Source organism: Lampris incognitus, chromosome 15, assembly GCF_029633865.1.
Source record: "Lampris incognitus isolate fLamInc1 chromosome 15, fLamInc1.hap2, whole genome shotgun sequence".
In the NCBI taxonomy this organism is placed as follows: Eukaryota; Metazoa; Chordata; class Actinopteri; order Lampriformes; family Lampridae; genus Lampris; species Lampris incognitus.
Window position 1 is genome coordinate 29,316,924 of NC_079225.1, and position 71,233 is coordinate 29,388,156.

At 43.7% G+C, this 71,233-nt stretch overlaps 4 protein-coding genes across 4 annotated transcripts; 2 read left to right on the forward strand and 2 right to left on the reverse strand.

Moving 5' to 3' along the window:
* The first annotated feature begins 14,286 nt into the window (after window positions 1-14,286).
* On the forward strand, window positions 14,287-20,566 carry fkbp3 (FKBP prolyl isomerase 3). The gene is made up of 7 exons (XM_056294843.1): window positions 14,287-14,429; window positions 14,800-14,901; window positions 15,276-15,377; window positions 18,723-18,858; window positions 19,031-19,098; window positions 19,281-19,378; window positions 19,769-20,566. Exons 1-7 carry the CDS (start codon window positions 14,325-14,327, stop codon window positions 19,821-19,823), a joined length of 666 nt encoding a protein of 221 aa, XP_056150818.1. The 5' UTR covers window positions 14,287-14,324; the 3' UTR covers window positions 19,824-20,566.
* A 1,711-nt stretch (window positions 20,567-22,277) lies between these two features.
* Window positions 22,278-25,462, reverse strand: faua (FAU ubiquitin like and ribosomal protein S30 fusion a). Its single transcript, XM_056294577.1, has 5 exons — window positions 25,389-25,462; window positions 24,815-24,896; window positions 24,496-24,640; window positions 22,736-22,791; window positions 22,278-22,508 (listed from the first exon to the last, which is right to left on the reverse strand). Exons 2-5 carry the CDS (start codon window positions 24,887-24,889, stop codon window positions 22,383-22,385), a joined length of 402 nt encoding a protein of 133 aa, XP_056150552.1. The 5' UTR covers window positions 24,890-24,896; window positions 25,389-25,462; the 3' UTR covers window positions 22,278-22,382.
* A 1,086-nt stretch (window positions 25,463-26,548) lies between these two features.
* Window positions 26,549-52,883, reverse strand: prpf39 (PRP39 pre-mRNA processing factor 39 homolog (yeast)). The gene is made up of 15 exons (XM_056294322.1): window positions 52,769-52,883; window positions 51,167-51,610; window positions 50,780-50,973; window positions 50,438-50,563; window positions 49,509-49,627; window positions 49,107-49,274; window positions 41,403-41,583; window positions 40,847-40,954; window positions 37,571-37,735; window positions 36,977-37,103; window positions 35,363-35,631; window positions 34,897-35,081; window positions 34,718-34,792; window positions 27,673-27,787; window positions 26,549-27,448 (listed from the first exon to the last, which is right to left on the reverse strand). The coding sequence occupies exons 1-15, from the start codon at window positions 52,779-52,781 to the stop codon at window positions 27,359-27,361; spliced, it is 2,379 nt and encodes a 792-aa protein (XP_056150297.1). The 5' UTR covers window positions 52,782-52,883; the 3' UTR covers window positions 26,549-27,358.
* Window positions 52,884-53,529: 646 nt separating this feature from the next.
* Window positions 53,530-57,566, forward strand: arf6a (ADP-ribosylation factor 6a). Its single transcript, XM_056294360.1, has 2 exons — window positions 53,530-53,766; window positions 53,912-57,566. Exon 2 carries the CDS (start codon window positions 54,692-54,694, stop codon window positions 55,217-55,219), a length of 528 nt encoding a protein of 175 aa, XP_056150335.1. The 5' UTR covers window positions 53,530-53,766; window positions 53,912-54,691; the 3' UTR covers window positions 55,220-57,566.
* The last annotated feature ends 13,667 nt before the right edge of the window (window positions 57,567-71,233 follow it).

Sequence of the window (71,233 nt, forward strand, 5' to 3'; positions counted from 1 at the left end):
GAGGGAACACAAATGGACAGAAATGAAAAATCTTCAACCTGAAGACCAGCTGATTCTTAAAACTTGGAACGAGCTTCCTGTGACATACCACACAATGCAGCGTGTGAGTATTGCCGTATTGACCATGTTTGGCTCTACATATGCATGTGAGCAGTCATTCTCGCATATGAGGAACATTAAGACCAACCTACGCTCACGTTTAACTGATGGAAGCCTCAACGCCTGCATGAAGCTCAACCTCACCACGTATGAACCAGACTACAAGGCCATCAGCAAAACCATGCAGCACCAGAAGTTGCATTAAAAGTAAGACATATTTAATTTATTATACGTTAAAAATACTATATGGCTCTCAATGAAATATATTTAGAAATATTTGGCTTTTATGGCTCTCCCAGTCAAAAAGGTTCCTGACCCCTGTTGTACAGTGTCACATTTTGACTTCAGAAAGTACACCATCATTGTACCAGAATAATCGTCAGTAAAAGATTGGGCATATTTAAATCCTTCAATGCTTGGTGTTTGCATTGGGCCTGTTAGGTCAGTACAGAGCGTCTCGCAGCTGCGCTCTGTGTTGTTTCCCCTCGCTGCCTCGTAGGTAGATCAACGCCGTTCCTCTGCGTTGGGCCATCCCGCTGCATTTTGTTCCATCAGCTAACTCGACCGAATGGCTGCCCGGCTTGAATGAGTTGTCGAAGTTGATGAACTTCTTTATGTCGTTAATAATGTGCGACGTTGCGCCGCCGTCCACCATGATGCCTTTCGTCTTCACCTTGTTCGGGGGCTTCCGTTGTGGGATGCCGTTTCTCTCCTCTTTGCGATGCTTTGCTTTAAAGACGTGGTACCCAGTTTTTATACATGTTAATTATTTTCTTGCCCGGTGCGGGATTCGATACGAGGTGTACTGCACCACAAGGCGACATCACTAACCGCTCGACTAAAGGGTCAGACCCGTTAGCTAGGGGCTAACGTGTCTAATTAGTAGTTTACAGTCGTCACCCTCCCCGGAAGCGCGCCCTCGCGCTTTGTTATTCCCGCGCTCCGAAGAGACTCCTGAGGATCTGCACACTTCCGGATCCCACCGCTGCCACCAATGTAACCGAGGGTTTGTAGATGTCGCCTATACTGTATGAAACTATAAAATAACAAATACGGAGGTTCCACTTTCACACGAGGACCACTTTATTCGGCTAGTAAGCACGACGTCACGACGCACGACGCGACGTCACGTGTGGGCGGAGTTATACTTCCGGTGCCTTGGGGAATCTCACTGCATTATTTTCCACTCAAAACAATATGTCTGAACCCGTAAATATATTTACATTAACGTCTTTTTTTAAAAGACGAACCTCTCAGGGTGAAAAAGGGTCTCAATGCTTTCAATTCAGATAGAGTTGTGAACGTAAATGTTTCAGGGGGCATTATAAAAGGCAAGGTACAGGCTTCCATGAAACAGAAAGTTTATCAGGTTGAGGTGAGTGAGCTAACAGGGTTAGCTAGCGTTAGCTTGGTAATGTTGGGTATTCTGGCTTCTGATGTTATATCCCACGTTTACTGGCGATTCATAAGCCTTGGATAAAGACTGCCAGTGCTTTATTTTGTCGGTAGATAATTGTTCTCCGACGGTTGACTTGTTAAAATAACTCTGACGTTCTTGGATCCAAGGCTAGCTTTTCATGTGTCTAGCTCAAGAATGGCTATGATCGTACATACTGTAACGCTGTAAAGGTTTAATGAATTTAAAATACATATTAGGAGTTAATGAAATATAGACTTACATGTAAGATCACAGCCATTTTAGGGCTACCTAAGGACCTAAGGGTCTTTCAGCACTGGCAGGATGACTACACTATTATACCCCACTATAACACTATTCGGAAGACACACAACACATTTCATTGCACACGGTAAATCTCATTGCAAATTTGCATATTTAAATGTTGTATTCATCATATGGTGATCCTCTTCTTTACGTTGACAGTAGTTTTTGCACTATGCATTTTGTTACCAATGTTGATGTTTTGCACTTTATACATTTTACGTTGACAGTAGTTTTTGCACTATGCATTTTGTTACCAATGTTGATGTTTTGCACTTTATACGTTTTACGTTGACAGTAGTTTTTGCACTATGCATTTTGTTACCAATGTTGATGTTTTGCACTTTATACTTTCTACAGTGACATTAGTTTTTGCACTATGCATTTTGTTACAAATGTGTTTTGATTAAAAAAATCAAGCAGTGTTCTTAATTCGGTATTACTTTATTAAAAGTATAAATACATGAATCTGATTCTGCTTACATTTATTCAAGTCATTTCATGCTATTTCCCGAAGAATTGGTGTTTGTAGGTTGGTAAGACACACGCACACTTTCAGTATTTTGTTTATGTTTTTAGTGAACTGATATGGGATATTGTCCAAAATGTTGAACAATTTCAACCTCTGAATGGAGCGCTCCACATGGATCCTAGCACTGGATATGAGTTTGTTTTTCTTAACTTCTTCTTGTGTGAACTGTCCATTAACAAGGAAAGACGGGATGTTGAGTGAAACCCCTTCTGGCGAGATGTCCCGGATTGTGAAGCCTTTATCTGCCATCACCATGTCTCCTGGGCGTAGATGATTGAGAACTCCAGAATCTAATGTAATAGCCTTGTCTGAGGCACTTCCACCATAATAGTCACTGACAAATGTTATCACTCCATTAGGAGCCACACCTATTAAGGCTTTGTGTGTGGTCCGTTTTTTGTACTGGCTCCATAAATGATTCTGTTTGTCAAGCCTCTCTGTCCTGGAGACTGCTAACTCTGTGCAATCGAGCACAATCCTACAGTTAGGAAACGGACGGAAACACTCTGGCAACGATGCCTGGTTCTTCTCTATGGAGGGGATGTTGTTCTCAAGCATACCAACATATAAAATGTCATACAGGGCACTGACAATGGTGATAAAAATGTTGGTAACTGTGGCTGTACTGCAATTAAACCTGGTTGCAAGGTCTTCATGACCAGAATTAAGTTTGAGCTTCATCAAAGTCAGTAGCAACTGATCGACTAGTGGCATAGACTGGACTGTCCAATTCGAATGATATTGTAGCTCAAACTTAGATAAGAGTGCTTCCAAAACCAGGACGGTAGCAACATCTGGTAAGCCAGTGAAATATTTTACTTTGACACGATTGGAAGATATTTGGCTGAAGGAAAAGGTCTGTTTTTGTTTCTCCAATTCTCTTTTCAATTTTTCATTCTCTCTTCTCAACATGTCAACCTCTATCTCTAGCAGTGCAACACTGTTAAAAGGGTTGTCTGAAGTACGAGGGGTGTCTGCGGTTGGGTTGTCTGAAGTACTAGGGGTGTCTGCGGTTGGGTTGTCTGAAGTACCAGGGGTGTCTGCGGTTGGGTTGTCTGAAGTACTAGGGGGCTCTGCGGTTGCAATGTCAGAATTTTGTAATTCAAGTTCATTTGTCCCTTCTTCACCACTGGGAGGGAGTGGTACTGTTTTTCTCTTCTTGTGTGGAAGGCTGAGGTGGCCTGGGAAAGTCTTCCCCTCGTTCCAAGCAAAACGTGATGGGCCAGCAGCTTTGCCATTTGGAAAATGCCAACTGCACACCCTTGAGCAGGGGCTTGGTGTAAAGCCATCACGCCTGTAAAAAAAAAAGAGAATGAGAGATTTAGAAATGATTGGCAATGAAAACTTGAAGCTGCATTGTAACTTATCGTCTACCCTGGATTTAAACAATTAAAGTGTCATTCTTTAACTTTTTTCGATAAAAAATAAAGTTGATTTTGGTCAAGATTTACCACTATCTTTCACTGAAGGAGGTAACACTGTACTAATTCAGCCTATTTCCCATTCATGAAATCTTCAGCATCTGCTACAATGCCCATTTTTGTGTCTGTGTCTGGTTAGACACAGTCACAAACATGGGCATTGTAACAGATGGTGAAGGATTTGTGAATGGGAAATAGGCTAAATCAGTCCTCTGTTACCTCCTTCAGTGAAAGATAGTGGTAAATTGTGACCAAAATCAACTTTATTTTTTATCAAAAAAAGTTAAAGAATGCCACTTTAACCATCAATTATTTAAAACACAATTTCTATTGTGTTGACATACTCTACTGTAAAGATTGTATAATGATATTATACAAACAGTCTACCATACAGATTGGGCAAGTTATATTGTATTCACATACTATACAATACAGATTTTTTTTGGGGGGGGGGGGCAAATATTATAGCCTTTTCATAGCCTTTTCATAAAGGAAAGGTTACATAGTAAGGCTTTAGAATTAGATGTCAGTCTCCCTACAGAAACATTATTTTTTGTAGATATGAAGTTTCATTGTTTGATTTATATGGGAAAAGTCAGAAGTGAAACTACTGTAACAAAACAGGCAGAAACAGCACATTCACCTGGACTAACGTTATGTACCCCTGCTTATTCATGCATTTACTCCAAGTCTCTTTAATGATAATCCCCTTGAGATGCATCATCTCGTTTTACATAATCATGGGCTAACAATGCATAGAATAATGCAGTTTTCCGAGTGTGTAGCTGACATAATGCTTGCTTACAGTAACTGTATGTCTTCACAGACAGGGTTGTAGTAGTAACAACATAAGTGGCTAACCGATGCTTGTTTACCCTCCACTACACTCTGATTAAAGCCTTATTGAGCAGAAAAACATATTGTCGCGATTTTTCTATAGCCCGGATAACTATGGATGGAGGCGGGGACTTTTAGGTGCGACAAACCGGGCTTCACCACCGTTAGCTAGATAGCTGCGCCAATGCTAGGGCTAGCCTGCTAGTTAGCTAGTTAGCCGTGTGCTAATGGGTTAGCAAGCTCACCTTGGGACCAGGGCTGGTGATGGAACAGGGCGGCTGAGCTCTAGGCGGGGCGGGAGATGGATGGCTGCTCTCCGGGGTGCGTGTCTCTCTCTCTCTCTGTACTCTGGCTCCGGTGTGACCGGGTGAATGTCTCTCTCAGTCTCTCTGGGGAAGCTCTCGGGGGTAGTCAGCTAGCTACAGGTACCGAGGCAGTCTGCTGCTAACACTACCACTGCTAGCCACCGTATCTACTGTCTAGCCCAGGATACGCTAGGTTTCCCTGCTCTATCCCACGCTAAGGTGACAGTCTACGATATGGTTACTAAACAGTTCTGGCGCTTTGTCTCTCCCGCGGTGTCTAACATAGTTGCGTCTGTGACAGCGCGAGCTAACCTGTGATTGGTCCTCTAGCTGCACGAGCCCAGTGCAACATTCCAAGTACATCCCCAGGCATTTCCCACTACACTGCCCCCCTCCAGCACTGTTGAGTCCCTTCAACATAAATGAACAACAGACTACAAAGATCAGTCTGATTAATCTAACACGATAAACGGGACAGAACACCCGCGAAATGAACTAGGCCCGGAACAAAGGGCGTCAAACAAATGTGGGTGGTCGCTATCCATACTGGACTCTTGTGACTAGCCTAGTAACCCCCAAGTCAACTAGTCACGTCCGTCAAAGTTAGTCTAGGAGCCAGGCGGGCCTCCGGACTGGCCGGCCCCGTCTGGTGGTGTACGGGAGATGGGACTCAGCGGCGTCGGCTTCGTCTCCTTCTGGGTCAGGGGCGTTGGACTGCCCGCCCGGAGCACAGGCTGCTGTCCCACGACGTTGGGTGATTGTCGACTCGCCTGAAGAGTAGCTGGCAGCAGTGTGTTGGGGCGGCTGGAACCGAGCCGGGGAGCCTGGTGTGCTGGGTCCTCCATCGTCGTTTGCGTGGAACAGGTCCTCCAGCCGGAGATCAAGGTCTTCATCGATCTCCTCCTGCTCTGTCACTCCTTCGTACTCCTCTGTTCTCTGCGCCCCCGGCTCCCCCATGTCAGCAGCGGGAGGACCTCCTTCAGGTGTTTCCTGCGGCCCTATGGCTGGTGCTGGAGCAGACAACAGAGCATGGCGCCTCCGCTGAATCCAGACCGGCACGTCGTCTGAGAGGTAGGGTAGCAGTCGATCGTGGTGGAGGACTCTCTCCTTACGACCTTCCTGGACTCTGTACAAGACGTCTCCCATCTTCTCTGTGATGAGGCCGGGACCTCTCCACCGTGGCTTCAACTTTGGAGATTGACCCTTCTTCCTGGTGTCGTCCCGGACATACACTAGATCTCCAGGGTGAAATGTGCGTTGTCGAGCACGTAGGTCGTGGTCCTTCTTGTTCCTGAGCTGGGCAGCACGGAGATGCTGGCGTGCCACTTCGTGGGTGTCCCGCATGTTCGCCTCCAGGTCAGCAACGTACTCGGCTGGGGAAGTGCGATGAACGTTGGCTTCCTGCACCCTCAGGGTGAGTCCTTGCGGCTGGTTGACTTCTCGCCCAAGCATCATCCGGTTTGGTGTGTAACCCGTACAGGCATGGGGTGAGCTGCGGTAAGCCCCGGCGAGGAGGTGGAGGTGTTGGTCCCACTCGCTCTGGTGTTTCCCCACATAACAGCGGATCATTTGCAGGAGAGTTCGGTTGAACCTCTCGACTTGACCATTCGACGCAGGATGGTAGGGGGTCGTTCTGGTCTTGGCCACCTGGAGAAGTTCACAGAGCTCACGAAACAGGGCACTCTCGAAGTTGCGTCCCTGGTCTGTGTGGATCTCCAGGGGTACTCCAAACCTGGAGAGGAACTCCTGTAGCAGCTTCTGAGCGGTGATCTCTGCAGTTTGCTCGGGGATCGGGGCCACCTCCACCCAGCGCGTGAACTGGTCCACCATCACAAGGATGTATCGGTTCCCCATCTTGGATACTGGGAGCGGTCCAACCACGTCGATGTGAACCCTGTCCATAGGAGCGCCGGCCTGGTACATCTGCAAGGCAGCTCTGCCTGTTCTTCCAGAGGATTTACACGCCTGACATTCAGGGCAGCGTCGGACGAACTGGTTCACACTGTCAGTCAGACCAACCCAGTAGAATTCTCTGCGAACTCGATGGTAGGTCTTCTCACGGCCCAAGTGACCGTACAGCAGGGCGCAGTGACACAAACGTAGGACCTCTTCTTGGAGCGCTGTTGGAACAATGAGACGGAGGATGGATGGCGTGTCAGCTCCTTCGTCCCAGCGGTAGTACAGGACTCCATTTCGCCTTTCTACTTGCGTCCAGACCAACCAGTACTTCCGTGCAGCAGGTCCTTCCAGCGCCATCTTCTCCTGTGACGGTAGCTTCCCCTCATCCTTCCACTGGTGCAACTTCGCTAGCACGGCGTCTCCCCTCTGGCGCTCCGCTAGCTCGTTGGTCGAATACTGGGCTAACCAGTTGATAGCAGGTGGTTCACTCTCTTCAGCACCATTCTGATGTTCATTGACAGGTTGTGACATCGTTAGGCCTCCTGCCTCTCCTCCTGGAGCCGATGGTGGAACGCCCTCTTCTGCCGCTCCGGAGGTGTTCTCTTCCGAGTCAGTTCGACGGATCGCTAGCGGGACCACATCATCCACATCGTCGCTGAACCTTGCCCAATGGTGGTGTTCACGGTGACAGTAGGAGCAACCTCCACAAGGCAGCGAGTCCAGACTCTCCCCAGCATGATAGCAGTCACAGGCGGGTTTGGGTGACCTGGACAGCGCGTCCGCGTTGCTGTGCTTGACTCGTGGCCGGTGTTCGATTTTGAAGTCGTACTGGCTCAGCTCCTCGATCCACCTCGCCAGCTGGCCTTCTGGGCTCTTGAACCGAAACAGCCAAATCAAACTGTTATGGTCCGTCCGGATGATGAACGACCGGCCCAACAGGTAGTGGCGAAACTGCCGTGTGAAGCGGACTACAGCCAGAAGCTCTCGGCGTGTGACGCAGTATCGCTGCTGTGTGCTTTGCAGATGTGCACTGGCGTAGGCTATGACCTTTTCTTCTCCTGCTTGCATCTGTGACAGGACAGCTCCGACGCATGTGTTGGACGCGTCAGTGTCGAGCAGAAACAGTCCATCTCGAGTGGGGTATGCCAGAAGAGGTGCCGTGGTGAGTCTTGCCTTTAACTCCTCGAAGGCTACTTGTTGTGTGTCGCCCCACTTAAACTCCTCCCCCTTTTTCTGAAGTTCGTAGAGGGGGCGGCACAGATGGGCAAATCCTCGCACAAACCGTCTGTAGTAGTTACACAAGCCGAGAAAAGCCTGGAGCTCAGTGAGGTTTCTTGGGGTCCTCCAGTCGTTCACAGACTTCACAAGCTCCGGGTTCGGGCTGACTCCGTCTCCGCTCATGACATGCCCCAAGAACAGGACCTCCCTCCGCAGCAGGTGGCATTTAGATGGCTTGAGTTTGAGACCGTACGCCCGGATGCGCTCCAAGACCTTCCCCAGGCTCTGCAGACCCTCTTCGACTCCACGCCCCAGCACAATGATGTCGTCGAGGTATACAAGCAGGTGTCTCCACTGTAACCCTCTCAACACCACCTCCATCGCACGTTGAAATGTGCCGGGCGCATTGCACAGCCCGAAGGGCATTCGGGTGTACTCGAACAGCCCATAGCGTGTTATAAAGGCTGTCTTTCCACGATCATCCGGGTGCACTCCAATCTGCCAATATCCACTTTGCATATCTAAAGTCGAGAATACAGTGGCCCCCTCGAGGGTGTCCAGACACTCTTCGATCCGCGGCAGTGGATATGCATCTTTGAGAGTCAGGTCGTTGAGTCTTCTATAATCTATGCACCACCGCACACCTCCGTCCTTCTTTCTAACTAACACCACTGGAGAGGCCCATTCCGAAGTGGATGGTGTAATCACTCCGGCCTCTAGCATGCTCTTCAGGTGCCGCTCCTCTTCTTGTTGAAAGCCCAGGGGCGTGCGCCGAGCCGGTTGTCGGACAGGTTGGCCTTCGCTAGTGTTGATTCGGTGCTGGACCGCATCGAAGCGCCCCAGGTCCGCGTCACTGGCCGCGAACACGCCCTGGTGTTCAATCAGGAGTTGTTGCAGGGCCCTCCGCTGATCCTCATCCAACCCTTCACTGGCGGACTCATACAGGGACGACAGATGGTCGGGCAGACCCATAGTTGGTGACGACTCCATCCGTCGGACTGTGGCTGGTTCATTTTTTCGGCTCATGTCGTCCTCTTGTGGGGCCTGAAGCTCCTCTTCCGCCTCCACTAGCACGCCGAGGCAGGCTCCTTTCTTCAGCCTAACTTCTTTCGGCATCAGGTTACACAGTCGCACAGGGACGTGTGGGGCAACGTTGACCAACACACTGCCAGATGAAACTCCCTCGGTGAGGCCAGCAGGCTCCAGGACGGCGGAGATACCTGCCTTGGGGCTTTCCACCACACCCCAGACGTCCTGCTCGCTCTCCGCTGATAGTGTCAAAGAGTCCTGCAGCAGTACGCGAGAGACGGCGTACTCCCCCACGGACCTACCCACGATAACTGTGGCCACTGGCTCCCCTTCGACGTAGACCTGGCCTCCCCCGGATACAGTGACATGAGCGGCCAACATGAGATCTAGGCCCAGGAGGAAGGGGTCGCGGATGGGCGCGACGAACACATCCCATTCGATGGTCTTGGGGCCCAAGCGGATGGTCACCCTATACTTCGGGGTTTCAGCCATGTCTTTACCCTCTTCAGCGTTACGCAGAATGGCGATTCCGACGCTCGGCTGGTCGGCCAGATTTAATCGTTGGAATGTGTCTCGGGACATCACCGTGGCTTCGGCCCCTGTGTCAACGATGCACTTCAGCTGCAGGCTGTTCACGGTGATGGGAATGACGAGACTGGGTCCATTCCCCGAGGCTCAGCCGAGATTGACTGATGGCTGCTCGCTGACCTTCCTCGGAGCCCTCGGGCTTGGTGACCGTGAGTTACACTCTCGCTTGAAATGGCCCTCCTCTCCACACTGGTAACAGGTCCCTTTGCTGCGGGAACTTGGGCTCGGGGACCGCTGCGCGCATTGCCCCGTGTGCGCGTAGGTAGCCCGCTCAAGCGTCCTTCCCCGTTCCACTCCTACTTGTTCTTTGGCCATGTACCGCTCGATGTTTAAGAGCACCTCGTTAATGTTGTCGATGCCACTGGCCAGGGTCTTGAGCTCGGGGGTGCTCATGCTGTCTCCTACCGGCGGAGGACTTGGAGAGCTATCGTGACGCCGCTCGTCTTCCCATGCTACTCGCCGGATTCTCCCTTTTCCTTCAACCTCTCGCCCCAGCGTCGCTTTAAAGTCATACTCGCGTGCCTCAACCTTCCTGATTGCTTCAGCTAGTGTTTTGGGTTCTGCCCCCAGGACTTCATACGCGATGTTTTGGTTCTTCAGCCCGCGCAGAAAGGCTTCTGCAGCGTAGGCCTCCTGCAGTGTAACACCAACCTGCGGGTATGCCAGTGTGACAAGTCTCCTCACTTCCTCGCCAAACTCATAGAGGGTCATCTCTCTGGCCTGCTTAACCTCGCTGAGTTTTTGGCGCGCAGTTCCCTCAGGCAGCTCTTTACCGTAGCGGCGGCGTAACTGGGTGATGAGCGCGTGGTAGTCATCTTTTATCGGAGCCGGCTGCGCGATGACAAAAGACATGGCGTTGTCCCTCAGTCGGAGATACAAGGCGTCCAAACAGGTCTCGTCGGTCCAGCCCCTCTTTCTCGCCATCCGTTCGAATGGTCCAACGAAACTATCCCAGTCGCCCTTACCATCAAAAGTGGCGAGGAGCTTGATGTCATTTTCGTGTCCTCGGTCGGGACCTTGTGAGCTTCGGTTGCCGCTCCGACTTTGAAGGTCTCCTGTCTGGCTCTGTTGACCTCTAGAGGAACCTGCCTGCCCTCCAACGCTGTCATCCAGCAGGTTTCGGCCGCCGTTGCTGTCCAGGGACATTTGGCCACCCTGCATCCCGTCGGGGGGTGGTACTGCAGTCGCTCCATTTTTTCCACCATGACCGATCGGAGTGCTGGTAAGTGGTGCGGGCTCACTGGGTCCATTTCCTGTATAGCGCAGGGCTGCAGGGGCCGCTTTGCTGCTCGGCCTGGCTGGCGTCTCCTCGTTGCGCCGGTCGCTCAAGTTAGCCACTGCGGCCATAGCTGCTGGCAACAGGTGATCAGCGCCGTCTCGCTGTCTGGCCCCTGGGTTCTCCCGGGCCGGGGTGAACTGCGAGAGTAGGCTCATGTCTTGCACCGTTCTGCTAGTTCGTTCCCCGAGCGCAGCCCCTGCCGACCCTACACCACTATCGCTTTGAGGGCTACTAGGAGAAACCCCTTGCTTCACTACTTGAGCGATGGGCGACAAACCGGGAGGCTCACCTTGGATATCTGAACGATGACGGGCCCAATCGGTGCGCTGAATGGGAGGTGTGGGGGGACGAGATCGCTTAGCCACCGCTTCCGCTAGTCCATCGATACGCGCTGTGAGGGCCTCCATCTGCATCTCTATCTGGCGTTGCATCTTAACCTGGGTCTGGCGTTCCATGTTTTCCATCTGGCGTTGCATCTGAACCTGGGTCTGGTTCATGGTTTCCATCTGCGCCAGGAGGAGCTTCATCCAGGCGTGCTCTCCGGGGTCTTCTGTCCCCACACCAGCACCATCCAGACTCAACTCAGACTGTTCTTTTACATTTTCTTTGCCCTGTGACATTTTTATTTTTCCACTGATTTACGTGACTACTGAAGAAATTACAGTGCTTCACAAAATGGCTGACTCACTCAGTTGCTAGCTAGCTATAGCGATGCCGCCAAAAAGCTGCTAAATGCTGCTTTGAAATGCTGCAGAATGTCAATGCTAATAAGCTAGCGCCACTGGACATCCTTTTGTGCACTTTCAGGGTGAAACTCGGTGAAAAACAATATCCTCACAGTGTGAATGGCGTTGAGAAACTAATGAGTCTTTTTATTCACTTTTTCGTTTGGGTTCCGCTTCATGAAGAAGTACAAAATGGCTTCTTGCTAGCTGGATTAGCTCACAGTGTGCAGGCTGAATTATGCCGCCATGTGACCGGGGCAGGATCCTCCGGTGTTGAGATTATGGCGAATCCCAACCTTTTATCCCACTTCTGACACCACTTGTCGCGGTTTTTCTATAGCCCGGATAACTATGGATGGAGGCGGGGACTTTTAGGTGCGACAAACCGGGCTTCACCACCGTTAGCTAGATAGCTGCGCCAATGCTAGGGCTAGCCTGCTAGTTAGCTAGTTAGCCGTGTGCTAATGGGTTAGCAAGCTCACCTTGGGACCAGGGCTGGTGATGGAACAGGGCGGCTGAGCTCTAGGCGGGGCGGGAGATGGATGGCTGCTCTCCGGGGTGCGTGTCTCTCTCTCTCTCTGTACTCTGGCTCCGGTGTGACCGGGTGAATGTCTCTCTCAGTCTCTCTGGGGAAGCTCTCGGGGGTAGTCAGCTAGCTACAGGTACCGAGGCAGTCTGCTGCTAACACTACCACTGCTAGCCACCGTATCTACTGTCTAGCCCAGGATACGCTAGGTTTCCCTGCTCTATCCCACGCTAAGGTGACAGTCTACGATATGGTTACTAAACAGTTCTGGCGCTTTGTCTCTCCCGCGGTGTCTAATATAGTTGCGTCTGTGACAGCGCGAGCTAACCTGTGATTGGTCCTCTAGCTGCACGAGCCCAGTGCAACATTCCAAGTACATCCCCAGGCATTTCCCACTACAATATGGAAAAGCACATATATTGATCCTCGCTTGTTGAATTAGCTAAAAATCTAAATACCTGTCTAGTATGTAACGTGGATTTCGGTAACAAGAGGGTAGCTACCGGTAGTAGCTAGTCTGCAGTGCAGGGTAGCTAGTCTGCACTTAGCACAAAAGTCGGCGCCAAACTTCGATTTTCAATGCATTTCTTCAATAGCAACTTACCGTATTAACTGCAGCCACCTCTTCTTATCTTTGTCTTTCGGAGGAAAGCGATAGAAAGACAGTTTGGTCTCAGTTTTACTCTCTGATCGATTTAAACAAAGGGGGACACAGCAGTGAGGCATATTGTCAACAAGTCGATGGAGCCGGAAGCAAATTCGCGCGCGCGTGCCTACGCAACAGGGACGTGCCTACGTCATAGCTTAAGACGCGAATTGTCAACAAGTCGATGGAGCCGGAAGCAAATTCGCGCGCGCGCGCCTACGCAACAGGGACGTGCCTACGTCATAGCTTAAGACGCGAATTTGGATTCTTCCCCCAACAGAACTCCACAGCAACAACACTGCGTACAGCACTTCCGCTCTCTCTTCAGCCTTCAAAATAAGAGCTCAAGGCATATACTGTGGCAACAGTTTATAACAGGAACTTAAAATCACTAACAGGCAAGTCCAGAAAAATAGGTTACATTAACAAGAGTTTAAGAGTTTTTAAAAAAATAACTGAAATAACTGAAAAAAAATTGCCTTCACATTGCAATTCTTTTTTCAGTATTTAGGTTTTTATACTCGAGAACGCGTAAAAGTTCCAAAAGAACCAAATAATGATAACTGGATGTTGTAAAACATATTGGAAAAGTGGGTCACGCCGAAAGAGTTTAAGGCATAGACTGTATGTTGTACCCGGTCCGCGTTTGGCGACGCACTGCAGGAGACATCGCTAACCGCTCGACTGAAGGGTCAGACTCGCCAGTCAGCGGCCAGCGTGTCTACTTATCCATGCACGTTACAATATCTTCAGAGTTTGACTGAACGTGCAAAAAAGAAACAAAAACAAAAAATAAATAAAACGTATTCTGTCTCTGTTATTACCTTTCAGCTTGAACTGAGTGATATGGGCCAGTTTAAACTTAAACGTACTTGTTTAAAAATGAAAAGAATTGTTTAAATCCAGTTTGGAAAATGGGGAAATATTGCCCTCTGCTGGTCAGGTGCGCGCGTGCGCGTGACGTATATGCGTACGTGTATGCGCGCCTTCGCGCCTCCTCAGTGCGAAATTTTAAGTTTATTTATGATAAAAATGTTTTCTTCTAAAACTGCTTTACAAGTTTCCACTGGAGCCAAGTCAAAATATGTCATATTTAAAGTTTGTCATGGAAAACTATGAGTTACAAAGCAAACGCTGAATAAAATAATCTAACATATTTGTGCTCAGTTATTGGTGAGATCAATTATTGATTGAACTTTATACAACGGTCAGTAGTGAAGTTAATGTTCTTCCATTCGACGAAATACTGTTTTTTTCCACTGGGTCACATGAGACGCAAATGTAATAGGTTGTTATTATTAGTTTGTTTTGGGGGTTTTCTGTCTACCAAGTTCTACCAACATTTAACGCATTAGAAATTATTTAATGGACGGCAAATTAATTGAATCGGCCAGCAACCCTCACGTCTGGAAGAGCTATTGAGAATTAAATTAGAACAATAATTTACCGGGGTTTCTACGGTTCCCAGTGAGGTCAAACTTCATCAGTTTGCCTTTCAAAATGGCGGCTGAGCCAACACGAGAATGGTCCGATGAGCACCTCAATAGTGATGATCTGCCCAAAAAAGACATTATAAAATTCATTCAAGACAATGCAGCTCACTCGGTATGTTTGAAGCTTAATACTGCATCTTAAATTGGGGCGGCTTGAACTGCGAGGGCACATTTTTTTCGTCACGGGAATTTTTAGACGTGGGCATTATTAGCAGTCATTAGCATATAGCCTCATGCCAGTGTGCTTAAGGTAATGTTGACAGTGTTAAAGAGTATTAATGGTCGTTAGACTCACAGTGCATTGCAATAACAGCGCCGTCTCGTCTGAAATAGCACGTAATACATGTGTTTTCAACTGGTTTTGAATAATGTTGCTGACAGTCAGCATCCCAGAGATCCAGCCGTTCATTTATATATGTTGGCGAGTGGGCAGGCCTCGATAAAGAACCCCGTAACTGGCAGAATGTCATTTTATTTTTCAGTTTCTCGCCGAGCACAAACTGATGGGAAACATAAAAAATGTCGCCAAAACAGCCAAAAAAGAACAACTTATAATCGCTTACAGTCAGCTGTTCGAGAGCAAAGTAAGTTGTTGTGTTTGCAAACTAATATACATAGTGTGATCGTGGTGTGCACACAACAGTACATTTTGTGTAAAATAATATTTTTCCCAGGTCGTCAACCTAGATACGAATAAAATTGCATATTGTGTAAGTTGGACAGTTTTTAGACAGTATTTTGATTTTTCTCCAGTGTAGCCACTCATCCTTAAAAGATAAGTTGACATAAACTCATTAATTGAATGTAATAAATATCCCACCAGTCGTGGGATAAATATGATTGGTGAATGTGGAGGAGAGCCTCATCGGAAGGCAGCCGTCTTTCAATTAACCGAAATTTTTTCCCCCAACTACAGTGAGTAACAGTAAATTTTATGTTATGGTGGTTGCATTTGCAGAGGTTTAAAGGCACAGAACCCGTTGAAGAAGTGACTGAGCAGGTTAAAACTGTGAAGATTGAAGACAAGGCCAAAGAAATTAAAACAGAAGTTGTGGATGAGGTACTGGTTGGGAATGATGACTTTTCAGAGTGAGATTGATATGTATTTTTCTAGATAGGAGGAAGTGGACAGTTGGGAGACCAAGCTATCTACCTTGCTCAAGTGACCTTTAAGAGAAATGTCATTATTATGGATGTTCTGTCAAGCTTGGATATTATCTGAGTTTCTTGAAGCAAAAAAAAGAAACATGAAATACACCCTAAATTGGCCAAGAAAACACAATTTTTTGCTTACACTTAAGTTGTGACTAGATTCAGCCGTTCTTACGGTACCCAGAATTCATTCTGAACACTGCAGTGTGAGATCCAACGCCTCCAGAGCCAGGTCTCCACCCTGCGACTCACATTTTGTTATGATGATCAAGTAATTGATGACAACGTTACATAATAAGCAAATCACATTTTATCATTCATATAAAAAAATTACCATGAGGTATAATTGCTAAGTTCATTTGGCAAAACACATTAAAAACGTGTCAAATAATGTTAGGTAACAAAGTAACAGCTTATGTTAAAGCAACATGCATTAACAGTGTATTCAACATTTCAATAAAAATAAGGATAAAACTGACTCAGCCGACTAAAAACCATTGCCTCACATAGACAGGACATGGAATCTGAATAAAGGAGTGGATCTGGAGCACAAGCCCAATAGTAACAATATTTTAACAGGTGCAAACAAAACGAACATTTCGACAGTTTCTGTGTCAGCGTGATGAGGTTGGTGTGACTCAGAATCTAGAAAGAGAAAAGGCTGATATTTCTCACCAGTCTTAATTTCTTGCTGATGACATTATTGAAGGGCAAATTTTCAACATATACACTGCACTGCCCAATGAGACAGAGCGAGTTGGCAAAAATGCTGCCTACTTTCAATACATAGAAAAACAGCAAAGCTTTCCTTTAAGACACTGAGTCCCCACTAGCTCCAGCAATGTTGTTTTACCTTTCTTTGCCAGTTATCAGGTATTTACAGCTTAGTTATAAGATATAACTCAATATATAAATACATATTTCAAGAAGAGGGAGGAACACAGGGTGACGTACAAGAGTGGAGGAAAGTGCACACAGGTGGACTATATCTAATGTAAGGCGTGATCTGAAAGGGATTGGAGACTGCAAGGTGGTAACAGGGTAGAATGTAGCCAGGCAGCATCAGATGGTGGTCTGTAGGATGACTTTGGAGGCCAAGAAGAGGAAGAGAGTGAAGGCAGAGCCAAGGATCAGATGGTGGAAGTTGAAGAAGGAAGACTGTTGTGTGGAGTTCAGGGAGGAGTTAAGACAGGCACTGAGTGGTAGTGAAGAGTTGCCGGATGGCTGAGCAACCACTGCAGAAATAGTGAAGGAGACTGCTAGGAAGGTACTTGGTGTGTCATCTGGACAGAAGAAGGAAGACAATGAGACTTGGTGGTGGAATGAGGAAGTACAGTAAAATATACAGAGAAAGCGGTCGGCAGAGTGGGATAGTCAGAGAGATAAAGAAAGCACACAGGAGTACAAGGAGATGTAGCGTAAAGCAAAGAGAGGTGGCGAAGGCAAATGAAAAGGCGTATGGTGAGTTGTATGAAAGGTTAGACACTAAGGAAGGAGAAAAGGACTTGTATCAATAGGCTAGACAGAGGGACCAAGCTGGGAAGGATATGCAGCAGGTTAGGGTGATGAAGGATAGCGATGGAAATGTGCTGACAAGCGAGGAGAGTGTGTTGAGAAGGTAGGAGTATTTTGAGGAGCTGATGAATGAAGAAAATGAGAGAGAAGGTTGGATGATGTGGGGATAGTGAATCAGGAAGTGCGGTGGATTAGCAAGGAGGAAGTAAGGGCAACTATGAAGAGTGGAAAGGTGGTTGGTCCAGATGACATACCTGTGGAGACATGGAGTTGTTTAGGAGAGATGGCAGTGGAGTTTTTAAGTAGATTTTTTAACTAGATTGTATCAAGGTTGTTTAACGCAATCTTGGAAAGTGAGAGGATGCCTGAAGAGTGGAAAAGAAGCATAATGGTACCAATTTTCAAGAGTAAGGGTGATGCTACTACAGAGGTATAAAGTTGATCAGCCACAGCATGAAGACAGGGGAAAGGGTAGTGGAAACTAGGTTAAGAGGAGAGGTGATGATTAGCAAGCAGCAGTATGGTTTCATGCCACAAAAGAGCACTACAGAGGCATTGTTTCCTTCGAGAATGTTAATGGAGAAGTAAAGAGAAGGTCAGAAGGAGCTACATTGTGTCTTTATGGATTTAGAGAAAGCATATGACAGGGTGCCAGGAGAGGAGGTGTGGTATTGTATGAGGAAGTCGGTAGTGGCAGAGAAGTTTGTAGGAGTGGTGCAGGATATGTATGAGGGCAGTGTGACAGTGGCGAGGTGTGCGGTAGGAGTGACGGATGGGTTCAAGGTGGAGGTGGGATTACATCAAGGATTGGCTCTGAGCCCTTTCTTGTTTGCAATGGTGATGGACAGGTTGAAGAACAAGATCAGGCAGGAGTCTCGGTGGACTATGATTTTCGCTGCTGACATTGTGAGCTGTAGTGAGAGTAGGGTTCAGGTTGAGGAGAGCCTGGAGAGGTGGAGGTACGTACTAGAGAGTAGAGGATTGAACGTCAGTAGAAACAAGACGGACAAGAGGAAGGACAGCGGAATGGTGAGGATGCAAGGAGTAGAGGTGATGAAGGTCTGAGTTTAAATACTTGGGGTCAACTGTTCAAAGTAATGGGGAGTGTGGAAGAGAGGTGAAGAAGAGAGAGCAGGCAGGGTGGAGAAGAGTATCAGGAGTGCTTTGCGACAGATGGATACCAGCAAGAGTTAAAGGGAAAGTTTACAAGATGGTTGTGAGACCAGCTATGTTATATGGTTTGGAGATGGTGGCACTGATGAAAAGACAGGAGGCAGAACTGGAGATGACAGAGTTGATATTAAGATTTTCATCGGGAGTGATGAAGAAGGACGGGATTAGGAATGGGTATATTAAAGGGACAGCTCAGGTTGGACGGTTTGGAGACAAAGCAAGAGAGGCAAGATTGAGATGGTTTGGACATATGTGGAGGAGAGATGCGGGGTACATTGGGAGAAGGATGCTTAGTATGGAGCTGCCAGGGAAGAGGAAAAGAGGAAGGCCAAAGAGGAGGTTTATGGATGTAGTGAGGTGGGACATGCAGGTGGCTGGCATGAAAGAGGAAGATGCAGAGGACAGGAAGTGATGGAAAGGGATGATCTTCTGTGGCATCCCCTAACAGGAGCAGCCAAAAGTAGTAGTAGTTATAAGATATAACTCAGAATAGGTAAAAGTTTATTTGTATACTTACAAATTGCTTATTGCAAATTGCAGTCCATCATAATATTACGTTTTGCAGGGTCCGCCCAAGTTTACCAAGTCGGTCCTGAAGAAAGGAGACAAGACTAACTTTCCAAAGAAAGGTGACACTGTGAGCTGCTGGTACACTGGAACCTTGGAAGATGGAACAGTCTTTGACACCAATATTCCCTCAAGTATGACATTTTTGCGATTTATTTCTGCCCCTCCTTACACTTTTGCTCAAAATGTAATAATATTTTATCTGAAATGTGTAAGCTGTACTTAGTAATGTTGTTTGTGCCCGTCTTTTTATGGTGAAGTGGCCTCCACTGTTAAACTTTGCCTGCCTTTCCCTTTTCGCTACAGCTGCCAGAAAGAAGAAGCAAACGAAACCATTGAGCTTCAAGGTTGGCTTGGGCAAAGTCATTAGAGGAGTAAGTGATATCTGTGTCCTTGCTACCTCCATCTTTGATGCCTTGTGGCGCCATACAAAGTTTTAAAGGTTCTACAAAGTGCAGCCCTCACCATGGTTATATGAAGTAACTGTCATTTATTCAGTAACCCTCCATCACAACCACCACCACAACCTTTCACTAATTGTAATTACTTTTTATAGTGGGATGAGGCCCTGCTAACGATGAGCAAGGGTGAAACGGCCAGAGTGGAGATTGAGCCAGAATGGGCCTATGGAAAGAAGGGTCTTCCTGACTCAAAGTATCCTTTCAATATGCATTTTGTGCATATTGTATAAATGACACATCTGTTATTTTTTAACATTGATTCATATCTAGTTGTTTGGTGAATTAACCTTAACCTTCCATTACCTCTTTAGGATGGGAGGATTGTGAGGCAAAATATTGCCAATTTATTTTTGTCACTTTGGCTTCATTCTCATGAACTTTGTTTTACACTATTTTATATTGAATTACTAGCTTTTGCCTCTAAAACATGTTTATCCTATGTCATTTTGTTATGACTTCATTTGAAGCTTGATTTGTCCTTCAAGTACAGGAGAACTTTTGAGTAAGGCTACAGTAATGCAGTAATTTGAATTTCTTCACTTTGCAGATGCCACTGTCTTATCCTTGACTCAATGTCTCCCAGAATCCCACCTAATGCAAAGCTAATTTTTGAAGTTGAGCTGGTGGCTTTGGACTAACGGATGAACCTTGGCCAGCATGCACTAAATCTAAAGGATGTAAAAAAAGAAAAAGCATGTCACTAAATGGCCATGCTTTACAAATTCTAAGTTACAATAACATTTGGATTATATTGTGCCTGGTTTGTCTTGACCTTGTCTCATTTATCATTATGTCACATATGACAACTTGGTTTAATATGAAACGGTGATCAGTTGTTATAGCATTTTGAATTTAAGGTGCTATAGTTGTCCTTTCTAGCATGGCCAAAATGTGATGACTTGTCAATATTGTACATATTGAGCACCCTGATAGGATTAATTTGTTTCCTTCTGTTCTTTTGCATGTGGATTGTAAAGGATAAATAAACCAGTTTTTGACACTGAAGTTAAATGTTAGTGTGAATAAAAACAGCATGTTACAGGTGATATAATTCATAAAAAAAGCCATCACTGTCATTGAAACTCCTATATACAATGAGTAGTTTGAGATACTCATGTTTCAATGCTATTTTCAAGGTTTACCACATTATCATTTATAACAAGCGATTTCAGAACTGTTCCGTAATGCTTAGAATATTGCTTGCATGAAGGGAACTATACTAGTCTGTCAGGTTCATGGTCACCAGTTACTTGGGCATACTCAGTAAGTTCACCTATCTTGTTCACTTGAATTGTCATTTCAATATCTCTCTGACATCAGATTTGTCTGTTACAGGATATAGCTCACCATTATTTACATAAAGTTTCCTGCCCTTACAAAATGACTGCTTTGTGATTATCTGCTGTTGTGCTGATGGCACTAAAATAGTATCTCAGCCATTCCAACTGACCATGGCCGCTTGCCTGGATCCAGACTTTTGAATCCGCCCACTCCACCGAGTTGACTGATTCGTCTGGTCTGGCACCATGACGTGAAACAGTGATTCCTTGACATGTCTGTGAATGTTCTCATTCATCCAGGTCATGGTTATCCAAAGGAGTTGAATCAAGTGCAACTGGACTTGGTATATATCAGTGAAGACGTTTCGCCTCTCATCCAAGAGGCTTCCTCAGTTCGTGCCTTTCTGACTAGACGAAGCTACTCTGCCAGACAGACTATCTTCGTCTAGTCAGAAAGGCACGAACTGAGGCCTTTCTGACTAGACGAAGCTAGTCTGACTGGCTGGTGAGCTTCCTCACCAGACCTAGTCAGAAAGGCACGAACTGAGGAAGTCTCTCGGATGAGGGGCGAAACGTCTTCACGGATATATACCAAGTCCAGCTGCACTTGATTCAACTCCTTTGGATAGTGATTCCTTGGTTGAAAAAACAATTATCCAATGGGCGCCGCGTGGGGGGGCGGGACTAATGATTAGCCAATCAACGCCATGGGCAGGATTAACTCCGTTGTCAAGGGGGTCTTCTTAATGTCGCCCGACATGGTACTTTGTTTTTACGTCGCTCCGCTCCACTCTTAAAACCCCGGCAAAACCAGCATGTTTGCGTGGCCACGCATCATTGGCGACTTAAAGACGTTAGTCAGGTGGATACGTTGGTCTCTATTGATTGGTTAGGGAAATCGAATCCCCCCACGGAAACCGATTACAGTGGAGGCAATGTCCGACTGAAGATGGAAAAGGGTGTGTACCGGATTGACATTTCTGACATCAGGCAAATGGCCCCTTAAAATACTATGAATTTCAGACAATCTTCAGTGGACAGAGACCAAACTTGGGTTTTAATGACTGGAGTTAAGATCTTTATGAGGTTGATATAGCATGTAGCTTAATAGTAAATCCTATGGAAGACATTTTATTTGGGTGTTGTAATTGACTTCTTTATTCCAGGCATCACCTTAAGGAATGTGACAACAGCACTTTACCTCAAAAATGTACTGCAATGTTTAGCAATTTCCAACTCAGACTCATGCATACATTAATTCCAAGCAGACTGGAAGCCTTACAGTGCATTGTGTTTGAAGTAGTACCAAGAATTTTCTTTTTTACTCCTGCATTTATCAATGTTTATCATCCGGACAGCCCTAAAATCCAGACTTGTAAAACCCAGATTGGGCAGTCGTTATCCTGACTCATCTTATTTTGCACTTGTATTGTTTAGACTCTGTACCTTTTATTGCAGATATTTTATATTTTTTATCTCTCATGTATACACCATGTTGAGGTTGACACACCTGCAATTTTTTTATGCTTTGGCACAATGACAAAGTTCTTAAATCAGCTTTGAGAACTTCCTAAAAACATAGCTTCTCAGCCTTGCTTTCACTCAATTTTTCATGTGCCTTCAGCCTTTTTTCCACATTGATTTTAATTTGTTTTTGCTTTCACTTTTTTCTCCTTTTATCTCATCTTATTTTGCAGTTCTTCTATTTTCTTTCTAAAGTGGATATGCCATTATAGAAAGACATATTTCATACCAAGTCATTCAATAGAACACAAGAGACCACAACTGCAGCATAAACACCAAACACTGACCTTCCCCAAGTATAGTCTTTATTCTGTGCAGGAGAAATATATGTATCACTTGGTAAAAACTGGTGAGATATGATGGTAAAGTTTCTCCTCTGGGACACTCAAGCACTTAGGAGTTGGCATTGGGTCCCTTCTTCTTGCCAAAGGTGGGCACCACATTCACAAAGCGCCTGTTGTACTGAATACGACGCTTAGCACGGCCAGTCTTCTTCTTCTTCTTTTCCTGCTTGTCAACCTGAGGACCACCACAGAAAAATAAGCATTTCTTGCCTTAGACCTCAATATATTCTAACCAAGTAAGACAATATCAAAGTTCATAATGTCTCACACTTGAAAAAGCTTCACTGACCATTACAGTAATTCCATATTGATTCAATAAAAAAAAGAAGAAGCCCTAATCAACTGTTAAACCACATTTGGATTTGTATGAGGAAGAGCAGTAAAGTGATCACATCATCTAACCTTGGGTGTCTGTCCCCTCACTTTTCCAGCACGGGCCAGAGATCCGTGGACCTTACCTGGTAAAGAGAAAGAAAATTTAGGTCAACGTGTACCATACAAATTAACTCGAATTCTGCATAATAAATTTGATTCTGTGCATCTCTTTGTGCAACATATACACAGAAAATTCAAGAAATATTGCAAGACTGAGCTTGATAGCTCTAAGGATCATCACAAATATGCTCTCTATGGAGGAACTATGGTCTACAGCACATGCTCAGCTATCACAACACCGTTTGTACCAAGTTCTAAACTCACCGAATCTCTAAACTCTTGTTTTAATGTATTGTCTCCCTATTCTCTATGAATATCGTGTGGTATGTATGTGTACACATATTCACTGTATGTGAGGCTAAAAAAAACTCTTGTTGGACAATACATTATCAATCTATTCTGCCATAAAACAGCCCCTCCTTGATTTTCTTACTCCCTCAGAGAAGAAATAGGACTTGATGAGTTTTCAATGAACATTCAGAAGCTACAGGGATTAAAGCAAAAGCATTGTGAAAACATGCATTTTCACATCATTTTGGACCATTATTACAACATTTATAAAAACAACATAGGTTGTTTTTCCCAGTACATTCAGTCATTACCAAGAAAAGTGAAACCAATATGCTCACTGATGAAGTAAGTGCTATGTCGTGAAGTAATCCTTCACATTTTTGTGAGTGATCGCACTGTGCGCTATACAAAAAATTGGTATAACAATAAACGCAACTTGATTGATTGATTGATAGAACTGCAATTTTCTCATCGTCCCATGGCCGTTTGACAATGTAACAGCATTTGGCTGCTTACTGAAGTTTCTGTTTGGTTGGACATCTGTAGACAGCTAACTTTCCCAGTAGCCACTAGTCAACTGTAGCAAGTTGATTCCTTTCTCACTCTCATCCCTTTCGCATAGTAATTTTTTAGGACAGTTACCATTTTTCAGACTGTCTTTTTTAGCTCATTATCTGAGACAAGAATTTTTTTGCTGCCTGACAGATTTTCTCCCTGGTTCACTTCTGCAGTAAAGACGTCGAGAGACACTGAGAACTCGTTTCCCTCGTCATGAATTTATTTCCTCTGTGGCAGCAAAACACATTATAGCAGCCTTAAGGAAACGCCTACAGGTTAAACTGGACTAATGAAGCGATATCAGTACTGACCGACTCTGAAAGACTCACTATAAACAGACTAAAAACACTCACACTATAAATTACAGTAGTTTCTCCGGTACTCTCTCCATTCAAAATGTAATCCGTTGTAATGAACGAACAAACAATTTTAATTGTCTAGACTTGAAATATAAAACAACTCCCATTTTTTTTAAAAACCCAATATTAAGATTTTTTTCCCTATACTAGAGCTAATACAGTATCCTTTGTCTCCAGAGTGGTAGAGAACTCTCAGCATAGTTTTTTTCCCCATTCATTCGGTTTAGGCGCTGCGCAAAACTGCGATCATTTCAGCGCCCGGTCTATTTTCACCACACACTGCGACTGAATCCCACATCGTTTGTTGACCGGCCCAGAGAAACGCGCTTGTGGCGTAAATAGCCAGGTTCAAGAATTGACACTTCGCAGTGCCTCTGTATCCAGTGTGAACCTGGCGCAAAAACCTGCATTGATCTCATACATGGCCTCTCTGGAATCCAGTCGACAGAAATCTATCATAGCGATGTAAAATTTTAATCCATGGAAGAAAATGATGCAGAGTATGACTAGACTACCTACCTCCCAGCAGCCTGCCAGCTACATCCAAGGTGCAGTGTTCAGATATGCCACAGGACACCAGAGAGGATTCATCCTCCAGCGGGCAACCTGCAAGCAGCAGCACCTGGTCCTCGACCAGGAGACCCTCAAGTGCCTGAACATGAGTCTGTAATGCACATGTACAAAATATGGTTATTGTCATTTTGTACAACCAAATCCGGATTACCACCTACTCCAGAGTGACAACAGGTGGAAGCTAAATATAAACTATATCACATAGGAAAAGTCAAAGGAATGCAGCCAATATTGGTTAGCGTTTAACCAACTTGCGACATCTTACCTTGATGTCTCTGACAGTCTCCTGTCCGGTGACCTCAAGGGTGTGTGTGTTTTGGGCACGTAGGAAGAGCTGCATCTTGACGCTGCAATGTAAACCAATGGAGGTATAATGTCACCTACTTTGATTTTTATACAACGATTTTCGCTCTGTGCTCCCCAAAGCCCGCTAATGATGGTGGTTATTTTAACGTTCGGCCAGCAGTTCCCCAATTCAACCGATTAACAAGCCCAAACTGAGATAAAATAATTTTCGCAGTTTAAAGATAACTTACTGTTGAGAACACGACTAAACCAAAAGACACGCTTTGACAAATATCACGTTGATGCGAACTCAAGTAGCAAAGCAACGTGTCTGGAAGCGGACTTTGCTAAAGGCTAACTAATGCTATGCTAACGATATTAGCCACATGGGGCACGCGTTATAGAAAGTGTCATCAAATGAATTGAAATCAGCAAGCCACCGAACAAATCTGTCCTTGAAGAATATAAGAGAGTATACTAACCATTTACTAAGCTTCAATGCTCTTTACGTAAAGCGAAAATAGGTATTATGGGTCAAAACACACAGGCCATACCTCGTTTGATGCTAGTCGTTCAACACAAGGCATAAAAAGGGCTTTCTGGGGGTCGACACTGCGCATGTGTAAAGCACGTCAACCGGAAACGATTTTTTTAAAGGATTTTTTTATTACATTACATTTACCAAAAAATGGTGACTATGGCCACCACACTCGTTAACACTGTTAAAAAAAACTTTAAAAAAAAAAACAAACAAAAAAACTCGTTCACCCTGTTCCTCCTGGGGCACTCTTTCCTCTTAACCTGGGCGTCGGCAACCTGCGGCTTCGTATCCGCATGCGGGGCTCTTCTCTTTTGGCCCTGTGGCGGTTCCCTGTGGCTTTGACAAAAATGATATGCAAATGAATAGCGGTTATTTTTAAACATTTTAACTTCATTTATTGTTGTTGTAGGTCTAAATTAATTCTTACATCCTCCACACCGAATTATTGCCTGTCTTGTCTCCCTACCTCAAGCATGAACTCCATAATCCAAATATCGCTTTCGCCTCACAGACGAGAGCCTGCAGCACAGACCTGATATCGAGCTCTGCAGTGACATTCAGAAACAGAAATCGCGCTGAAATGGGCGAGAACGCTATCCTGTAATAGACTGTTATTGTGCAACAAAGTATCTGTTTTAGCAAGTTTTGATTTTTTCAATGAATTTAATGACCCTTAGCTGTTGTGTTTTATGCGGCCCGAGTTGATTGCTTTACGTGGCTGAGGAAGAAAAAAAAGGATTACCTCGCACTGAACTTAGGTTCAGCTTTGTGTTTTGTTGGTAATAGTATCTCCAAATAAAAATAACAAAATATGAAGTTTTCTTCTTTATTGTAGTTCTATAATTTCATACATGCAACCAAACATATTGTGACGGAAATGTAGTTTAAGTACCAAATAAATAGCCCACTGCAGAGTAGCCACATGTCGTAAAAACTTTAACGAATGCTTTTAGACCCATTAGTAATGATCATAGGCTAATTTAGACTTTTTAGGCCGTGTTACCTTAATTATAAGGCTCAAATGTTTTCTGGTTCCATACATTCTTTTTGGCCAAAAATGGCTCTTTTGATAGTTAAGGCTGCCGACCCGTCTTAGCCCAAATTTATGAATGATTGATCATGTCAGCACCTTTTATTCAGACTTTCCAATGAGCACAAAATGGTGCTTTGACTACAAATGATGGACATGCCAGTTCGGTATGTGCTTGTATAACATATTGACTTAATGTACACCTTTTACTACCAATGTGCACACACACCCTAATTCCTGACACCTGTACAGGCCCCTCAGTGAAGTTATGAGCACTGCACCGTACTGCAATGCCATTCATCCATCCATCCATTATCCAAACCGCTTATCCTGCTCAGGGTCGCTGGAGCCTAACCCGGCAGTCACTGGGCGGCAGGCGGGGAGACACCCTGAACAGGCCACCAGGCCACTACAGGGCCGAGATACAGACACACAAAATGGTCTAACAAAATGTATTTCTTCGTCATTCCCTTCGTTGTATAACAGACCAACGTCGCAATCTTTCAACTATCAAGGAATTATATGAAATAAGGGAATACATAGTGTGATATCAATCTCTTTATTATGAAATTAAGTCAAAATAAAAAAAGAGTAACTTCATTTTTGTTTCTGGAAACAAAACCCTGCAATATTAAAATCTGCCTGAAAAGCAAAAGCAGGGGCCTCAATACATCCACATGCCTCCTTTACAAATCTAAATCTTTAACACAAGTCCTCAAAGAGAGATCAAACTAAACCAGCCAACTCATGAGTTGACAGATGGAAAATAAATTCGCACTTCAACAAACATGCATTAAAGACACAAAAGCAGTCAGTCAAAGGGAGATGATGAACATAGCCGTTATTGGTCTGGAAACAATATAACAATGATCAAACATAGGACATCTCAATCAGGTTTAGGCAGGAAGAGGGATGTTTTCTTCACCATCATCTTCACGTATGTATTCTGTCCATCATGTAGGAGGAGGCGGGTAGTATTGATTATACTGGGCATACTGGTTATACTGCCCCCAAGAGTTTTGTCCCCAATTGTTGTACTGTTGCTGGAAAGAGGACAGAAATAGAAGTTAGCCATATTGACAGCAGCTTGTAAGAAAGTGCATTGCTGTCATTTATTAGAGCACGATTTAACTTTAACAAATACTTCACAGGAGGAATGCCAAGTGATGGCCATAAAAATGACCAGAAATGTTAGTTTGTGAAATGAGGTGAAAATGAAGGTAAGTTTGGGTTCAATTCATATCTGAGGAGCACACACTGGGCATACCTGGTACCAGCTGTAATTGTATGCAGAGTTGTTGGCCTGCATGTCTGGCATCATCTGTCCTGTGCCTGATGAGCTGTCATCCACACGCTGCCTCTTACTGTCTGGTTCTTGTGAGCTGTGGAAACAAGTTGTGAGTCAATCACATGTAAATAAAACTGGGGAAGAAAAAAAACATGCTGACTTTCAACTTTGTCATTGTTATTAAATGAATTCTGGAACAGTGTTTTAAGAATGCAGAGATCAGAATGCGTAATCAGATTCAATTTCACCTACATTAATATTTTAATTATTCGTGCATTTGAAGAAGGGACCATATTCTCTGCCGAAGATAGCATCTTTATCAATAAATCCTGCAAGTGAGTCTATTAAAGACATCCAAATGAGCTAAATTATTCTGAAAACAGTTTATTTTAATGAAAGAGAACAGCAGAGAACTGAAAAAAAGAAATCAAGCCTACTGCAGCCTACACAGCAGCAGAGGTTGTTAATGGATGAAGGAGGAGACTGAAATCCTGGTGGGGAGAGAAAATTCACCAGAACAGCTCAATAAACATCAACTGCTGAAGTGGCTCTGCAGAAAGAAGAAAAAAGAAGTGATGTCGGTGCTGGCGCTGCCCATGGACTACAATACCCATAACTCCCTGATCAACAGCGAAGTTGATCTCCACCCACCATCTCGCCTTACACTGCAATAATATTGGTTACAATAATACTGTATTCGGTGAAACAATTTCACCCTTAAAACGGCAGCAGAATTGAAATTCACCCCCTCTTGCTGTGGACCATGCACCCACAAGCAAAATATGCTCTCCTGCAGAAGAACAAAGGATCACGTGTCTTCACATTACTGCTGGCCCCAGTTTTATTGGAAGATAACCTAGTCTTGTTCAACTGCTAATCGGCTGTGATTACCGGTTAACCTTTCCTGCAAGTCCCAGTTTCCGCAGAAACAGAAGGTGACCGGATACCTTTTCATTTCCTAAATGTTGAAGCAATTGTAACTTAGGACTCCTTTGAGACCATCCGATGACCGACGGAGCATCGAAGATCTTCCAGCTGGCGAGCTGTGTGAAAGAAAAGATTGTTTTGCCGTAGAGCTGCGCTTTGACGCCGGACAACCAGGAAAAGAAACTCCCAGAAAGTTGAATCAGTTCACCTGGACACAACATTTAGTGGGAGAAATGTTTCATCACTCATCTAAGCGACTGTCAGTCTCAGCTGACTGCAGGAAAAGAAATTGTTTTCCCAAACTCGCACCTCACACTGTTCATTGGACAACAAGGACTCGGAAGAGCAATGTCAAGTACGGCTGGCCTTTGGGAAAGATTTAGCCTTGGGGGTTTAGCGGCAGAGTTAGTCTAATGATCTCACGTTAGAAGTGTTAGTTGAAATCATCCGTGCTCTAGATACACAGTGTGATTCAAGTAAGAAGTGTTACATAGGCCGAGATGTTAGTTTTGATTTTTTCCTTTAATTTTTCCTTTTGTTTGAATCTTCCCTTGTTACTTTAGTGAAGTACTATTGTTTGAAGCCATTTTCTATTCAGTTGCGCACAGATCCAGTTTGCAAGACAGACTGTCTACTTTTTGTTCATTTGCTACTTTCATCTTGTTTTCTTTGTTTCCAAAACTGTTTCTGGTAGACTGCGCACGCGCTGCTCTCTTCCTCCCTAAACCCTCTTTGTCTCTGTCACACTCCTATCCTGCGCAATTTCGCACAGCCTCTCTGACAAACACCTCCTCCTTCTGGCACACACGCACGCCTGCATGTGCACACGCACCCACCTCTCTCCAGTGCACGGCAGCACGTGCACATATACACAAGAACACATACACAACACACACAACCCTCTGTTCTTTTTGGTGCCATTGCCTCGCTGCATGGCAGCACCCACACACACACGCACGCACACGCACACACACACACTCCCACATGCACTCCTTTCAGTGCAGACACACACACGCCAACACACAAAACATTTGCACAACCTCACCACCTCATCACCTTTTCTGCCTTGATCATCACTTGCTGCTCGATTAGTGATTGTAACTGATTAGTATTAGTCAATTTTTTTTTATTTGATTTTTTTAATCAATTGTTTCCATACAAGTAAGCCGTTGTCCTGCCTGTTTTGTGACAGTACTCACTGGAGCCATTCTCTGCCAAGTTAAGTACTCCAATTGGTGTAACACTGATTATTCCATCAACTTGAATGGTTCAATTATAACTACTGAACACCAAAACTAATGGTTAATAATTTTATGAGACTGATTTTATGGGAGTGATTTGATAACCCTGTTGCACCCACAGTGACCTATCCTAACATTAAAATTAAGTTCAAAAACCTACCGAACGAACGAATATCTGAATAATAGGGAACAGCCCTAGTCAGGAGTAATACCATATAGTATTGGCTATGTTCACAAATGCTGTCTGTATCGTGAACAAAGTCTATGGCCCGTACCCCAGAGTGTCCTCATGGTGATGAAGTTGCGAGGACAATGGCTGACAACAACAACTTTTGCCCCTCTGCCACTAGGGGCAAAACTTGGGAAGTCGCTTTGGGCATAGCAAACGTTTACGGTTCCAACATTGTTGAACTAGGGATGGGTTTGTCTGTGATGCATTTTTGCTATTCCCAATGCAGAAGAGAGCTCTCTCTCTCTCAGAGTCTGTCGTATGTGCGAGCCGAGGGGCGGGGCCAGCTCCTCTCAGACACGTGTGTGCACGCACAAAAACACGCATGCTAAAACTAACCTAATAAAAGTAAACTAAAGTAACTAATTTCAGTTAAATCTTATCACACCCCCGGGTGCGCCCCGGTGGCTCACCTGGTAGAGTTTGTACCACATAAGGCTGAGTCGTTACCGCAGCAGCCTGGGTTCGAATCCGGCCCGGGCCCTTTGCTGCATGTCACACCCCCCCCACCTTTCCCGTCTCTCTCTACGGTCATCGTTAAAAAAAATAAAGCAGAAAATGCCTAAAAAATACTAAAAAAAAAAATAAAAAAAAAAACCCAAAACCTTATCACACTCCTATCCTGCGCCGATTTCACGTACTCTCTGACAAACACCTCCTCCTTCTGACACACACACACACGCCGAGAGCCTGCTCCTAGTGACAATGGCGGAGAGAACTGAACGGATTTTTCTCCTAGAAAAATAACCGATAAGAGTACCGTTAAAAGTACTGGATCAATAAGCAGTATCGGTAAGAGTAGTACTTCCATCCATCCAACCATTTTCCAAGCCGCTTACCCTAATCAGGGTCGCGGGGTGCTGGAGCCTATCCCAGCAGTGATTGGGCGGAAGGCAGCGAAAATACCCTGGATAGGTCACCAGTCCGTCACAGGGCAGACACATTCACACCTAGGGACAATTTAGTAAGTCCGAGTAGGGATGGGTACCGATATTCGGTACTTTTTAGGTACCGACCGAATTAGGTCGGTACTACCGAGTACCTATTCAAATAAAGTGAAACGGTACCTAATTTCGGTAATTGTGTAATAAAGATTAAAAAAAAAAACAATCGGGTATTATTTTGAAAATTGACCGGATGCTTTCACACACAGATTAGCGATGGCGTCTCGCAAGCGGTCTAAAGTATGGCTACACTTTACTCAAATCGACCAAGACAAAGCTCGATGCAATATATGTCACCAAGCATGCAAGGCTGGCCATGGCAATACCTCAAACCTGAGGGAACACTTGGTGAAGCACAGAATGTATTTACATGCTGAAGAGTGTACCTACATCTTTGATAAAGCTAAAGAAGCTAACGTTAGCACCAACGTTGTTACGGCTCGCCCACCCCGCGCCGGCAGCCAATCAGTTTGTCAGGGCTGGGCTTAAGTTTGCTGGTCTCCCGGCGCCCGTTGCCAGTTCGTGCCGTAACCTTCTCGGTGAGGTGGTCACTCTTCCCTCCATGTGTATTCTCTCCGAGTTCATCTCAGCCCGTGGACTTATCGTTTTCTCTGTTTGTTGGGACGACCCGCGAAGCGGATTACTGTGCTCTTTTCGTTGCCGTGTGTTGTTTTTTTTTGGTGGACCTTAAAGGGACATTTCGGTTCATTTTTGGGTTTCCTGCTTCCTAGTTGCTCCTTGTCCTTCCGTGTTGACCTTTGTATGAACTATTAATAAAGTACGCCAGTTTTTGGCGAACTCTACCTCTGCCTGGTGTCGCGCGCTTGGGGTCTCCCACAAACCCTAACAGGACGAACTGGCCATGATGACCCTAGCCGGCACAGAGAGCGTACCGACCAGTCCGGTTCGAGCAGCTCTCATCGAACAGGTCCAACTGACCAACTCCCACATCCGGCAGCTAGAGGCGGCCTCTGTCGCTGTGAGGGATCTCCAGACTCGGGTCCAGCCCCTCCAGGTCTCTGTGGATAACCTAACGGGCCAGCAGGCGGCGTTAGCGAGCCAACAAGCAGAGATCCTGCGGCAGTAAATGTGTTAAATTAAGAATGAAATTACAAGTACCGAAAAAAGGTACCGTTGCGTACCGGTACCGAATTCCAAGTACCGGTACCATATCGGTTCAAATGTGAACGGTACCCATCCCTAAGTCCGAGTCACTTGACCTACATGTCTTTGGACTGTGGGAGGAAACTGGAGCACCTGAAGGAAACCCACACAGACACACGGGAAAAACATGCAAACTCCACACAAAGGAATTACTAACATATTAAGTTAAGGATAAGGACAACATCAAGGTAAGAGTAATAGTACCGTTAAAACCTTAACGATACCCATCCCTAGTTGGAACTATGCAGTTCCAACAATTAACTTCCAAAGAGTAAGCACACCCTACAGAATATGGGTGTGGGACGTCCAGCACGAGGCAATTCATAAATACAAAAAAAAAAAATTCTCTAGACAGCAACTACTTTTTTGTGAGATAAAATAAAATAGTTAACATATCCTTCTGGTTGGTCCCTTCCAGCTGTATGTCTGTCAGGGTCCAATTCAGGGTAAAGACGCATGTATGTATCGTCGCTCACATGCAGCATGGCGACTGTCAAGAAAAGAAAAGTAGATGCAGAATGTCACGCTTTCCAAGAGATTTTTTTTTTTTTGGAAGTTAAAGGCAAATCAGTGTTGCCTAGTTTGTGGGGACGCGCTCACAGTAATGAAAAAGGCCAATCTGGAGCATCATTACAGCTCGAAACATGCTAAACTGGATGAATAGCAAGGACAAATGCGTTTGGATAAAGTTGACGCTCTTTGGCTGAGTTTAGGTGCCCAAAAAGCAGCTTTCACATGACTGCATTCTGACAGAGACAATGTTATATAGGCAAGTTTTGTGTCAAGTGAGCTAATAGTTTGTCCTTAGTTTGTCCTGCTAGCACAGGACAAAGTAAAATTGTTCGTAACTATTGGTCTGTTTCGAAGAATCGTCACAGAGCGGATTACTGATATGGTACAAGATATTTGAAAAACACTGAAGGACATGCAAGAAATTTCCAATTTTTCTCTCTGGGCTGCGATGAAACAACAGACATAACAAATAACACCAAACTGGCCATTTTTGTGCATGGGATTACTGCCGAGTTTGATACGAGGGAGGAATTGCTGTCCTTGCAAGCCATGCATAGCACTACCAAAGGTGAGGATTTGTTTGAGTAAATTGTTTTGGCGATGAACAAATTTGAACTACCATTTGAAAAGTGGCCTTAGAACAGATAGAGCCCCAGCCATGGTTGGCCCGCAAAAAGGATTAACTGCATTGGTCAAAAAAGAAATTAGTCATCTCAGTCTTGTACCAAGTGATTTAGTTAAATGCCACTGTATCACACATCAAGACAGTCTGTGTGCACATTCCCTGAAGCTCAACAATGTAATGAAAACTGTTGTTTCCACCATTAATTTTATCAAAGGCAGAGGACTTAACAGCTGCCAGTTCGACTGAGTGAGCTTGAATCAGGGTAAAGAGATCTGGTTTACCAGTGAAGTGCGATGGCCGAGTCATGCAAATATGCTCAAATGGTTTTACAAACAGAGGGAAGAAGTAAAACAACTCATGGAGATAAAGGGAAAACCTGTCGTGGAACTCAGTGATAGCAAGTGGTTGTGTGATTTGGCCTTCATGGTGGACATTACCAAGTACCTCGCAGAGTTGAACGTCAAGCTCCAAGGTCCCAACCAGCTTCTAAGCTCTCCACTTTCAAATGTGAAATCATTTGAAGTGAAATTAAAACCGTGGCAAGTGTAAATGGAAAGGGGTAACACTGTGTATTTTTCTACTCTGCAAGAACAAAAGCCTGCTATGACATTTGAATATGCTGCCGAGTGTGCAAAACACTTTCAGGCACTTGGCGAGAGGATCAGGACATGAAAAGTAAACAAAAGGAATTTAACATATTTGTTACGCCATTTACTGTGGAACCAGCTGATGTGCCTGACAACTTACAACATGAAATCATTGAGCTGTCAAGCAACGACAAGCTCTAGGCTAGGCACAACAACCTCCCTCTGCTCAAGTTCTATAATCTGTATGAACGTTCTGAGAATTTTACCCATTCTGAGGAGACACACACTGACATTTGCATCTCTGTTTGGGACAACCTACTGCTGTGAACAGTGCTCTTCAAAACTGACTCTTGCAAAGACTTGGTTCCACTCAAACCTGACTGACCCAAACCTGGAAAACCATAGCATCATCATCACTACCATCTGACGTCTCACCCAAGAGAAGCAGCTCCATCCACTGCATTAGAGGTAAATGTGAAGTTTGACCAATAAAAAGCATGTCAATTTAAGTTCATTATTAATGTTAAAATATTAATAAAATTGAGATAAATTTTGATTCAACAATTTTGTATGGCCCTCAAAGGATGTTATAAAAACTGAAATGGCCCTTGATAGGAAAAAGGTTCCCCACCCCTGCTATAGAAGCTTGTGTGAAACATTGAAAACAAGTAAAACAACTACCAATTTTTGCAACTCAACAGCTATCATTAGAGAAAAATATTTATCAAAAGCCAATGTGTTCCATCATGTTCGATTATTCAAATTCTTGTTCCAACTTTCCAACCTAGTCTTACCCATTCTCCGCTTTCCTCTTTGTTGACTCATTCTCCTTCTTAAGTTTCTGATGTTCCTCATATGCCTTCACAAGCCTGTGTAAAACAATGAACTGTCAACAGTGACAAAACAAGATAGCCTTGTAAATAAAGTTAATGACCAACATCTCCTCAAGTGACTCACAAAACATGGAACTCACACATTGATATCATCACCAAAGTCCTCAAGGAACTCAACCTTGCGCTGGGAGAAGAGGAGGCGGGACTCAAGAGGAAGTGAGCTGTTCAGGGCTCGGTCAAAGCATGCCAAGATGTCCACCTCGTTCTGCTGTACGTCTCCACTGTACTCCAGTTCAAGTAGGTTCAGATAAAGCTTTGGACTTGTCTACAGGGCCACATTAAAAATGAATAAGTATTTCATATTCTTAACATGTAAGCCAGGTTAAGAAGTCACTTCATTTTCAATTCATTTATTGTTTTTTTTTTCCTAATTGGAGCACCACTCTGGCAAATGGCAAGAATAACCATGCAAATAAATTGTTACGGTATGAAAAACCGGTCTCAATAATCAATCACATATCTCCACAGCAGCTTTTTTCCCCCTGCAAGTTCTGCAATTCAACTTCTCACTCCTTCATGGACATCATTAAAAACTCTAGCTCTCACCTGGTCCTTCTCTATGGCATCCAGCAGCACCTTCCTGGCCTTGCTGAGGCTCCTCTGCACCTTCAGCAGCTGCCTAGCCAGTTTCACAGCATAGAATGATGTCTCGCTCACATTCTTCGCAGACGCCATGGCTTCCCTCAGCAGAGCCTCTGCCTCCTCCAGGTTACCATGGCGACGCTCAAGGCTGACCCTACGCAGGCGAACCATGGCCAAGGACGGGACTGCCTCCTCCAGCTCTTTAAGGATGCCTCGAGCCTCCTCAACGTTACCTGAGGGGGGAAAGCGAACAACAAACTCATATCATGAGAAGGGACCTGTTCTTTGTTTTTTTGGGGGTTTTTTTTTTTAACCAAAAAATCTGCAGCACTACTGATTTTTATGTGGTATCAGCCTGGGACTATTTAATCCATTCAAGTGAATAGACTGAAGGCCACATTTCATGCTCTCTGAAGCTAAAGCGTGATCCCTGGTGCTACTCCTAACAACAATTTGAATAATCAATTAATCAGTTATTTCTTTGTTTTATAGACTTAGCTGGATAAAAGTCAATGTCCAGCATTAGACGAGTATTCTATTCAAAAAATACAAAGAAAAATATAAATTTTAAAAAAGCACTTGCAGAGGCTCAACTGCTCATGCCAATGTGCACAGACAACATAGGCATGTGCGTGTTCCTCCTGTATGTCTGTCTAAGTATCCAAATGGAAGCTCCCTTCTTTTTTTTTTAACTCTTCTGTTGTCTTATGAGTCAAAAAGGCCCATAACAGTATTAACAGCAGAGAAAAGACTAAATTATATTTTTTCAACCTGAAATTTTATGACTTTTCTAGAGTGACCCCAACATTAGAAAAAGTGAAACATTATTTTTGTTCATGGAAGATTGTCTTAGGGTCATGTTTGACCTAGAAGATTCATGGAAGATTGTCTTAGGGTCATGTTTGACTTGGAATTTTATAAACAGGTTTTTGGATCAGGTAAATGATCTTTTTTCAACCTGAAAATTGATGACTTTTCCAAGAGTGACCCCAACATTATAAAAAGTGAAACATTGTTTTTGTTCACATTTCCATGAAAGCTGTACTCCACTAGGGTACTAAGATTGTCTTAGGGTCATTTTTGGATCATGTTCGATCCTATTAAAACAAGTGTGTCCAATGATTAAATGCAGTCTTTCTGTACTGTGAAGAGGGAAAACTGTGATAGTCACAAAGTTTGTGATGAATGACAGGTTGTTTCTTCGTGCAAAATAGATTTGGGGTTTAACATTAAATTAAGTTGCTTTAATTTAGAGGTCTAATGAAGGCAAGACAACACAAGGGTTAATATGCTCCACCACCCCAACTCTACCACACCCTTGTTTTAGGCACATAAGTTGTATCAATTCATCAGCTGAGATAGGTGCCTAATATATATTTTTTAAAAAGTGTGTGTGTCTACACACACACACACACACACACACACACACACACGACAAAATATACATCTGAAAACCCCTTTTTCTTATTTTCCCTAATGAGGCAATATTTCTTTCCCCACAAACAGCTCAGTATGCAACAAACCCATAGACTCATTGTTTTCTGTTTGCACGCTGCTGTAAACGAGTGTGCTGCTCACCCTGCTGCTCCTCAAAGGCTGCCCACAGCAGGTGGATGGCTGGTTTCTTGGGCAAATGAATGGTGCACGCTTTCTTATAGACATGTCTCACACCCTCGATGCTGTAGCCTTCTAAATATTTTGCATACTTGGGTGAAAAACACATGGAGAGAGAGAAAGAGAAAGAGAGAGAGAGAGAAAGAGAGAGAAAGAGAGAGACAGAGAGAGAGACAGAGAGAGAGAGAGAGAGAGAGAGAAAGAGAGATTAAACCTAATTTTTCCCCCTCCCCAGTGGACAGAACCAGTGAATTTCTTCATTGACAAGATCGTTTTTAGAAATTTTCTGTGTAAACCCATCAGCACCTTCATGGAACCAATTAGATAAGTTTCTGTAAGGTAGTGGGAGACGGAGAAGATGCAACGTAGTAGTTGGCAAATGCTGCAGTCAAATCTTGTGTGGCAAGCTGGCCATCCCCTAATACAACAGATACAGTCACATATCAACGTTACACGCAAAGAGTGCAGGACGATTTACTGTGTCGATGTGATATCATCGTTGATGGGGAAGTGCAGGGGGTTTGGTAAGAGTGAGGGAGAGGTTAAGGGTCAGGTTACCTTGATCCAGAAATCTTCATAGAGCGCACATGCGATGAGGCATCGCTCAAAGAGAACGACCACTCGCTCAGGTGTCCCATTTTCAATCTCAAAGTCCAAGTATTCCTTCCAGTTGTTCAGCTGGGTCTTCTCTAGGGCTTTGACATGGAAGTAGGGTCTCTTAATCTGAAAAGACAAAATATTCCATACCAAAAAAATTAGGGATGGCAATTGTTTGAATTTTATTGATCAACTTATCAGTCCTTTTTGAGTATTTTCCACAAAAAAAAAAATAATTTACAAAGAACAAAAGATATTGGTTTATGATTTTCTGCAGTAGCTGCTAGCATAAAGGGAATTTGGACTTGGCTTGGGCCAGTGGTAAATGGAAGGGTGGGCTGAGTCATGGTGGTTGCAGCCTCAGCTTGACAGTCGACAAGAAGTTACCATCCATCCATCCACTCATCATCCAAACCGCTTATCCTGCTCTTAGGGTCGCGGGGATGCTGGAGCCTATCCCAATAGTCATTGGGTGACAGGCAGGGAGACACCCTGGACAGGCTGCCAGGCCATCACATGGCCTGAGCTTTTATATTATATAATTATATATTACATATTATATATATATCATACCATCTCTCTCTCTCTCTCTCTCTCTCACACACACACACACACACACACAGTGAGACAAGTAAATTCTTTAAGAGAAAGTAAAAGCCTGTTTCATGCCATAAGCAATCATCACCCAGCAATAAATTATTGACAGGTGATGATTGCTTATGGCATGAAACAGGCTTTTACGGTCTCAAAGAATTTACTTGACTCACTGGATTATTTTGCTCCTAATTTGTTGAGCACTTTCCCTACTGTTGAGTGTTTCTTTTAACAAAGTCTTATATATATATATATATATATATATATATATATATATATATATATATATATATGTTACGGGTATATGTTACGGGTAATGTGAAAAAAACGGTTAATGTGCAAACTACCCAGTTAATGTGCAGATTACCCAACGGGGCGGTTAATGTGCAGATTACCCGCCAGAACGGGTTATCTGCACATTAACCAGGTAGTCTGCACACTACCCGCTTGGGCGGTTAATGTGGATAGAACGAACCACATTATCCACATTAACCGGGTAGGGTGCACACCACCCGTTTGGATGGTTAATGTGGATGGAACGAACCTGCAACTCATCTTTTTACGATATTTTGATATTTAAATCAGCAATAGGCCTTTAGCCTAATGACTCATGAGGTGAGGCCATCTGAGGAATCACAAGTTGTGGTAAATGAAAGAACAGACGTTGGCGATATCATTCTGTCTTTAGATCAACGTTTTCCCCCACTTGCATAACTAGGCTATTAGCATCAAAGAACACAAAAATGAGCCCTCCTTGCTCTCTATCTGATCCCTGATATGAATGAATAGCCTACAAATTTGACAAGGCTGAAAAGAAATATCAGTCTCAGCCATCTCCCATCAGGCTGCTATAGCCTACTCTCACTGGAGACATGCGTCATTCAACCAATCCGAAATGGCAATCACTCCGTGGACAGACTGGTAAATAAAACTTTATGGAAGAGGGTACTGGCGGGGAAAAATACTAAGACTAGATGATATGAAAACAGAACGAAATTCGTTTTATAAGCCCAGTATGTAGGAGCAGAAGCAGCAAAAAAATGTCAAAATGCAATTCCTGTCTGCCAATCAGGCAAGAAAAATTAACGAACAGGCGATACCTTTCAGATGCACTTTTACACAACCACCAAAAAAGACAAAAATGTGCCCGCTCCCCTCCCTCACCTGGCTAATATCCTACTAGTAGCCTACAAACGGTCAAATCTGTAGGCTATTCTTTCATATCAGGGATCAGATAGAGAGCGAGGAGGGCTCATTTCTGTGTTCTTTGATGCTAATAGCCTAGTTATACAAGTGGGGGAAAACGTTGATCTAAAGACAGAATGATATCGCCAACGTCTGTTCTTTCATTTACCACAACTTGTGATTCCTCAGATGGCCTCACTTCATGAGTCATTAGGCTAAAGGCCTATTGCTGATTTAAATATCAAAATATCGTAAAAAGATGAGTTGCAGGTTCGTTCCATCCACATTAACCACCAAACGGGTAGTGTTCAGACTACCCAGTTAATGTGGATAATGTGGTTCGTTCCATCCACATTAACCGCCCAAGCGAGTAGTGTGCAGACTACCCGGTTAATGTGCAGATAACCCGTTCTGGCGGGTAATCTGCACATTAACCGGGTAGTTTGCACATCAACCGTTTTTTTCACATTACCCGTAACATACATACATACATACATACATACATATATATATATATATATATATATATATATATATATATATATAAAAGGAAACCTTTTGATAAAAAGTTTAATTATCTTGGAAAAAAATACTTTTGACATTCATTGTGCAAAGACAGCAGGATATTACAAAAAGCGCAAAGGTGGTACAAGACAGACGGTTACATAATGCCACACTAAGTTACCAGAAAAGTTACCAGATTACCAAAAGTTACCAGATTTTTTTAAATATATTTCCAATTAAACAATTATCTTAGCTGTTTGCTTTCATTTATTAGCCTGTTTGTAATAATTCATTATTAGTATGACAAACTCTGTATCTATGGCTCCGACAAGGTATACCTGCAGTGGACAAGAAAGATGCAGTGGACGAGAAAGACTGTAAGGGATGGAGTGTCAGTGTAGCAGTCCAAAAATGCAAATTTTTGCAGATTTGTTATGGTTGGTCAACAGATGTTCGGATAAGCTGCTCATATTCCCTCTCTTACTTGGCAAAGGTTTTATTACACTTGTGGCAACAAGCACTGTTGTTGTTGACTTGAGTAAAGTTTAACCACACATAAAAGCATGGCTTTAGACCCATGATGATGCAAACACCTCTCAAGTTGTGTAAAAGCACACAGCCCTGCCTTTAGCTAAAAGACAGGTTCCAAAACACAGTGGCAACATCATGGATTGCGACATTCCCAAAAATTCTTTGAAAACCGTATTTGCTGCTACGCAAGTCTCATTTCCTGATTTCTCCTGTACAAATGGTGGAACAGATAAAACTTAAAATGCAGGGTTTCACCAATTTAAAAGGGTTCCTGTTTAGAACCAGGTTTAAGAAGGGATCCTATCAACATCCACCAGTTCCTGAAAATGTGCATCAATTGCCAATAATTAGCCAGCCACTTCCTAATTTCAGATCACAACAGCGATTCACACTTTTTGGAAAGGAGAAAACGTGAGAACTTACCCCCTCCTCAAATGCCCAGCGCTTGCTGACTTCATGTTCATTGTGGTTGAATAATTCCTGCCGGGCCTCAATCACCTTGTGGCGCATATTCTCAATCTCTGTCACCCTCTATATCAGAACACAAGACACAAGACATGGTTAACACCCTCATGTACCGTCTTACCGTATCACATTCTCCACTTAAGCTGAAAACTGCAAGTCCTGCTGCCAAGGATTTACATCACCATGAGCTTGCCAGAGACAAGAAGCCTGTGGAGGGGCAGGTATGTATGTACCCTGCATATCAGCCTTTGGCCAGCTCTGGGTGCAGGTGCTGGGGTCATTTGGCCATGGTCGCTCCTGACCCACTTTTAGCCGATTCCCTGACTGGATACCAACTTGAATCCCCCTGGCATTCATTGGCTTGGCTGCTGACGGAAAGACACCTCTTCAAACCTGAACAGATTTCTTTCTCTAGCCCTCTTTCTCCATGGAAGAATAGGCAAGCACCTCCTAAACCCTGCCAGCCGTATGTTTGTGAACATTCCCCCGACAGGAATTGGGAACTAGTTTGTACCTTGGCAGGGTCCAGCAGGTCCTCTGTACCAGGGGGTAGCTCTTCCTCAGGAGCAGGCATCTCTTCATCCTCACCAACTGCAGCTGCTGTGCTGGCTTTGGAGAGTTCCACCCTCAGCTGAACAAACTCCTCTTCAGACAGGAAGTATTTAGGGTTGTTGTTCTGCACATGGTCTTTAAACCTGCCAAGATAACAACTGCTATGTACCATTTTCCAAAAAATTTGCTGACTCAGAACAATGCACCAAGGAAATTAAATGAAAATTGTGTCAGATGGGTGAAGCTCATCACAACTAGTTGATAAAATGTTCATCACATGACAGCCAAGTCAAAAAAGATGACAGCCAGTTCACTGGAATTTTCCAATGGGGCACGCCAAGCAGAGAGGCATCCAGTCTTTTGAATAACCACTGTATTTCCTGGACTACAACTCGCACTGGAATATAAGTCTCAGCAAAAAGTGTGTTGTTGCGAGGGGAAGAAAAAAAAACATATATAGTAGCTTGAGTGTATAAGTCACATTTACAGTGGCTTGCAAAAGTATTCATACCCCTTGAACTTTTCCACATTTTGTCACATTTCGACCACAAACATATTTTATTGGAATTTTGTGTGAAAGACCAACACAAAGTGGCACACAATTGTGAAGTGCAAAGAAAATTATACATGAGTTAAAAAAAAATTTTACAAATAAAAAACTGAAAAGTGCGGCATGCAAAAGTATTCAGCCCCCCTGAGTCAATACTTTGTGGAACCGCCTTTTGCTGCAATTTCAGCTGCAAGTCTTTTGGGGTATGTCTCTACCAGTTTTGCACATCTAGAGACTGAAGTTTTTGCCCATTCTGCTTTGCAAAAAAGCTCAGTCAGATTAGATGGAGGGCATTTGTGAATGGCAGTTTTCAGATCTTGCCACAGATTCTCAATTGGATTTAGGTCTGGACTTTGACTGGGCCATTCTAACACATGAATATGTTTTGTTTTAAACCATTCCCTTGTAGCCCTGGCTTTATGTTTAGGGTCGTTGTCCTGCTGGAAGGTGAGCCTCCGCCCCAGTCTCAAGTCTTTTGCAGACTCCAATAGGTTTCTTCCACGATTGCCCTGTATTTGGCTCCAACCATCTTCCCATCAACTCTGACCATCTTCCCTGTCCCTGCTGAAGAGAAGCACCCCCAGAGCATGATGCTGCCACCACCATGTTTGACAGTGGGGATGGTGTGTTCAGAGTGATGTGCAGTGTTAGTTTTCTGCCACACATAGCGTTTTGCATTTAGGCCAAAAAGTTCAATTTTGGTCTCATCTGACCAGAGCACCTTCTTCCACATGTTTGCTGTGTCCCCCACATGGCTTCTGGCAAACTGCAAACGGGACTTCTTATGGTTTTCTTTTAACAATGGCTTTCTTCTTGCCACTCTTCCATAAAGGCCAGATTTGTGCAGTGCACGACCAATAGTTGTCCTGTGGACAGATTCCCCCATCCGAGCTGTGGCTCTCTGCAGTTCGTCCAGAGTCACCATGGGCCTCTTGGCTGCATCTCTGATCAGCGCTCTCCTTGTTCGGCCTGTAAGTTTAGGTGGACGGCCGTGTCTTGGTAGGTTTGCAGTTGTGCCATACTCTTTCCATTCCCGGATGATGGATTGAACAGTGCTCCGTGAGATGTTCAAAGCTTGGGAAATCTTTTTATAGCCTAACCCTGCTTTAAACTTCTCCACAACTTTATCCCTGTCCTGTCTGGTGTGTTCCTTGGACTTCATGATGCGGTTTGCTCCCCAATATTCTCTTAACAAACCTCTGAGGCCGTCACAGAACAGCTGTATTTGTACCGAGATTAGATTACACACAGGTTGACTCTATTTAGTCATTAGGTCAACATTCGATCATTCAGCAATCATCAGGCAACTTCTGAAGGCAATTGGTTGCACGCAGAGAAAAGGGGGCTGAATACTTTTGTGCACCGCGCTTTTCAGTTTTTTATTTGTAAACATTTTTTTAATCATGTATAATTTTCTTTGTACTTCACAATTGTGTGCCACTTTGTGTTGGTCTTTCACATAAAATTCCAATAAAATATATTTATGTTTGTGGTTGTAACATGACAAAATGTGGAAAAGTTCAAGGGGTATGAATACTTTTGCAAGCCACTGTATATGGCGGTACAGTGTAGAGCCCTGCATGGGACTGTTTTCTTAAACCCACTCCCGCTGGATTTCTGACCATTACCGCCCACTCTCGCAATGTTGTGTGTGTCCACTCACGTCCGCACCTGCAAACATTCTGACCATTCACACCTGCACAATAGAGTTCCATTGATTTTGTGTCTTCTCCTGTCCCGCAGGGAAATTTCTTTATTTTACTATGTAGTATTAATAAAGAGACGCATACCTGTCGGTGAAAATGTAGTGAAATTATGTTCTAGTGCATAATTACATTCATACGGGTGCAATAGTGCAATACACTTAGTTTAGGGCAAAAATAAATAGCATTTTTTTATTTTACTTATTTTAGAATATGTGTTGTTAGCTGTGGTTGTTTGTTTTGCTGAGGTTGTTTTATTTTGCTTTGTTTCCCTGTGTCTTTTAATGCACTGATCAGCGTTGTATTCAGCACAATGACAAGTAAGGCTTTCGATTCTATGTATTCTTTGTCAACAAAGCACGGTGGCCCTGAAGTGCATATCACAACAGCAATTTCAGAAAATGGCCCTGAGGGGCAAAACACAACGACATTTCAGATTACGGAAAGGGCAGGACCATAGACTGTGTGTGATTCGACAGACTCCTAGCCCATCAATGTCATTTCCTGTTTCTGTTGCGTACTACTCTCACCAGTGTCCTTGCATGAATTTTGAATTTAGTTTACAAGTATGGAAGAGGAGATTGAGCTTATATGGGAACATTTTTAGAAAGGACATTCATATGATGTAATTCTGGTTATGTTTCAACGTATCATGGCATTAAAATGTCCCGGCCAACCCTGAAAGGACGTTTGAAAGAATTAGGACTGAGGAGACGTAGCGAACTGATTTCCTGCATTTGAATGACTTCGGATGAGTAAAATAGTCACCAGTTAGCTCAAGGATTATCGGAGTGAGCCCTATTTAAAAATACTAGGCTGGCCTACATTTAGCTCATCTCAAGCTAGCTAATTATTAACTTAATACAGTCAATAATGTTGTTTTTTATTACTTCGGGGTTGTTGTTTGTTGGTCCACATTTGAACCACGTGATTCTGCGGGAGAACCCATCAATACAGCCAGATATCGCAATGCCAAACGGTTTTGTCATAGCCGTCTACATGACAAGTAATTTTGACCCATAGAATAGTACGCGTGTCTAGTAAACCTACGACGTGTCAGCGACAAGGTTCCGCATGGTTTCAGTTCAAGAAGCATTTGCATTACCGTCTCTCCCTTTTAACATAGAGGCCATGTTTCTGCTTTAAAGTCAACCACATAGTTCTGTCTGTATCCAAACAGCTGTCCAGATCCGCGCAGCTCTGATAAAATGGGCCTTCTGATGTCACCTGTTGAAGAGTAGCCACCCCGTCTCCTCAATACTAATTCTTTCAAACGTGATTTCAGGGTTGACCGGGACATTTTAATGCCATGATATGTTGAAAGCATATCCAGAATTACATCATATGAATGTCCTTTCTTAAAATATTCCTGTATAAACTCAATCTCCTCTTCCATACTTGCAAACTAAATTCAAAATTTGTGCAAGGACACTGGTGAGAGTAGTACACAACAGAAACAGGAAATGACATTGATGGGCTAGGATTCTGTCCAATCACAAACAAGAAGTGCTGTCCTACCTACAGTCTATGGTCCTACCCTTTCAGTAATCTAAAATGTCATTGTGTTTTGCCCCTCAGGGCCGTTTTCTGAAATGCTGTTGTGATTTGCACTTCAGAGTCACCGTAACAAAGCCTTTCCCGGCAACGAAGTCAAACAGTCTCTACAGCAAAGTGCGGCACATTTCTCGGTAGTATCTTGTTTAATATGTTTAGGCAGAAGTGCTTTATCTTTGAAGGAGAACTTACTTTGACCAGGGAGAACAAAGCAGGTATGTCGCCTTAACCCAGAGGTACCAGATCTTTGCCTGTTGTGGATCAATACTTTTGCACATTTGTTGTAACCAACAACGTCCAGTTCGTTTCTATCTTTGTCAGTCACAACTGAGAAATTTTTTCAAATGTCAGAAATGCCTTGCTTTCCTTGTATTGTAATGACTGCTCTGATCTTCTTATCAGCTTCATTTGTTGACGCCATACTTCTGGTTAACGCTAGCTAAATCCTGGGACCTGCAGTTTATTTTGTGACCGCCCACAGCAAAGTTAAAATCGACTGCTCACGCGAGATTTGCATTCCCAACGCAGTCCTCTAGTACAGTATTTTCAATTGAATCATAAGATTTATGATGAATTATTATGAAGTTTCCTTTATTATTCCCTTGCGGAAATTCAGTTACAGCAAATTAACCCATCTTAGCTGTGATCTGTGTAGGTAGGAGCAGGGGGCTGCCACCTTGACGCTGTGCCTGGGGACCAACTCCAGTTCTTTTCCCTTTTCTTTTACAGACCTGCCACTTCGTGAGTGCTTCTACAATTGCATACATTTGCATTAAAATGAGCTTTAGATCAATTGCACACAAAAAACAAGTTATGATAAGATCTACCTAAAACAACCACGAGCCGTCAAAATGACAGCACGTAATTTGCACCTCATCGTGCATGTCACGTCACTATTTACAATGTGTGTTGGTCGCATCATTTCCTTCGCAAAGTTCATTGCTCTATCTTAGAAACACAGTAGTGTTCTCCAGTGCAGAGTAATAGTCTAAACTTGATTTTTTATTATTGCCAATATGTCTGGTTACAGGCACCGTTTCAGACGCACCCTGACTACCAACGAGGCATTGCAGTATTTACTGGCGTTGGACAGCGGCGATTTTAAATTGTTTGAAAAATAGTATTAAAGTTGTTAAAATGTTAATTTTGGTGTCAGTCGTTTCTGAAGAGACATACTAAAATATGCAATGCATTAATATTTCAGTTGGATATTTATCTTGACAGAATATAGAGTTTAAAAACCGTGGGCCCTCATGGTCGTTCTAGTAGTTTTTAAGTTCTGGTCGTTGTTTGGGACTGTTTCAATAATTATTTTCAGTTCTTTTTTTACATTTCACATTTTATAAGCCTTGCTATGTTTGTTAGATTAGCAATATGCGTTTTCCATTTTGTTTTTCAGGTAATATTTTCACTTTTTCTATTTTGCTATTCAAGTTCGACCATGTCTCTCTGAAATTTAAATTGTTTAAAATTAGTATTATATTTGTGAAAAATTTTAATTTTGGTGTCAGTCGTTTCTTAACAGACATACTAATATTTACAATACATTAATATGTCAATTGGGTATTTATCTTGACAGAATATAGAGTTTAAAAACCGGCCGTCATTTGGTTATTTTTGGTCATTTAGTTATTTTAGGTAGGAGTGAACTCCCGGTCGTTCTAGCGTTAAACAGTGGTTAAACAGTGCCATCTAATGGCCTTAGTTGAAATGCAGTGTATTCCAGCCATCCATTATCCGAACCGCTTATCACAGGGTCACGGGGATGCTGGAGCCTATCCCAGTAGTCATTGGGCAGCAGGCGGGTAGACACCCTGTACAGGCCCCTAGTCCATCACAGCCCCCCCCCTCACACACACACACACACACACCTAGGGATAATTTAGTATGGCTGATTCACCTGACCTACATGTCTTTGGACTGTGGGAGGAAACGGGAGCACCCAGAGGAAACCCACGCAGACACGGGGAGAACATGCAAACTCCACACAGAGGACGACCTGGGATGATCCCCAAGGTTGGATAACCCCGGGGTTAGAATCCAGGACCTTCTTGCTGCGAGGCGACAATGCTAACCACTGGGCCACCGTGCCACCCCATGGTTAGTGCTGGTTAAACAGTGCCATCTAATGGCCTTAGTTGAAATGCAGTGTATTCGTCCAACAAAATTACACTGTATAAGTAACTTTGAAATGTAAGTTGCAGGACCAGCCAGACGAGTAAAAAAACAGCGACTTATCGTCCGGGAAATACGGTACACTGATGAGCTAATACATTATGACCATTCACAGGTGAACCGAATAATGATAATCTCCAAACAAGGGCACATGTCAAGTTCTGGGTAGATTAGATGGTAAGCAAACAATCAATTCTCATAGTCAACATGTTGGATGCAGGAGAAATGGACAGGAGTAAAGACCTGAGTGACTTTGACAAGGACAAAATTGTTATGGCCAGATGACTGGGTCAGAGCATCTCTGAAATGGCAAGGTTTGTGGGGTGCTCGCAGTCAGCAGTGGTGAGTAACCACTGACCGACGTTAGTCTGAGGAGGGACAAACCACAACCCAGTGACAGGGTGTTGGGTGCCCAAGGCTGATCAATGCAAGAGGGCAACAAAGCCTATCCTGTCTGGTCCGAACCGACATAAGGTCTACTGTGGCACACGTCACAGAAAATTTTAATGATGGTTACGGGAGGAATGTGTCACAACACACTGCATCAAACCTGCTGCGTAGCTGCAGACCAGTCAAGAGTGCCCATTATGATCCCTGTCCACCATCAAAAGCGCCTTGGGCACCTAAGCGTTGGAACTGGACCTTGGAGCAGTGGAAGAAGGTTGCCTGGTCTGATGAATTCCGTTTTCTTTTAGATCATGTGGATGAGCATGCATGTGTAGTAGTAGGATAGTCACATATGTGTGTGCTGTTTACCTGTGGAAGTGATGGTACCAGGATGCACTGTGGGGAAGACGACAAGCCAGTGGAGGGAGTGTGATGCTCTGGGCAATGTTCTGCTGGGAAACCCTGGGTCTGGCCATTTATGTGGATGTCAATTTGACACCGACGTAAACATCATTGCAGACCAGGTACACCCCTTCATGGCAATAGTATTCCCTGATGGCAGTGGCCTCTTTCAGCAGGATAATGTGCCCTGCCACACTACACACTTGTTCAGGCACAGTTTGAGGAACATGATGAAGTGTTCAAGATGTTGCCCTGGCTTACAAATTCTCCAGATCTCAATCCGACTGAGCATCTGTGGGATGTGCTGGACCGACAAGTCCGATCCACGGCAACCCCAACTCACAACCTACAGGACTTGAAGGATCTGCTGCTAATGTTTTGGTGCCAGATACCACAGTACACATCAGAGTCCATGCCTCGGCTGGTCGGTGTGGTTTTGGCAGTACACGGAGGACCAACAGAATATTAGGCAAGTGTTCAAAATGTTTTGGCTCATCAGTGTATACTACTCATATCTATTTTTCTTGAAGATTATTTTTTGGCATTTTCTTCCTTTATTTGATAGCAATAGTCGAGACTCGAGAGAGAAAGGGGATGACATGCAGCAAAGGGCCTGCGCTGGATTCGAATCCAGGCCGCTGCGTGGTATGCGCTCTACCAGGTGAGCCACCGGGGCGCCCCGTACCACTCATATCTTATTAGATCTTTAATCATTTGGCATCAAAACTGATATTCAAGGGAAATTATTTCTTGGTAGTAAATGCAACAAATAGGCAGATTAATAGTTTTTTTGAGTAAAGAGAACACATCTACAGAAAATAATAGCTGTAGAAAAAAAAAATCATACATAAAATTCAAGGTCACCATGTCCAGGGTTTTCATCCTATTCCCTTACCTCTGGAAGTGCTGTGAATACAGTTGGGTTGGGATGCCCAAGATTCGGTCATAGATGGCAGTGACATTAGCCAATTTCTGCTGCTCTGTCTCCCAGTTTGTGTAGGCCTCCCAGAGCCGGTCAGAGCGAAAGTCTGTACCCGCTGCAAGCACTGCGTGTTCATAAGCACTGAGGGGGAAAAAATAAGAACAAAAATTTGATACATAATTTATCCAAGTATCACTAAACTCTAGCACGACCTGGGTTGTTCCAAAAATGGCTGCATAAGCTGACATTTGTTTTCAATTCCTTTATTGCACAAACATGGAAATTACAAGTCTGAAATAGCCACAGAGTAATGTAACGGCAGGTGGGAGGGAGGGAGACACAACTGAGAGAAAAACAACCAAGTCTTTTACTTACGCTCGAATGCGCCCCTCTGTTTCCGGGTCGCTAGGGTCTGCATTCTCTTTGATGAAGGTCAGGTAATGCAGCCAAAGGTCCACACTGAGAGGGATAGCCTGCAAGCCTCGTCTGTACACCTTGGGACGGTTGGAAAAAAAAAACAAAAAACATAAACAACAGTCAGTGGCTAACTGCATTAATCAAAATGTCAGTTGTAGGAATGGCTATGTCTGGATAGAGCAGCCAGCAGCCATTATCTTATTATAACAGATCTTAAGCATAAATCATTACTGTTTGTTTCAGATAAGCATTGATTTTGGGCGTCCGGGTGGCATGGTGGTCTATTCCGTTGCCTACCAACATGGGGATCGCCAGTTCGAATCCCCACGTTATCTCCGGCTTGGTCAAGTGTCCCTACAGACACAATTGGCCGTGTCTGTGGGCGGGAAGCCGGATGTGGGTATGTATCCTGTTTGCTGCACTAGCGCCTCCTCTGGTCGGTCGGGGTGCCTGTTCAGGGGGTAGGGGGAACTGGGGGGGAATAGCGTAATCCTGCCACACGCTACGTCCCCTAAGCGAAACTCCTCACTGTCAGGTGAAAAGAAGAGGCTGGCGACTCCACATGTATTAGAGGAAGCATGTGGTAGTCTGCAGCCCTCCCCGGGCACGGCAGAGGAGCAGCGACCGGGACAGCTCGGAGGAGTGGGGTAATTGGCCGGATACAATTGCGGAGAAAAAGGGGGGATAGAAAAAAAAAAGGAAAGCAGATTTTCTGGGAAGCGGGTTTAACTTGAGTGAAATATAGGCATATGAAGGAATTATAGGCACATGGTCTTCAGATCACTGACACATCAAATAAAGAGAAAGGAAATCAACAAATGGGCACTTTGGATCTAGGCATGCATAGAAAGATAACCATTCCCTGATAATTTCATGACATTTGTTACCTCTTCTGCAACCTGTATGTTGCCATGCTTCTTTTCTATGTCTGCATATTTCTTCCAGTAGCCATAGCAATAGGGATAGCGGAGGAAAAACACATCAAATGCCTTTCTCACCCCAACAAGGTTGTTCTGCGGAAAAAGTGGAAGCAACACAATCTAAATAAAAAAGACTGTTCCTCTTTCCACATATCAACTTAGTGAGTATTGATTCTATACTTTATTTCAAAAATATATACATTATAGAAAGATACTTCATTAGCCTACAAGAGATTTGTTTTTACCCTTTGCTCTCTTTTTTTAGCGATACAAATTTTATTTTGAATTATCTGTCTAATTGGCAATCACCTCTTGCTCCACATACTGCAGCAAGTAGACCCAACCATTGAAGTCTTCTGGGTTCTCCTCACAGCCTTTAAAGAGCTTTTCAAACTCAGTGGGGAGCTCTGGCTCTGCAGGAGGGGCTGGCTCCTGTGGCTCCTCCTTGGACACATCCTCAAACTCCATGCCATCTTCTGCAATCTGCTTTACCACTATGTCACCTGCGAGTAGCACATGAAGTAGTAACAAGTAGCACATGAAGTAGTAAAGTAGCTGAAGCTTCCTGTTGTTTAGTTTGGTTTGTTGTTAGCGTCAAAATTCCTGTCCTATCTAAGTGGACGAACTTTGCATTTAATTCAATTTTCATTTATCCCTACCAGATATATGGTGACTACCAAAGATAGCAGTATTTACCTTCGACAACATTTTGTTCTGTAGCCTGTGGCTCTACAGCCATCTTCTGGCTCTCCTCCAGGGGCTCGGGGGTCAATATTGTGTCAGGCATGGGTGGCTGCTGGGCCTCCTCGGTGTGTTGGGGAGGCAGTGGCGGCTGCTCCTCTTGGAACAGCCGAGCACCGGCAAGCTGGAACTGCTCCACTGGACCCAGCTCAGTGGAATTCAGTTGCTGGTTTGGATGGTGTTGCTCCATAGCATCCTGAGGCAGATCTGGGTCCTCGGGCAAGATTGTGGTGAGAGTGTCTGGAGGAACCTGGTCCAAAGACCATTCAGTAGCATGGGTGAGGACAGGAAGGTCAGGCAAGAAGCCGTCTCCAGCTCCCTCCATGGCGGGGGAGTCACCACTGTTGGGAGAGTCCGTGTCCAGCATTCCCGTCATGGGCTCATCAGAGAGGTGCAGATCTTTTAAAAAGCAGGTTTGAATACAGAGGCAAAAATGGCTTAGAGTCATCAACATATCACTTCATAGATGAATTAGAAAACCAAATTAGGTTCACAAAACGTACTTAAGACAAAAATAAATACTTTCCATGACTGGAGCAAGAAACCAATTATCTGCCAACAAGTGATCTCACAAGAATTCGGTAAATACTCTTCATGGGGTGACAGGCTTTAACAATGTCACTGTATGATCAAATTTAATGGCGGTGTGTTTGATGGTGACAAAACGTCTCCAATAGGCAAAAGGTAACAAAAAGAGGAGAAGAAAGTACCCATCGCCATCATATTAATATGTTCATATTGTAGTTAAGTGCAGATGAATTTAACTGTTTTGCTAAACATACATTCTACTCCGACAAATGCAATTTTTGTAGCTTCAATATTTCTATGGCGGGTAAAACTGGCAGAGATATTGAAACATCATAAATTTGGAAAAAAAAGCTCAAGTTCACGTAAGCAGCTGCTGCAACATGACACTTCCTCGTTTCCCTGGTATAAACGGATAAAAGCTAAAGTGTATTACTTCATAAAATGTGCGAAGGCTTAACACTCAAACTAACATTCCTCAACAATGTATTAACTTTTCGGAGTTGGTAAGTCTACTACGGACCCTGGCTGAAACTGTGTGTGCAGACTCATATTGAACCTGGTTTGGAATTGGGCCCGATGTTGGCTAGGCTAACATAAAGGCTGTTTTGCTAATCAACAGTTTCGTCTATTTAGTGGTAGTGGAACTACATCTGCTAACATCGGCTAACATCGTAAATGCTAACCGGCGAATAAATTTAAAATGGACTTCGTTTTTTCTTAGAATTTTGATTGACTAGTTTATACAAGGCAAACTAACTGTGCCCTTCTAATTACTTTAAATATGAATGTTAGAAGCGGGAAAATAACACACCGAGCCTCGATTTTCTACAATCTTACCTAACGGTTGCTACCTACAATGTGACCTGAAGGACTACTTTCGTTCCAGTGAATAGTCTGTACCACTTTATCAACCACGTTAGGTAGCATAAGCTAGCTAGGGTAGGTTAGCGTTTTTCGCCATTCGCTTGATACCAAAGTCAGACGAACGTCACCCAGTTCCAATATTTTTCTTCACCAAAAGACTCTTACCAGTATTTTCCATTAAACTTCGATCAAACGACCGTGTGGCTATTTCACTTGCTTTACTCAACCGACGACATCCGCGCTTCAACTCTCATTCTTAGCAACTTGGAAGATTACACGCGCAGAAAGGCAGGTTACGCGCATGCCCATTAGAGTATCTGTTGGGGGTGTCTCCCTCCACACAACTTGATATTGAGAGGGGAAGGTTATATTTTTGGAAGAGAATTAAGTGCTGGAAACGAATTTGGCCATGTTGGGATTTATTCAAACGCCACATTTCTGGATGCAGTTCATTACAATTGTTTGATTTCTACAAAATTATGTACTACACGCTATTCCTCATCAGTCATCCGCTATTTTTCTTATTATCCTCAAGAGTACAACGCGGTCATAATTCTACTATCCATTTACTATCATATTGTCTTGTCACCAAGTATCCGTGTTTTATTTCTACTAATGATATACTATATTACGAATATGCCAAATATAATTGTACAGCCATACCCAATAAACCCAATAGACAACTTTCCTTAAGTTACTTTTTAAAATCAAGGATGCGATTTGTGACCCGATAAGTCACCAGTCTCCACGTCATAGCCTCACGCACGCTCGCGATTGCGCGATTCATTTTGAATGAATGAGACTCAGTCGCGATTTTCCCGAGGCCATAGTCAAAGCTTTAAATCTATTACACACACTCGTGTGTTATCCTTGAATAGACAGGAGTCGGTTCAAACTCGACTTGACTTGACTGGGAGCCCAAATGGCGCCCGTTTCTATTATTCAACCAGTCATTCGCGCACAGGCCAAATGGCGTACGTAGTGTGTGAGCGAATCGAGAGGAAGTGGCGGGTGATCGAGGTCCGCACCTTTTCCGGTAACACGGCACCGCCACCGCTGCTGTGACTGAACGGCTCGGGAGGGAGAGGAGGAAGAGAGAGCTCCGCGGGGAAAATCAACCGGGACGGGGGGCTGCTGCTTATAATTCATATTTTTTTTCCAAGGTATCCCTTGCATTTTTCTTCGCAACGCGTTTTGTCACAATTTCCATTGTCACCGAAAGCGGTTTTGAGCACCGACGTAAGCGCAGTGATCTAAAGTTGTGCCTCACTAACACCCCTCCCTTTTCTAACCGCTCTTGTGTTACAGTGGAGGAGCTTAAAGTCGGATGAATCAATGACCCTGTGAACACCCTACCTCCGCATATCCAGGTGAAGATGCCGGCGGGAGTGATTTAATTTCGCGTCGTTTGAAATGAACTCGGCAAAACCGACGGGGCTTTTCATTTCATCGGCTGGAATTATCTGAGGGGCAAGTGTGGACCAAACCGGCAGCCAAGGAGGAAGTCGGAACTCTGGGCTTGGACAGGGCCTAATTTATTGAGCGCAAAACACAGTGAGCTTTTTTGTTGTTGTTGTTGTTGTTGTTGTTGTTGTTGTTGTTGTTGCCGTCATAATTCTTTGCTTCATGTCCTAAATGAACGCGTCGGCATTTTGAAAAAGAAAATGAGGGACTGAATGCGCATTTCAAAGTAAGTTTGCGCTTGATAAAAGACACTTGATTTTACGGCGGGCTAATAGTTGGGAAGATCGGAGTTTCGGTGGATGATGAAAATATCTCCACCCTGTTATGTGATGGCTGAGTGATTGAGACTCTTAGCTTTGAATCGGCTGTCTCGTCATCTGATCCGATCGGTTTGTCACCGAAGTAACAGGACCTCTGTTTCAGCTGTGAGACTTAAAAGCTGTGACAGCCACCGCCTTTTCAACACTGACAGTTGTGACAGCCCACCACTACAATCACGTGGAAGTCTTTTTGCCAGCACCGAGACTGTAGCTTGGTGTGGTCTGTGTTGGAAAAATAGTCTAAACTCTCGAAAGAAAAATTTTCACCCCCTTTTTGAACAAGTATTTATGCACAACCAACAAAATGGGGAAAGTGCTCTCAAAGGTCTTTGGCAACAAGGAGATGAGAATATTGATGCTTGGACTTGATGCCGCTGGCAAGACCACCATCCTATACAAGTTGAAGCTGGGGCAGTCGGTGACCACCATCCCAACCGTTGGATTTAACGTGGAGACTGTCACGTACAAGAATGTGAAGTTCAACGTGTGGGACGTGGGAGGACAGGACAAGATCCGGCCGCTGTGGAGGCATTACTACACCGGTACTCAGGGTCTCATTTTTGTGGTGGACTGTGCAGACAGGGACAGGATAGACGAGGCAAGACAGGAGCTCCATAGAATCATCAATGACCGGGAAATGAGGGAAGCCATCATCCTAATCTTCGCCAACAAACAAGACCTCCCAGATGCCATGAAACCCCACGAGATCCAGGAGAAGTTGGGTCTGACGCGGATCAGAGATAGGAATTGGTACGTTCAGCCTTCATGTGCAACATCGGGGGATGGACTTTATGAAGGCCTGACCTGGCTCACCTCAAATTACAAATCCTAATTTTTGTTTGCATCAGCCTGGACTGTTTTGTGGGCTACAAGTGAAATGATGAGAAAAAAATACAATATGAAGCAATGAATGAGTAACCTCCCTGAGTTTATATCACAGAGAGAGTTGCGATAATATTCTTTTTTTTTATGCTAGTTTCCCTATAACCCAAATTTTCTTCAACAAAAAGACAAATGTTTTGGCTGGCTTTCTATTTTTGCTTTGCTTTGGTTCTGTAATATATCACTCACATTCTGTTTAATCAACACTGTCTAAGTATGCCATAACCTTACTTTGAGATCTTTCTGCAGTTTTTCTTTTCCTGTTTTTGTATTCTTGTTTAAGCCGATTTTGGGACCATGGGCTTGGGCATACATTTATAGTTTGTGAAGTCATAGATACTGGCCGTATTCGGCTTTCATACAGTATTCTCACGACCCAAATTTGAATCCAAAGGCTGGGAAAAGCAAAGTCCCTCTGAAGAAAAAACTTGTTAATATATCTGTACCGTAAGCTACGGTTTACATCAACATATCGTTTTCATGGTTCAAAACTGACACCATAGTTTGTAAGAATGTGCATTTTGGACATTTTAAGGACCCTACAAAGTACTGTTTCTCATCATTGATTGTACACAGTTTCTGAGAAGATTAAGGCAACGTGTTAGTGCTCATTTCCTGTACAATGATTACATCCAAGATGTTCGACAGAGGAGGTTTGCTTGAAAAGACACTATGTGGATGCTGGATTATACACACACTGTGATACGGATATATATTTTTGTTGTTTGTATTGCCTTTTTTTTTTTTTACCCAAGAGCTTCCATTACATCCGAGTATTTGTAGTTTCAGCTGCCTTTGGAGGGACCAGGGTTAAAGGTGCCCCAAAAGACAGGACGTTTAGCATGACAGAAAGTATGCACTCTGCTGAGTCTGCGCTGTGGGAGGGGGATTACCATCTAGGTGAAGGGAAAGACAAAAGTGTACCAGGCTCTTTTCACTAATCTGCACACTTAACTCTTTCTGACTGACTTTTGGACCCCGGCAAGTGTTTACTAAGGTCCCATCCCCCACAGAATCCATGGTGCTTCAGTGAATGGGGACCTTTCTCCTTTTATAACTATCAGCATCTTCCTGTACAGTTGATGTCATGCGGACCGTTAGACAAACCAACTTTCTGTTCATAGGTTATAGATGATAATGCTTTGTTTTAATTTTTTTTTTTTTTTGCTCTATTTGCTATGCCGATGGAAAAAAATAAAAAAAAAGATATATCCAGATCCATATGGAGGTGGGACTTTTTCAATAAAAGCTTGCAGCTGTCGACTGGATGTGAGATATCGCTTAGCATTGAAAGTGCAGTGCGTGAAAAAGGAAGTGAGATTTGGGCGTTATAATTTTTGAAAGAGCAACTTGGTAGAATGAGCTGTGAACTCTGTTTTTGCCTGTTTCCTTTCTTCTCATGCATGTGTGAGTCACTAGCTGTGAATAAATGATGAGATCTCTAGTTTCGAGGTAGTGATTGTCAGGTACACCTACTTTTGCCTGAGGTCTCACAGCACCACTGAGTCCATTAGAGCACTGTCTACACTGGAGCCGTTTGACCTTCTCACACAGCCAACATTTTGATTATACATGTAGACCCTCCTTCACACAACTGTTAGAGGACACGGGGTGATGCAGAATGATGCCGAAGCTGAAGAATGAACATTTTCACCCCTGAAATCTTTAAATTTCCAGGTCAAAGACAAAAAAAAATTGACCTTAACAAAGTTACAGAGGTCACCCAATACTATCTGCACTTGGGTACCATAATGCTTTGGTCTGTCGAAACCATGAGTTTAATCCCTTTTGTTAATGTGTGTAACGGCACTAGTTCATAGGCATTAATCCTCGTGTAAGTAGGAAATGACCTGAATAAAGAAAGGTGTTTGGTGTACGTTAACAAGTATTTTTAAGGTAACACGGTACTTTAGCTGGTTGCATACAGGGTGGGTTCGGGATTTACTGCAATGAATCGACAATAAAATGGGGATTTTGTCACTTAATTGTGTGTGCATCTGTGTTATCAGGGATGTGTTTGGTTCTGGATGGGAAAGTGATGTCATGGCTAATGCTGGTGTGACCAGTGAGGTTAGGGGGACAGCCCCGCAAAAGGTCTAAGGCTGGCCTGGCTTTGTGCCCTGGGTATACCAGTCACTCATAGGCATAGACCTCTGTTTACCGTTTCCCTTTTCAGAGCCATGGAAAGGGGAAAATGTAACTGCACTTTCAAACGTTTTAAGGAACCAATATCCTTTCAGATGTTGTAGCTCGGAAGCGTTATTTTAGGCATGTGATGACATCACCGCATGACGGGTCAGAGAATGTTTGACACAGGAGTTGTTGCTTTGGGAACGGCCCTTGCCTGAGCCGTTATTACGATCTTAAAAAGTGGCGTGTAAAAATGTTATGCCCTCTAAATCTTTAGAAAGGTGAAAACTGTGCAGAAACCCTACCAAATCTGTGTTGCATGTTATGTGCTGAGTTTCAACACACACACACACCCGGACCAATTCAAAACATGTTTTGTATTCTTGAAAAGGGGTGGGGGTGTCGAGAGGGAAAAAAATTGTTATTTCCTGAAAAAACTGCTGCTTGTGTTTTGAGGGCATTCATACGTTTTACTCGTCAGCAGGGATATGTGACTTTATTAATGTTCAGCCGGTCACAGTCCCCACAGCCTTGAGTTTCCTGTGAAGGAATGCCGGCCCTATCGCCCGTCGTGTGGAAGTGGACTGTTTGCTCGTGTGGTGTTTGTTTTGTGATGGTTGACATGGAGTTTGACCTGTCGTGTCGAACGCAGCAAACCTGCCTGTGACAGAGTCCAACTAGATAGGCAGGCGGTTAAACTAAGGTGGGCGAGAACAAATGCCACCACCCACCCAGTCATTTCAAAATCCGCGGATGCATTTCGGACCTTGTATTTTTAATCAAACCCGTGTGCTGTTGAGGTAAACCAATCTGTTCGTCTTAACGTGGAGACTGAAGACGATGTGGGGCTGGGTTTCGACAGTTTCGAGAATGACTTTGTTTTCCCTGTGACCCTCTATGTATAAGTACTGATCTAGGTGGGAGAAAGAAATGGCGGAAATACCAGAAGACTATGCATTGCCCCTTTACTTTTCTCTCAGGAGTGATCAACGAAACAAAATAAGTGGAAGGAAACTATTTCTTTTCTTTTTTTTTTAGAGAACTGATAACTCTGCTGATGTGAGGGCAGTAAAGCAGGCAGCGAGTCACGTGCATGTCAGAGGCCTTTTGTCCAGCTGTCACAGCTCGGTGGCAGAGGCACCGCACACACTGGCCATGTCAACAGCTGTCAGCTTCACCTGTGGCCCTGTGTTTAGAAGGGCACCCACCGCTCAAGACTTGTCTTTTGCACGTTTACGTAACCAGGTGGCACCGGTAAGCTCCAGAATCCACTTTTCAAGAAACCCCTCCTGGTGAGAAAGCAGCAAAATTTAGCCAGGATTGGTTGGTTTGGGAACAACTTTCACCATAGACTCAAAAATGCCTCTTTTTTTTTTAAATTTATTTCTGCATGTCAACATGAGAGCAGCTAATTTGTTTCGAATTTGTTAGCCTGCTTGAAAACATGGACAAAATGCCAATTACCATGCAATCTCAAGGATAAGAGCTATTCATTGCAATTAGCAGGGAATATTACGCCTTGGTTAAGCAGCTGCCTATATCGTGATCCTCAGCTCTTATCAGAATCAATCAACTTTATTGGCCAAGTGTGCTAATGCTTATGAGGGATTTGACTCCAGTTTACAGCAGCTTCCAGTACTTGCATATACCAGTCACAAAAAGGCAAGAAAAAAGAAAAACAAAAGAAATAAATTGAATAATAAATAGTATACTGGAGGTAATTATGTATGCACAACTATAGTTTTGTTATGGTGAATAATTTCTAACTTATTATGCTTATAATATTGCTTATATATTATATACTAATATAACTATAACTTGTGTTTATATAGTATACTAAAATTATATACTAAATATTATATAATTATATACTATATTATAAACTTGTGTTATAATTATAACAGTAACCAGTTTGCAGCAGTTGTATGTGTATTTACAATTATACATTTGTATTGCACATCTGTTTTAAAGAGGTAGTGCACATCATATATATGTAAGGGAGACATCTTGACCACAGGGGGCTGTTTACAATGTGCCATGTTTACATAAGTGTCCATTATTGCACCATGCTGTTAAGTGTTCATGAGAGAGATGGCCTGTGGGGGGAAAAAAATGTTCCTATTCCTTATTCACCTCAACCGTGACCACTTCCTGTGACCAATGTCCCAGTGAAAGTGACAAGGGAAACGCGTTTAGTTGGATTTGAATAAAAGCCTGGACAGACCTCTTCGTTCTCCTTTGCATTTTGGCTTTAGCCCCAAGCACTTCCATTGTGTGCTGCAGGGCGGGGGTGGACTCGTCTATTGTGCTCTTTTGAAGAGGGTAAATTTAAACAATACTCCTTAATAGAGCCTAATACCAGCTCCTCTGTAATTTGTTTATTCAGGCGTCCCCTTTCAGTTTTTAATCTCACTTTAGTTCCTCCCGCAAAAATAAATAAATAAATACAGGGCCACTGACCCTACAGGCAGAGATGCTGCTGTCAGGATCATCAATGGTTTAGGCCTACACGCACGTCAACAAGTCTGCATGTTCTGCATTTTAGCGAAGGTGCGATAGAGTTAGACATTTAAATCTGTACTGAACACTTCTACACTGAAGCTGGAAAAAAATTGCACTTTCTACAGCATGCAATTACAAAGATCCCTAGACTTTTGATCACCGTTGGTGCACAGTGAGTTTCTGGATTACCTCCATAAATTAAAAATCCTTCTTTGGTTTCTTTATTTTGTTTTACCTGGTGGTAAACTGGTGTTAATGATGTTTGCTACGTGTATTGATGCTTTCTGTGACAGATGTTGGTCTTCCGGCTTAATACGTTCACCGATGTGTTGGAAATGTCATCTGTGAAATGAGAGCTATGCACCACCATGATGTATTTCAACATACCCATTTGGCCCTGGAGCTCTGAGAGCACATGCAAACAAATAAATGAAGGAGCTGTTAGTTAACGTGATATGCCTTTTCAGTGGAATAGTGCTCAGGAGATTTTTTCCCCCCCTTTTAAATGAATGCCTTTCTCCACCACCTGCAGCTGACTCTCTCCGTTTGTCCACTGTTTCCATAGAGTTGGGGAAGTATGGAAATGGCATGCTCGTACAGTGGAGCGCCCAGAGGCCAAATGAATATATGGAAGAGAGAAGCTGAAAACACTTAAACCTTGAACATTTATCTCAAGTAGATTTTACCATTCTGTTTGTGCAAATGTGCATGTTCTTGTTTACATGTTAGTGCAGGTTTGTAGTGTAAATAGGTTCGTCGTCTGCGGAGTGTAATTTACGCTCTATCCAAAGTTTAGACAGTATTTGGACAACATAATTACGCAGACCACCAAAACACATTGATTTAAGACGTTCGACTGCACAACTGTATTTGTCAGTCAGCAAAGCGTTGACCTTTGTGCCGAGCAGACTTAACGGCGTCGTGCGTTTTTACTAATCTGTAACACCTTTATTTCAACTTAACCTCCATTTTGAAATTTCTGCTCCGTACCATTGGAGCACTATTCAACGGGACCATGTCACACACAAGTTAAATTCGGGAGAGCTGTGTGTCAGTGCCTTTTGTTGGCTTGTGCATGGTCTGGTTTTGGTTAGGACACTAATACAGAGAAACAACCGCCCAGGATTTCACTATCAAATGCAAGTAACTGGTAATCAGGTGATCACAAAAGGACAGCACTGAGTCAGTACACTGGAAATATGCTAATGCTGCAATAATGCTCTGCTCGGTTGTATGAGCTGCTACTCATGCAAGGAGATCACCTGCTCACTTAACTTTATCTCACACTTTACAGGGTATGAACATATAAAAACCGATAATCCAAGATGCTTCCAGCTTTGTTTGGTTTTACAAGTCTTCTTTCTTTCCTCACCCCTAATCTTCACCATCTACTGAGGACTCCTTTGGGCTCATCATGCAGGACAGCACATCTGCCAATAGTGCAGGGAAACACCCCCTCTGGTCACTGGCCATGCAAATTCTGGATATCAACAGCATATCCAAGTAACCTCCAAAAATCCCCTTTGTGCCTTATATAACCAGTCCATAGACAGTCTCTAAGACAGTCTGCTTTTTCAACTTTTTTTTCTCTCGCATCATCCCAATTGTCTGTCCCTTCCTTTACCTTCCCTTTTGTCTAGCTGCATCCACCAAACACACTGCAAACATACAGAGGGTCCTTCAAGTCTGACAGGACCGGTCTCTTGCTGTCTTGGTTGACAAGGATTGCATTTAAACAGTCTCGTAAAAGCACAATGCAGAGTGTCACACAGATTACAGACTGTTTAAGGCTCTGTAGAGTCTGTCACACGTTACATTTCCCTCTGCCTTGTCGAATGTGTGAACAATTAGATGGGGGCCAGAGGCCTGTGTGTGCATCTGTGGTAGCGGTTGTGCAGTGGGAGGGGTCTGTGCTGCTGTGGCCCAGTGCTGCAGGAAATGATGCAAGCTGCCACATCTAATAAACACAGCCTGCTCATGTACTCTTAAAACTCTGCCTTCTCAGCCAGGAAGGGTAGAAATGAATGAATGTGTGTGGATGACTAACCGAACACGCTCTTACTACTGTCTTGACATAGAGAAAGTCGAATGGAGAGCTGCAATGATTTTATCTTCTATATTAAAACAAGAATAAGGGTTTTACTTTTTTTGTGAAACTGTAAGAAGGATAACCAAGTAATTGACTCCTACATAATCACACCTTGTACACAAATGTCCATGTTATGGTTGAACCATAAAGTCATCTTCGAAAATTTTGTCTGTATTTAAAATGGATGTTATGTATATGGTGTCCAATGAGTTTAAGATTTGGATAACGGAGAGGGTTGGATTTATTTCAAGATTTTACCTGATCGCCTTGGCAGTCAACCGCTTGATAAGACTATATCAACTAATATCCTCAAGAAGATTTATATTTCAAACGAATCTATTGTAGAAATGAACTATTGAACTAGTGAATGTGTCTTTTTTCCCCCATGTGCTTTTCCCATGTGACAGGAAGTGACATGCTGTAATGTTCCTGCTCGACACTATCTTGCAACTGTGACATATGAACTTACAAGATAATGATAACTTCTCATTTGTTTGTGGGGAAACAAAAACAGTACCTGAAAGTCTACGCTGCACAAACGCTAGCCTGGAGTAAAACAAGGAGGGGCATACTGAAGTATTATTACCCTGAAGCAAGTTACGTGTACGTTAATCACCTTTGTAATTATCTGTATTAAATTTCATAGGGGAATTCCCCTGTGGAACTGAGAGATGGCATAATTGCATGACTTGGATGTTCAAACACTGACCTTGCTGTCTAGGACCATGAATTCAACAAGGGAGATGGGTAATCTGGTTGCAATTCTTTCACTCTATTTTTTCTTAAACTGCTGTGCTGCTTTCCCATTTTGAGTGGAAAAACAAGTGCTCGATGATGTGATACTGCAGGATCGTTGTTTACAATTAATTAACGTAAAAATGCCATATCTGCCGCTCTGGTGGCCGAGCGGAATAAACCGCCGTTCTTGCGGTCCGCTCGTCATGTGGCTGGGAGGTTCGTATCCCAGACTCGCCGTAACCGGTCACGGCCAGAGCGCCCACGGGTTAAGGCATTCATTGGGCCACCCTTACCCGAGGGATAGTGGGTGTTGATCGGTGTAGTGTTCGGGGACTCGTCGTTCTCCAGCGACCCCTCTGGCCCACCGGGCGCCTGCAGCCAAGCAACTGAAAGCATTCTCCCTACGCCTCCTTCGCGGCCTTAAGGTGATGCGATCCATGCGAGGCTTCAGCGTGTAAAATAGCGAGAGCAGCCGACACGAGTTTGAAGGAAGCTGGTGTTACGACTATCTCCTTCCTGTGGAAACGTGAGCCAGGGGAGTTATTCGACAAGAGTTCCGGCTATATGCCATTGGGTTAATCGGGTGGGATAAGGGGAAAAACTAGAAATAAATAAATGCCATATCTAAATTTAATGAATGAGACACCGGCGTTGGGAGCTGCTGCCACTCACACTTTGTGTAATTATTAATAGGTCTACTGTGGACACTGATGGACTGAACAGGGGGCCAGTTACTCTAAATGTCATTCTTTCTGGTGCATGTTGGTAGCCTCGTTCTCATACAGACACCGACACACCAGTCATCAAAGCAACCTTCATCCTTAAATAACCCCCAACAACGCAAAATCCGAAAATAACCAACCACACACACACATGCACACCTTCCACTAATTCTTATTAATGACCCCTTTCAGAGGCCATCTGCTTTTGTTTAGAGAAGTCAGCAAATCCAGCACCAGCAGCTGTGTGTGTGTGTGTGTGTGTGTGTGTGTGTGTGTGTGTGTGTGTGTGTGTGTGTGTGTGTGAGAGAGAGAGAGACTGTTGTAGAGGGTTTTTTTTAGCTGGCAGGTGGGTTTTGTGGTTCTGCACATTGCCTACTAAAAGACCTGTTTACTACTCTCTGTGTTGGGAGCGGCAAGAGAAGACCCACCCTGCTGACTCGTCAGCGCTGAGCCGAGCTGCAGTTGTCGACCCAACAACAGGCCTGATGGTGAACTGGTGTTTCTGCAGAAGATCTCAGATCGCCTGTAACGGTGCCAAATTGTTACTGAAACGCACATTTCAAAATTAGGGGTGATTTTTCTGGGTAGATGGAAAATAATCATAATAGATCTACAACCGGCTCATATCCAGATGGGCAAAGAAGAAATTGCTTGTTTTTAGCCATTTAGGAAGGTCCGTTTTGCCACATGTTCAGTAAGGTGTTGGTTGGCTGCTACTGCTTGAGGTCGCCTCGATCAAAGATAGTTTTGATGACATCAACGAGCTCATCCTACTTTCATCCTACTTTTCACATGTTCCCTTAATTTTCTTTTTTTGTCATGCCTAATGGAGAAGCCAAATGTGATGATAGAATCATGTGCCAGAAATAAACAGTAGCCTACTCTTTGAAAATTAGTTGCATGAGTATCTGGTTGTGGGTCTCGCTGTCATTCTCTCTAAATATACTGCCTGCCTCTGTGTTCCAGTCTGTTGCTCTGTGCTTAAAGGCATGGACAAACATGCACCACCGTTTATTTACAAGGGTATTTGTATTCCTGGGTTTGGAATAAACCTTTGTGTAAGCAATTAGTTTTCCCTGGAGGGAACTTGCTATCACCTGCAGAGCATGTTGTTTCAGAGTGCCCACAGAGAACGGGAATATGCTTAGCCATCTGCTACATCATGGCTGCCATATGCAGTAGACTGCATTCTCATCTGGTAGAGGAAGCATGCGCTCTCTCTCTCTCTCTCTCTCTCTCTCTCTCTCTCTCTCTCTCTCTCTCTCTCTCTCGCATACTGACATGTGAACCAACACACTCCAGGCTCTATACAGAAAGCTCTCTTATTATGGACTATCAGGACCACAGCTGCACGTTCTTATATGTGCGCAATCAAGCGTAGATGTATGCACCCTTGGCATTGATGTCTATGACATTGATGATATACTTTGCTTCATTTTATTTTCGCCATTGAATCATGTCGTATAACACATTGCGGCACTGTCCTATAAGAAAAAAATAAAAATCCTGCTCTACTTTGCTAAATCCAACTGAAGCTTCAAATTCAAACCCAAGAAGGGATGGCTAGATGACAGAAATGCCCCGTCTTTGTTTGCTCTTATCTCCATGGTGATATCAACAAAGACTCAGCAGCAGACTTGTCTTGATTCCCATCATTCTCCACAACATTCTTCAGATTCTGAATTCCTCTATATCAGGTACTCATTTTCATCATTTAAATCAGTGTGAATGAAAGTGGAGGTATCAGGCCACAGATTTCTGTAGATCACTGACACACAGACTCGCCGAGGACAGCAGGGGGTGGGGATGGGTGGTTAAATCATGACAAGATGAAACAATGCTGGTCGTACTCACAACCAACCGGATGTGACACTCGTCATGGTGACTTCCTGCCTCTGTGAATGAACCTAGACCTGAGGACATCTTAATTGTGTATGTAAAACAGGCGGGGGGGGGGGGCAAGAGAGAAAAAGGAAGGCGCGTAAACCCGTGCATGTACTGTATGTGTTTGTATATGTGTCTATCTTGCATTAACATGCACATTCAAGACAAATATTGACCACCCTTTCTGCATTTTTTTCCTTTCTTGTCCAGAAATGAAACTTTTCATTGATTCATGGAAAGGTTTTATTTCTGCTGTATTAACATGAAGCAGATAATGAAAGGTTTTCACCAGTTATTTCATGGTAATACAGCAGTAGTAAAGCATTACATGTTTTCACAATAAGGCACAGGATAAGATCTGTGGTTAGCTCATCAGCTGTGGTCTCTAGAGTGCTTCCAAACAACAACAGAGGAGTTTTAAACTACAAATACAGAATCCAAGGCTCCAATTCCAAGTTGAGTGTGACTTAACAGCCTTAAAGTATGGAAACAAACTGAAGCTAAGGGAGATTTCTTAACTGTGTTCCAACAGCAGGATGACAAAGGGCCACATTCATTAATCGTTCGTACCTACAAATTTGTTCTTACACACCCATTGGATGTTTTTAGCCCTGAAGTTTGTCTTAGAGATCAGTGTAGAATCTGGGTAACCCCTGAATTTAGACACCCATTGCCTAACTAACACTGATGTCTTTGCAAGCCTGGATGATGACTCGTTGCAAGAGGTAGACAATAGATGCTAGGGGGAAGGAATTACAAATAACCATCAGGCTTTGCCGCTGACTGTCAGGCAATCTTGAGAGCTAAAAAAAATTCCATGGGTGTGTAAGAACAAATTTGTACAAATGAACGATTGATGAATGAGGCCCTTTGTGAGTGGAGAGGCCGTTGTTCAACACAAGGACATGGGTTCAAGGCCCTGTGCTGGCAAACATCTTCCCTGCTTTGAGATTCGAAAGAGTCAATTATCCGATTATCATTATTACATTTCCATGGTGTCATACAGAACAGTAAAGACTGGGAACACACATGCTCAGCAACAGCAAGCCAGTACAAACCCTTTACTGATTAACCAAGAGCTTGTCTGGCTACAAAGATTGCTCTGGAGCAATGGTGTGAAAATCATGAATTCTAATGAAAACTGCAATATCCACCTTTTTTTTTTATCGTATGTGAATCCCTATCAGCTTTAGGGGCGCTAGCCATTTAAAGTATCTTACACAGATGTGTGACTGAAAAAGGGGCAATCAAATAGAGAAATTCTCCTATTGGATAGTTTCAAATGTATTTCCTCATTAGCAATTTATTTTTGAGTCGAAAGAAATTCAGTGAGATGTCATGGAGCATATAATTCTTTGGGTTGTGTTGGCCTGGTTGAAGAGAGGATAGTTTTCACTGTCCAGAATGGACGTGCATCTTCTCAAAGACTGGGTGTCAAGGTCATAACCTCAGGAAAGTGAGAGGAGCAATGTGGATTCCTCCTGAATGATGCAGGCTGAACCCATTCTCGAGCCTATCACTGAAACTCAACCAAATGAGAGGCAGGAAAAAAATTAGAGAAGGAAAGAAAAACAAAGAGAGACATAAATAAATAGAGACCTACAAACACAGTAAGTGAAAAAAAAGTTGAGTCTGCTCACGTCTGGTTGATCCAGTTTGCACCTTGTCTCTCACAAGAAAGGCATGTTGGATGTTTAACTTTCAATCGTCCCAGTGAAACCTTAGCTTCTTCACTACAACATCTCCGAATGAGGTGACTCAGCGGTCTCTTTGACAAGGTGCTCTATTTCTGCACTGGGATGTCACTCACTGTGTAAGTAGGGTGTGGTTTGTTTCATACATAAGTTCATTTATGAGTCATCACCACTACGGTTGTCATCAACAGCGTTTTTATGGTTGAGTATACCTGTACATTAGCAAATGTGTACGCAAGAGACTGTTCATTTCCATTTTGGATTCGATAGCGACTGAATACATAATTGGTGCAAATTTACCAAAGCAAAAATGAAAATTACATTTAATGTAAATTTGGTCCTGGCCAGAATCACCAAACATTCCTTAGCCCTTTAGTACATGGCACTGCACCTAATTGCCTTGCCTTGCATGCAAGCTTTGACATGTTGCACTCTCTGCCTGTACTTTAGTTAGGCCCACTGTTGCAGATGAAGGCAATCATGACGTTGGTGGCGAGTTAAAAGATTTTCTTACAGACACTCCAGTGTTTGTCTAAAAACCCTGCAGCAAAGTGTCTGCTATCCAACTAGCCAAACAGTAGTGAACAGAAAACAAAATTTTTGGAGTTGAATGTGACATGCTTGTGTACATAGTACAAAGCTGTAGGTTCTGTTCATCTGTTTATTTATGTCAGGCAACAACACACAACTGTAAGCACTTCTTTAATGAAGTAAAAAAGGTTTCAAATTCAACTTTGGAGAGGATCCAACTCAACAGATAGAGAACCTATGCAGAACTGAATAAGGTAGAGGTTGTCAAAATGAATCACTTTTCAGGCGTGGGCCTCCTTAGAAATGGGTATTAGTTTTGTTAAAGCACCACTCTAGACACATTTTAAAGTTTAAGAAATACTCTGAGATGATTAGTATATAACATGGTTTTCCCAAATAAAAAGTAAAAAAAAAAACTGAAAATGGGCTGGAAGCAGGTGTACTCTTTCTCCCTCATTGAGAAATTCAGGATCTATGAATATGCAAATATCACAGGCCTCACAGGCCAAGCAGCACCACCGCTGCTTGCTCTAGGGTTGACCGGTGAAAGGGTGGTGCACATCAAGATGGCTAGCATTGGAGCAAACACACGTTTGAGCCTCAGTCAGACCCAGACTCAACTCTGTTGTGCACCAAAATAGAAAGAAGAAAGAAAGCCACTTTACTTTGTCATTGTACCTTACAACGAATTGTATTCTTACAATGAGATTTGTTCTCTGCATTTAACCCATCGTATTGTATAGGAGCAGTGGGCATCTGCAACGCCTGGGGACCAACCCCAGTTCTTCTTTCCATTGCCTTGATCAGGGGCACAGGCAGGAGTATTAATCCTAACATGCATGTCTTTTTGATGGTGGGAGGAAACAGGAGCATCCAGAGGAAACCCACGCAGACACGGAGAGAACATGCAAACTCCACACAGAAGGGACCTGGGACAGCCTGGGGTTCAAACCCAGGACCTTCTTGCAGTAAGGCAACAGTAATAACCACTGGGCCACCGTGCCACAAGGCGACTAGCAGATGTATCAGAATGGTAAGTTTAGTTAGCATCTTTTATTTGTTTATGTTGGGTGTTAGCTTGTAACAGGCGGTGGTTGACACAGCAATAGTTGTGAAACATATAATAATATCTGCTACGATGTTCCAGTGTGTTCACATTGTCACATTGTTATTACCCAGTAGAACACCATGGGGTTTCAGGGCCTTCAATAACAAAGTGCAACCCCCCGCCCTCCCAACACACACATTTCTCATATGTGTGCCGATACAGTCAACATAGCCACATACAAAATACACTACTGTGGAGGATAAAAGAAAGGAGACGAGACCACTTCTCTTTTTCAGCACACAGCCGTGGGATCATTTATGCCACACAAAAAAAAACTTCAAGTCAACAGATTTTTATACTCAAAACCACGCCCTCAAGTCTACCCATAATCCCCCCTGCTAACCCCCACTGTCTTAAAGAGACCATCTCTTCCACATGGTGAATATCTAACCTCAAAGTAGGTCACTACACACGCCCCCCCCAGAATTTACCATGACAAAAAGAAAAAAATCAACGTGGCAGGGGACGAATAATGCGGCCAAAATGGCTCCTCTTGAAGGCCGTAGGGGCAGGGGGGCGTCCACGCCGAGGGGGCTGGGCCAATTGAACTGGCCTGTCCAATCCAGGTGAGCCAGCTTGAGGCAGTCCACCGAAACCCGCTCCAGTTTACCGCCCATGTCCGCCACAAAGTTCTTAGCCCCTCGCCACCAGGACGCGGAAGGGGCCGCCGGAGGAGGAGCCGCAGGGGGGTATCCTGCGGCCCCCCGACGATCCCTGACTTTCACATACAATGTACATACATACAATAATCCATACAATAAATATCACAGTAAATAACCCTGCACACTCACAAAAAATATCCACCTGAATAATACACAATGACCATGGCAACCTCTCTCAACATTTGCAATGTTCACCACAAATTAATGAGGAAAAAGATGGTAATGAAATATATTCCAGAAAGAACACATTCTCAGTTTACTTCCTACCTTCTCCTGCTCTTGTCATATGGTGTGTTTACCTTGTTCACCAGTTGAACGCCCTACCGATATTAAAAACTTCGAAAGTGAAAATTTACTGAGAGCGCAGAGTTCACGAGTTCTGTACATGACTTGGCATGTCCTCATCACAAGCTCACGAGTTCCATTTCAAGGCAACTTAAAACTACGCTAGCGAGCTAAGAAATTAATAACAGTATAGCCAAATATAGTAACATTAATTTCATTTATGTGTAACGATCACAGACCCGTTGATAACCAAAAACACTGTAATATATAATGTTCCTCAATGGAAATAACTGAATTAAATATGTCATATATAGTGTAGGATTTTCCTCATAGTTTGTCTAAAACTAGCGAGCTGACTAGCAAGTATCAGATAGCCAAAGTCCTACTTGTCCATACATTTTATTCATACAATAATTTCATTCAGGTGTATTAACAACCTGTAATCATAAACCTACATCCCTACTTAACGTTAACCTTCATTCCTTGATGTATTACGTTACGTCGCGGGGACGTTATCGCGAGACGTCCCTGTAACGTCGCGAGGACATCACAGGGACGTCTCGCGATAACGTCCCCGCGACGCAATGAAAACCCTACATAATGACATTTATCGGACGTTCGGAGAGGACCTTTAGGGGACGTGCTGGGGACGTTTTTTTGTTTGCTGGGACCGCTCTGTCAGCCCTCGGAGCGTACGACAACGGACGCTGTTAGTGGTAGTGGCCGGAGGGGATGTGTGTGTGTGTGTGTGAGGGGGGACCCGCGCAAGCCCGGTTGGGATCGAAGTCCAGACTAGAAAAGAGGTTTACATTGCACACTGCATCGTTTTTCAGGTGAAAATCAACGTACCTCAGGCCGCCATCATTATTTCACATGCCTGACATTTGAAACGTTAGCTAAATACATAGTTTACAGTTTCACTTTTACCAAACAACTAGTAGCAGTTAACAAAAAGCTAACACAGTTCATGCTATTTATGAGTCACAAAGGAAATATGTTACATGCAGAAAGCTTTCATTTGACTGTTGGTTGAACAAAATAAATTTTAAAAGAAAACTAATTTCTTGTGAAAACCCAGTGACTTTTGCATTAGGTTATGGAAACACTCCTCACTGAAATGGGCATTGCAGATACGCAAGTCCCTCCAGGTTTTTAGGTATGTGAGGCATGTGAATAAATTCCAACCATTTCAGCAGTATACGGGAATTTTTGGTAGGTATTGGAAGGATCCGGTTTCCATCAAAAAACTGCACACACTACCATGTTTGCCGTCAAAACTTCCAACATGCTAATGCCAACTCGCTCTCTGCACTGTCAAGTCCGCTCCACACAGGACGTTTCAGGTTTCTTTGCCCGCATCAGATTTGTGACGTACCAAATCTAGTTTGCCCGGAGTGCGTTTAAATCTCAGGTTTTTTGGGGACGCGCACAGACAGCTCTTCAGTAGAGGAATGTGAAAACACCGCTCTAGTGACAAAACTTTGGACTGATACAAGTCAGGATAGTCAAAGCGAGACATTTTAGGGGACACAAACATAGGAAAAACACATTTTGAGTGGAGGGATACTTTACCACAACCAACCTATTTCATATAGATCTTGGAATTTATACAACATGGC

What these genes read in the sequence shown, in the direction of transcription:
- prpf39 (XM_056294322.1), bottom strand. An exon ending in AGAACAAAATGTTGTCGAAG is followed by an intron (nt 50,974 to 51,166) that starts GTAAATACTGCT and finishes TGCTACTCGCAG; the next exon opens with GTGACATAGTGGTAAAGCAG. An exon ending in ATGAAGATTTCTGGATCAAG is followed by an intron (nt 37,104 to 37,570) that starts GTAACCTGACCC and finishes TTTTCACCCAAG; the next exon opens with TATGCAAAATATTTAGAAGG.
- fkbp3 (XM_056294843.1), top strand. Translation starts at nt 14,325, where the DNA reads ATGGCGGCTGAGCCAACACGAGAATGGTCCGATGAGCACCTCAATAGT. An exon ending in TGACACCAATATTCCCTCAA is followed by an intron (nt 18,859 to 19,030) that starts GTATGACATTTT and finishes TTTTCGCTACAG; the next exon opens with CTGCCAGAAAGAAGAAGCAA. An exon ending in TGGGCAAAGTCATTAGAGGA is followed by an intron (nt 19,099 to 19,280) that starts GTAAGTGATATC and finishes TACTTTTTATAG; the next exon opens with TGGGATGAGGCCCTGCTAAC.
- faua (XM_056294577.1), bottom strand. Translation starts at nt 24,889, where the DNA reads ATGCAGCTCTTCCTACGTGCCCAAAACACACACACCCTTGAGGTCACC. An exon ending in AGACTGTCAGAGACATCAAG is followed by an intron (nt 24,641 to 24,814) that starts GTAAGATGTCGC and finishes TGTGCATTACAG; the next exon opens with ACTCATGTTCAGGCACTTGA. An exon ending in TGAGGGGACAGACACCCAAG is followed by an intron (nt 22,509 to 22,735) that starts GTTAGATGATGT and finishes GGTGGTCCTCAG; the next exon opens with GTTGACAAGCAGGAAAAGAA.
- arf6a (XM_056294360.1), top strand. Translation starts at nt 54,692, where the DNA reads ATGGGGAAAGTGCTCTCAAAGGTCTTTGGCAACAAGGAGATGAGAATA.